Source organism: Lissotriton helveticus, chromosome 11 (genome assembly GCF_964261635.1).
Source record: "Lissotriton helveticus chromosome 11, aLisHel1.1, whole genome shotgun sequence".
Classification (NCBI taxonomy): domain Eukaryota; kingdom Metazoa; phylum Chordata; class Amphibia; order Caudata; family Salamandridae; genus Lissotriton; species Lissotriton helveticus.
In genome coordinates, this window is record NC_136072.1 from 613,005,388 (window position 1) to 613,077,476 (window position 72,089).

The following is a 72,089-nucleotide window of genomic DNA, read 5'->3' on the forward strand; positions in this document are numbered from 1 at the left end:
TTTAAACAGGAGAGATGTGGAGCTTTGTGCCGGATGAAATTTGTCTTAGACCATGAAACTTATATCATGTAGGTTAAGAGTCTCAGGATGTTGAACTTTGGTCCCAGTTTTGCCAACAGCCCGCTTTCATTTTGAAGAATGCAACTGGCTCTTCGTGGTGCTGATATTATGAGCTTCTAAACACCTAAGATTTTTTATGAGCTCTTCTTAGATCTTGCAAGTGGGTCTGTGTGTCCGGTCCTAAAGGGGTGGAAGAAGTGGTTCCCAGAAGAGTACCCTACTCACTTATTTTGGGATCTGCGTGTAATACTGCATTTGAGGGAAACGGTAGCAGATCAAAGTGAGTAAGGTACAGCAAAGTAATTCCTGCATTGAGAGGAACACAACATGAGGCAAAGAGAAGTGTCTCCAGGTAAATAAGACAACAACGTCCTCGAGTCAGACACTAATAAACAACAAAATCGGTTTTGGATATAGCCAATACAACAAATAGCTTCTATTTTTCATTAAATCCTCATACAAGAATTGCGCTTCCTCACAAAACCATCTGCATTGACTACACGGAGAAATGCAATGTAAGTATTTATTAACAAGAGTTCACCCAGACCTGTGTATGAACCAGCCCCGGATATTAAAGGCTCACCCTGTTACACGATATTGTTGATAACAATAAATGATAACTCCTCAGTGAAGTAAGTAACATTTGGGGGGACCAAACTCACCTACTGCCGCCACCGCCGAGAGTCTTGTAAAGCGGAACCAGGGTCTTGCCGCCACCGCCAAGAGTCACGAAGGCTCCATCTACCGCGCCGCCGCTCCGGGGACTACTAATCCCGGCAGGCCACGCGGCGGCGCACAGGAACTGACGCCAAAGGCGGGGAGAACGCGCCAGGAGGCGCAGATAAAGCCCAGAGACCCCCGCGTCGCGGGACGCCCGGGGCGAAGCCCGGGCAAAGGGCGGGCCCTCTACGGCCCTCATCGGCAGGGAGAGGCAGGGGTAGGGCCAGAAACGCTGTCAAACTGTATCCAAGTAAGTGAAAGATTCCCCCCAAACCCTGAAAAAGCCTGGGATACTACATTGACTATAACCCCTTGATTTTGCCTTGTTGCCACCTCGTAAAATGTCTAAAGCTAAAGCATCTTCAGCTCCACTTAATACAATTGACAATTATATGGTACAAAAGGTTGCTAAAATTAACCAGCATAGAAGATCATCTTTGGGTCTTAGCTACTCGCCAGACATGCTTATTGATAACACGCCACTATCTACTTCAGCTCTTGATATTAGTAATGAGGTCTTCCAGGCTCCAGAAACTAACCCATTAACGCAACTATTAGTTGCTATCAATGAACCCGTATCAGAATGTACAAGTGATAATGACATTATTACGGTAGAAGAAGAAACCCCTGCACCAGTCCCAGCTCCTAGAGTAACAAAGGGAGGGGGAAAGAATGTACCAAAAAGGGGGGGCTTCGATCAGGCAAGAAGTACACTGACCCTTCACCCCAGAGGAACATTGAAGATAAAACTGGGAATAAGGGGGAAGTAAAGGCATATCTGGACGAAGACCAATTCAAGAAGCTATTGAATGCTATAGATAACAAAATCAGATCTATCACGAAACCACTACTAAGTAAGATTGATCAGCTCACAGAGGAGGTCACTAGATTGGGGGTACTTTTGCAAGAAATAACAGAGGAAAGCCCAAACACCGCTTTATTGAATCCAGTTATAGCTGACCCACAAATTACCAACATCGTATCTGGGTCAGATTTTCAACCAAGTACTTCCCAGAATACTATGAGGAGGCCAGCCCAAGGAGGAGTAGGGCTAGGAGCAACAAACCAAGATATTATTATTAAGGACCTTGCAGGGCCTACTTCTAGAAGCATAAAAGATCTAGACAACGTGGAGAAAGGCCCTGTTGAACTAGTAGTGGAAGCTTCCCCACTAATTTTGGTTCTAGCAAATGTTCCCCAACATGAATCAGGGCACACAGAGAACACTTCGTCTTTGATAAATAAATCACTCCACTGGTTATCAAAGAATATGGCATTTAAACCAGGAGGCAGGGATCAGCTGGCACAGGAAGTAGTAAAAGCTAGAAGGGTTGCATGGATCGGGGGTGGCATTAAAAAGTTTAAGGGGGACTGCGTGGTGCTGCACTTCTCAGATCCTGAGGTTCTACCAAACATTCTAGCTAATACATATCCCCCTCAGCGTAGATCTACTGAAATAGTGCCACTAACGTTGGATTTCTTTTATATAAAAAAGGGAACTATTCTAAATCCAACATTATTAAAAACAAAATGGAACCCTGTAATAAGAAAAGCCAAAATCCCTGAAAACGCCAATAATTGGGGAATTGCAACAGAAAATAGGTTCTTGGCCCTTTCAGGTCTAAGTCAATGTGATTGACTGGAAAAAACAATGACCATAGGGAAATCAAAGAAGATCATAAAGGCTAAACACAGAAACATTAGCATCCCAACAACATTAGGATTGGACTGTTGCGAGGGACAGACTTCTGACCCTAGGGATCATGCCTCTAATGTAGTAAATAATAAATCATTAGCTGATCATAGTAGTACTAATGTTGTTGTACCTAGTTCTCTACCCCTTCCGTTTTCCCATAATCTGACTATTCCCCTAAAAAAGAGGAGTGTGGAAAGTGGAGGTAGCATTAAGTTTTTATCATGGAATATTGCGGGTATCCTACATAAAATAGAGACCCCAGACTGGTGTGAGTTCATTGACAGTTACGATATTGTGTTGCTACAGGAAACATGGTCAGTGTCACCAGTCTTTCGACAGGGCTTTTTGAACTTTTATGTGCCCGCGAAAAAGAATACTAAGGGACGCCCTTCAGGGGGTCTACTCATATGGATACGCCAATCCCTGCAATGTACAATCAAGCACACCCATATTATCAATAGTGACCTATTCTCTATTGTGCTCAATTGGGGCGATGGCCACAAGATGGCAATATATAATATTTATGCAAGGGGAACCCAAGGGGGCACATCTTCTGATATAATAGGTGCCTTAGATAATGATTTAGAGATGTTAGCTACCCAGTATATCATCTTGGTGGGAGGAGACCTAAATACAACATTTGAACCTCTAGGCTGTGAGGATAGTGATCTGACTCAAGAGGAAGATACTAAGTGGGGAATTCCCCAGTTAGATCTTCCGATGGTAATAAAGTGGACGGAAGTAGCTGTCCAGACTAAAAGTTTATGCCTATCCAGAGGACTGAGGGCTGCCAACGGCCGCACCCTTTCTGACCTACAGGGTAGGCATACCTTTGATAACCTAAGATCGAGTAGTAGAATAGACTATATCTTGGGAGATGTTAGAGGTTGGAATAAAGTTGTCGATATGCAGGTTATCCCCAGGTTGGAGAGCGATCACAACCCCTTGTCATTGCTATTCAACATAGAACAAAAAGCAACCTGTGAAAATCTAGCTAGGAACCTGACGACCCTAGATGTTGTTCCAACCAACAATCTCCGCCATATTAGATGGATAACTTTAGTAGATAATTTAGAGGCTAGGCAGGCACTCGAGGGGCTAGTCATTGATGAAGTAACCAGACTACAGGTTTTAACGAATGATATAAATTTTAAATCATGGATTGAAGAGTCTCAGCCAAAGTTTTTTGCTAATATACAGAAGCTATTCTTCAAAACAACCAAGAAGAGTAAGGGTATTGGACCACCCATAAAAAGGGGTTGGTATGATCAATCTTGCAGAATTGCAAGACAAAATCTTAGTATAGCATTAAGATCTAAAGTAGGAGTTTTAAATGCTAGGGACAAATATAGGAAAATTCAGATCCAGGCAAAAAAGCGGTGGGATGAGAATCTTTGGCTGGACCTGAAGAAAGCATGTGCTGAGAAACACCAGAAAGAGTTTTGGGCCATATTAAAGTGGGGATCAGGGGGCATAGCAGACTGTCCAAAAAATTATGTAGCAAAGGAGTCCTGAGTGGACTTTTTTAAACCCCAATATGCAGACAACTCAGGGTCGCATACTGATTTCCCCATAGAAAGGGTATTTTTTACTAATGAATTATTCTCAATGAAAGATGTACAGGAGGCAATGGATGGAGTGACCAGAGGTAGGGCGCCAGGTATTGATGGAATACCGGCGGATGTTTTCTTAGCGGACAGAGAAAGCTGGTGTAAATACTTTGTGTGGCTTGGAAATGCCATTGCACAGGGGGCAAAGATACCAGCAACATGGAAAGGTGCGGAAATAATACCAGTCTACAAAAAGGGGGATAAGGCTTTACCAAGTAACTATAGGCCCATCAGTCTTATTGATTGCGCCCAAAAACTGATGGGCAGGATGGTACAAAATAAGATACAAGCCTGGATAGTCGATAAGGACATCCTTTCCCCATATCAAGCTGGTTTTCGCCCCTTAACTTCCTCTGTCGATCAGGTATTCCACTTTTTAACCATATACTGGAAAAATGTAACCCTGCTAAAAGGTCCCCTTTTTTGCTGTTTTTGTTGACCTAAAGTCAGCTTTTGACCTGGTCCCTCGACAAAAACTTTGGACTGTCTTAAGGGAACTAGGAATAAGCCCCGAACTATTGACTTTGCTTGTAAGGCTGCATGAGAACAACTATGCCCGGATTAGGTGGGGTGCCCAGGGCGATGTCACGGAATCCTTCCCTGTGGAGAGAGGCGTGAGACAGGGTTGCGTCCTGGCCCCCACCTTATTCTCTCTCTACATCAATGGCATAGTTGACTTCTTGAAGCAATCTCCGACGGATGCTCCACTATTAGACGGGAAACGAGTCCCAGTACTAATGTTTGCAGACGACACCTTGCTGGTCTCGCGGACCCCTAGCGGCCTACAAAAGACATTAAACGCCTTTGGTGAGTTCTGTCGGATTCGGGGCTTGGAAATAAATACATCTAAGACTAAATTTATGAATTTGAATCCCTCCATGAAATTCAAGGAGAAAATGGTCTACAACGGGGCTTATTTGGAAGAAGTGGATGCTTTTATCTACCTAGGCATCTCTTTAAATGCTAATATGAACTGGAGATCACATATGGACTCTGTAGTGCTAAAATTCAATCAGCTGGCAGGGGCAATAGCCCAAAAACATAAATCTTCATTCACCAAACCAATTCAGCCCATATTGGAGATTTATGGCATGAAAGTTCTGGGTGCATGCCTCTACGGTTCAGAATTATGGGGTTTTTCCAACTTGAACACCTTAGCAGTTGCAGAGAACAAATTCTTACGGCGCATAATTGGTGCTCCTCAGAGTACTCCCTCGACCCCACTCCATTACGATCTTGGGAGGAAAAGGATCGAGGATATGGCCAGACTGCGTCCCCTTCTGTATTGGAGGCGCATAAAAACTACTCCTGAGTTGAGCCATTACGCAGCTGCCCTCTTGGATGTTGATAACTCTGATACCTTTCACAAAGTACTTTGGCTTAAAGAAGTGAGGACATTACTTCAAAAGTTGCACCTTGAACACTTATGGTCTGCAGTAGACCCAGACGATTTTCCGTCTAAGATTATATTGAAAAAATTGTACTGGGACATGATAAACAATGCTGCATTGACTTCTGATCAATCATCTGCCTTGACATCCCAGTTCCTGGAAGTTAAAACAATCCCGAAATTTGAACAGTTTTGGGATTTGATCTCCAAGCCCCTAGATAGGAAACTGTATTTTCAGTTTAGAATTGGCTCTTTACCCTTAAATGCTTTCACAGCCAATTGGTGTCCGGATAATGTAAATACTTGTTTTTATTGTAAAATTCATGTAGAAGATATCCCACATTTTCTATTTGTATGCCCCTTATATGCTGCCCCAAGGAATAGATGGCTGAAGCCTGCTTGCAGAAATTTGGGCACTAGGAAATGTTTGGATGCCTTAAGGATTTTAAGATCAAACTGTGCCCCTAATCTTGCAATTGCAGTGGCTAAATACATGGGGTGGGCATGGATAATACGCACGCGCACTTTAAAACTCCTATGAACTAATGAACTACTAGACCCTGTGATTTAAACTTTGTGCTGTGTCTCTATTTTAAAAATGATTATTTTTTGTTTTATTCGCCAACAAAGTATAAACTGCTTAGAATTTAATACTTTTTTATTTCTAGACTAGTATTTATATTTGTATAGCTTAGGGATATGCTTTTATGACAATGTTGTCGAATAAAGTATTTAAAACTTGACTTGTAAGTAACATTGAAAAATGTAACAGGAATGGCACTAACTTCTTTGCAGCAGGAACAAATTGGATTATATGATCGAGTAAGTAAGGGTGGGCTGCAGAGACGAGTCTCCATGTCAGGAAATATTGGTAGGAATGCAAAATTCCATCTTCCACAAAAGTGTGATCCTGCACCAATCAATTTGCCTCCTCGAGATACAGATCGCTTTACTGCAAAAAATCGGGAGAACCTGGAGACCATTCAGTTTGCTGAGTGGGCACTATAAAAACAAAAATACATTCAATACTTGTGAAAATGCTTAACAAACCTTAATATCTTATGGTCGGAAACCAAAACAGCCCTCTTTTTGCAAAGGACTGATCAGGCAACTTTTCGGCAATGATTTGATTCACGTTGTCATCCAAATATTCTTATTCTGTTATTAGATTGTATGGTCAGTGACTGTTTACAAAACCTGTGCGAAGGTTGAGATTTGACCTTGAATTGACTGTGTATATCTTCAAGCTATCACCAATGAAATATGACCATTGGATATTACCCCAAGCACTGTCCTTCAGTGCTTTCATTTTAAAATCAGATTTGCACATCACACCTTCCTCAGCATTGCTGAAAAATGTGATTAGTGTCTACTGGACTATCTCGGTTAGAAGAGAAACATTTTAATAATTTATCATGTTTTGTTCATCTTTCAGGTGTGCCAGTTTATGCTGATCTGCTGTTTCCGGAATCTCAGATGATTATGCGGTGTTTTCCATTTCAGTCCACGTAGACTAAGATTAATTTGCATCCGATGGCTGACAAACTAGACCTTGGACATCACGGTTTTATCCGCCCCCCACGCGGACTAACGCGCATAATATCTGCCTGAAGCCATCATGCAATTTAATGAAATATCTGTATGCAAAAGTAAAGAATGCCTTCCAGGCGCTGATCAATTCCGTCACATTGTACCCATCACCTTATTGGCAAATACATTTGGTAACTGACTTATAAATTGTGTGTATCTAAGGAATATAATGTTGCATAACGATTGCCAATTGAAGGGAGGTTTGCTTTTTTCGCTGATGCACTTGGGAGCAAGATGCACTGATGGCGAAAGACAGCTGCGTGACGGGACTGATCGATTTCAGAAAGCTTTGTGGATCAATATTCCCCAAGGCTTCGTGATTGAAATACAATAGAAGCGCGGATGCGCCTCTGACATTGCCTGTCTTGGAAGCCTCTCTGAGACGTTATCCTTTAGGGTGAGGTCAGTCTCAAGCAGGAACCCTAAAGATTTTAATTGAGAAGAGTCAGACCTAAGCATGCCCTGAAGACCTCGGCTCATACTAAATACCCTCTCCAGCTTGTAATGCTTGAAATGTAGCAGTTGTACGTCGGACAGAGTGCTTAGGGGATATGCACTTAATAAGGGACTCGTAAATCAAGCTGTAAGACACACATTTTTAGATAATCGATTAAAGGAGATCTGTCCCCCAACGCTGATCCATGCATACCTGTGGTGTTTGTTTCATGTCAGCTAGTCCTAGACCTACACATCATGCCTCTTTCACCACCACCAGGCATTCCCTTCTCCTTTATTTCACTCTTGCAGGTTCTTTTTCATCCCTGCCTTCTCCCTTTGACACTGTGTTTCTGTCTTTATCATTTCTCCTTTCCCCGTGTTGTGTTTTTCTCTCTTTTGCTTTGGATCGAAGTCTGGTGAGGAAGATCAGTGCTGGTCCCCAAAGCAGGGTCCCCCTGTGCCCCACCTGCAAACAACAGCTCAATTTAAGAACTGTCTGCCTCTGGTGCTTTGTGACGTTTGTGACATGATTGCCAGAGTAAAAGCTGCCTAACCTGGTGCTACACAATACATAGGAAACTGACTGACACTTCAGGGAAAGAATTGCTTGGAGAACTTTGTATGTATGTAATAGTTTAAATAATATATAAACTAAGGGGCAAATATATCATCATTTGACGCAGTGCAATGCAGCAAGACAACTTGATGCGCTGTGTCAAATGGAGAGGGCAGGAATATGCCATATCTATTAAGATATGGCGCATTCCTACGCTGATGCACTAAGTGCTGCCTAGCACTAATGCAGGCACCCTTGTGCTATGGTGCAAGGGTGTCTGCTTTACAGGAAGGGACACCTTCCTGCACAAAAGCAATTCTTAGAGGCGTTTTCCTCTTTCTAAGTGTTTTATAGGATGCAGCTCGCTTAAATAGAGGAAGCAACATGGAGAAATAAAGATATTTTCCTTGTTGCTCCTCTTTTGGAAAGGCTTACACTTTTGACGCATTCCCGGAATTGCCAGTCTTGGTAAATCAGGAATGCTCCAAAATACATGGGTGGATGTGTGGGAAAACCCATGGGTGGATGTGTGGGAAAACCCATGCTCCACCCATGTAATGTTGTTCCGGCGCACAGTAATTCAAGGCAGCGTGGTAAAGTAGCACTAGTTTTGATATTAAAATATTCAAGACACCAATCAGCACAAAACCATGGTAGAGACTGAGGGCCTGATGTCATAGGGTGAGCACAGTGAGTGCAAACATAAGATACAGTGGGTCAGAGACCAAAACATTTTTAACTATCATTATTTCATGTCCTTGGGAAGTTAAGAACTCTTATCGCTGTATTAGGAAAACAGGATTATGGAGGTGGTACAAGACAATTAGTGTTGTTATGTTGTTTTGTGTATGCAGCTGAGTTATGTTTGATTGTTTGCTTTAGATATGTTAACAAATGTTTATATATTTCCAGTCAAAACAATCTCATGCCTTCAAGGCACGTGCTGTTTTTGACTAGAAACATAGCAGCAATTAAAGTATAACAGGACACAACACAACAAAACTGAACACAAAATGACATCACATTGCCATAATGCAGCACAAAAACAAAGCAGAAAAAACAGAACACAACTTACCCCCAGCAAAACAGAATATCAAACAACAAACATGCAAATACCTTCTTGTCACACATTACCACCTCCAGGCACCTGCTTTTATTACACCTTGGTAAAAAGAGTTTGCACCAAACACTACCATAATTTACCACCAAGGACAGGAGACAGCACCTGTCAAAAATGTTTTATAATCTGGCCTTGGGGCATAGTTACAAGCCCCTAATGCCACCTCTGCCTCAATTTTTCTGATGCTCCGGTGCGTTACGGCATTTCCCATATTTACAAGGTGGCGCTAAACCACTTAAAGTGGCTTAACACCACCTTGTAAATATGTCCCTTTCCGCCGCAGTCAGCAGCGGTAAAGAGGCGTGCAATGGGCGTTGCTGTGGGTATTCCCCGGCAACACCCATTGCTTTTTGAAGCTGCCCCAGAATCACAAGGCTGGAACAGCACCAAAACCTAAGGCCAGGTAATACCTGGTTTTAGGATGGCAATACGAGGAGAAATTAATAATTTCTACTTGATTTTTGGCTCTTTCGAAAGAGGAAATCGCCATTATTGATTGCTTATGTGCAGGAAGGTGTCCATTCCCACACATAAACAATTGCCCCTGCAGCGCATGCACCCTTGCTCAATGGCAGCAGGGTACCTGGTCTGGTGCTAGGCAACTTATTTAGCACCAGTACTAGGGGAAATGCAGGGGTGCACTGTATTTTTTGTAAATACGGAGCAGCCCTGCATTTTGAAAATGTCAGAACGCGGGGTTGCCAAACTTGGCATAACACAGCGCCACGGCATTTTCTTGTAAATATATCCTCTTTTGTAATTTAGCAGCCCCAGTGCTCACTTTATGTGATATGGCTCCAGGCAACTCAAACTTGTGGCAAATACCACATTTTTCATTTGTCTACCTCAAATCCTAGTTACTCCAAATAAAAATATAAATTAATAAAAATAGCATACCCCATGTAGTAGCATGTTGCGAACTGTAGTTCTGTATAAGGGTTTTTCTCAAGCGTCAATAAAAGGGTGTGTCAGGATAGACAAGGCTGAAATAGTACTAAGGAAATATGTAAAATTATTAACGAGAATGATGTACTACACTCTTTGGGACGAACTTGACACATGACATACAGCAGTTTTTATGGTCCAAACTGTTTTCAAACAGTAATGATGAAAGATGCAGCAAACATGGTTAGGAAATGATTATCCGCTATATGTATCAACAAACCATTTTGCATTTCCTAAATAGCGAATTTTAAGGAATCGCTATTTAGGAAATGCAAAACGGTATGTATGTACAAAATCGCTTTCCAATAGCGATTCCTTAGCATTCCTTAATTTGAGATTAGCAAATTGTCAATCGCAAATTACCCCTTCATTTCCATGGGCCAGGAGGCCCATAGGAATGAAAGTGCAATTTGCAATTAGCACTTTGCTGATCGCAAATTAGGGATGTTTCCAAGGGTGCAGGGGTGTCTCAAGAACACCCTGCTGCACCCCTGAAAAAGACATTTGGGGGCATATGGCGCACATACATGCCCTAAGGGCATGTATGGGCGTCATATGGCACCTTTGGTTTTTATCAAAAATGATTTTTGATAAGAATTCGCAAATTACCACCAACTAGAAGTTGGTGGTAATTTGCTACTCCTTAATGGCATTTTTTGCATTTTATTTGTTTGATACATTGCATTTAAGGAATCGCAAAATTTGCAATTCCTTAAGTGCAATCGCAAAATAAGGATTAGCAAATTTTGCTAATCCTTATTTTGCATCAAACTTGTTTGATACATTCCATTTGTCTATTTAGCATTCGCAAAGGCCGAAATTCGCAGAATTTCGGCCTTTGCGAATGCTAAATAGCTTGATACATATAGCGGTATGTCTAGTGACTGTGCAGACCCACTGCAGTGAGTTGACAATAGTATGGGATGCATAAGAAGTAGATTTTGGTAGCTTTGGTGCCTTAGGATTCAATATAGGGGCGTGGGTTATTAGGCTTTTATTTACATTTAATTATAAAAGTCCTACTTTGATCTTGTTGGATAATGAGTTTTTTTCTTGCTCGTGCAGGGGAAGTGACTCTTTAGTGCCAAGATGGTACATGTTAACCACTTGGATGCTAATGACAAGGGTAACTCGTCATGGAGTTGCCATTCATTTCAATGGAGAAGAAGTACACAAATATGGAACTGCCTTAGCATCCAAGTGGTTTTAAATGCACACTTTACACGTAAAGTTTTCATGAAGCCACATGTCAGTTGGGCTAGATAGGACTCATGATGCTGGACTCAGAATAGTAGCTTGGCTGGAATTAAAATGGTGACGTGGCTGAGCGGTTCACTTGAAGAAACATCCGGGGCTTATTTACAAGCCCCTTGCGCCGCTGTGCCGCCACTTTTAATATGTGAAACAGTGACGCAGTGATGGCACAAGGGACTTGTACATAAGTCCCAAAATCGGATTGATTGAAGTGCTGATCACATGTCTCCATCAGCGGACTGTTTTCTGAATGTTCTTTCTGCTTGGAGGGGAAGGGAAGGGGCTTGGTGTGAACGTTAAGGGAAGGCTAGGTTGTTCTCTGTAGGGGTGGAACATTTCCATTCTCCTCCATTGTGATATCTTTTACAAGGGAGGAGAAAGGCTGACTTGGTTCCCGACTTTCCCTCTGTTCTAAGGCAACCAGGCAAAATGAAGTGCAGCTCACCTCGTCCAACCACAGCTTCACAGAGATCTAAAAACTGTATATAGATTGTCTGTTTAGTTTGTCCAGTAACAAACATATGGAACGAGAAGTTAAATCATCTTCTAAATTGCTCCCGTCTCTCAAGCCTTTTTCATCTGCTTGACAAAGCGTGGTGACCAACAGTGGAAATAATGCTAGGAGCAGATGGGGATATCCGACCGAACAGAATGAAAGGGCTCTTATTCGTTTCAATGGCTGTTTATAGAATATGTCTGGCATCGGTCTGACTAACCCCAATCCCATCGACCTTTCAACAATGGCGGGAACGACTGCTAGCAACATACAGCCTAGAGATAGCTATCTATAGTAGGAGGGGACTGAAAAAGAAAAGGAAGGGATTAGAAATGTGGGTTCCCCTTGCACAATGGATAGAACGTCCCTGATCATAATGTGTACAGCCGCGGCCCGTGGAGGGAGTTACGGTGGGGCAGGAAGGCGGGGAGGGGGAGGGGCAGGGTGGAGGGTGCTAAAAACCGGCATATGGATAATTGCAGGTAAGTAAACAATTTAATTAATAAAATGAATTTCGTAGAGCGCCTTGCATCGCAAAATATCGCAATAAAGAATTGTTTAAAAAAAAATAGTTTGATCAGTAACAAACATATGGAGCGAGAAGTTAAATCATCTTCTAAATTTCTCCCGTCTCCCAAGCCTTTTTCATCTGCTTGACAAAGCCATGGTAACTCCCATGTAAGAATATTTAGGGCTTTTCAAGTGACTTTCAGCGGTGCGCGGTGATGCAAGCACATGGGATTCATTCCCGCCCCCTTTGAAAAATACCTGGAATCCCATTGGCAAATTCAGAAGTAGCATTTCACAAAAAAACTTTAGTTAAGTAAAGAACATTACTACCATACTAAATTAATAAACATGTAAAGAAAAAAAAGATTTCATAGGAAATAAGGATAAACTTTGGTTTTATCTACATATTGTAGATAATTACTAATGAAGGGATTTCAAACTTGTGTTGTCCAGTTTGGTTACATAGTGAACAAATTGTCTATTCTTAGGTGTACATAGTAACAGACCTTGTGCTTGGCCGGCTCTTGATGTTGAAGTTACAGGTAAGTAATTTCCTAGAATTGTTGTAGAGTGGATTTTCTGCTCAGGACTAAGGGCCTCCTGTGAACAATCCATGAGGAATGGCTCCCACACCATGATAAATTCACTTTCAATTTGATGATGAGATCTAAAGGAAAACCAAGAATGGCCTTACTGCCCAGGTTTCAATGATCCAGACTCATCTGAGATCTTTGGAAAAAAAACTCTTCTTCTAGAACAAGGTGGTCTTCCTCAGCCAGGTCCTGGCAAAGATCTTCCAGTGTTGGAGTGGTCCATACTGGAAGGAAGCAGGAAAATGACATGGAGCAAAGCTTCCAAGAGGCGAAATAGATGAGCTAGGCTACTCAGGGGAATAGAGGGAGGAGAAAGGCATGTCTGTAGATCCTGTTTAAATAGAGACATTGTCTCTGAGTATAATCTGAGAGTGATGAATTTAATATGCAAGGTGAACACCAGAAAATCTGTAGTCTGAGAAGGAGCACAAAATGACTTCTCAAAGTTTACCAGCAAACCCAAGTTATTAACAAGGGAAACTGTCAAACCCAGATCTTGGATTGGGATGATGGGCCTAACGCATCAGAAGGATGTCATCTTGAAATGGTTGTATGCCAGAATATTGTTAGCAAAAATATTATCTGACAGAAATATTGTGTTCTAAGTATTGTTCACAAAAGTATTCTCAAATTGGGTGTATATTTTATATTATTAACTCTAAAGGGGATATATTTTTGCAAAAAATATTCAGGACACAATATTTATATAAAAAATATTTTGAGTATGATATCCTGGTAACATACCTCTAGAAAGATATAGAGGCAAATGCCTCTAGTGCAGCGATGAGCCCCCAATGCACAAAAAGCTACTTCCGCTTAGGGACTTTCTTCTGTTCTCTGCCTCTATTTAACTGTCTTGATAGAAAATGACCAGCAGAGGTCAATAAAATACCAGAATTGCTTTCTGCTGAGGGACTTCGTTTTAAAAATGTTCTGGTAACTGCCTTTATTTTACTTTCTTGATAGAGAATGACCAGAAGAGGTCAGTAAAATACCAGAATCACTTTAGCATTCTCTAGATTCCAGTCCATGGAAATTGTCTTCAACAAGCACACGTAGACAATAATATTGTTTTCAAATCTTGTATTTTCAGTGATATGACTACCGAAGGCCCTGATTTTATATTAAAAACAGAGCTTGGACTATACCATTTCCCGCTGAAAGGCAATATTTCTTTCCATGTGTTCTCATACCTGGCCTGTCACAAAGTTTGGTGCTTACTTTCCTTCCATGTTAAAGAACAATAGATGTTTCAGCACCCAGGCTAATATGCTGCATAGCTAAATACATATAAGGTCCCAAAGTCGAGACCAATAGAATTGCAAATGCTTGTTTCCATTTTGAAGTGTTGCTAAATCACACAGTGCTTGAGAGGCTGAAAGCCTTTTCCTTTTTGCTGATGAGGAAGAGGGAGTTAATTTACCCTGCTTTGAAGGGAGCAGGGATGATAGCAATCTTTTGATCATATCTACATCTTCCTGGTCCACAATGGCAGATTCTTCATGAAAAAAAACTATGGACTGTGGTCACTTTAGTTGATAAACTTGATAAAGCTCAAAAATCTGTTCAGTAGGCATTTATGGTCTGCAAAACAGAAAGTTTGTTTTGAGGGAACACAACTTTGAGATTTAAAGAGCAATGCAGTGACCTACTCATAGGAAAGGAGAAAAAGAAGGAGAGATTACCTTGGGAAGAAAGAGGGTTGTTTGAAACATCATTAGGTAGTGCTTCTGAAAGTGCCTAAAAAACTATTTCTGTGAGGAGTATTTTTTTGAATTTGACAGCTAGAGAATGGATACCCTCCCATGGGATGAATGATGAATTTCCACCTTGACAAGTGGACAAATTCCTCAGTTGCCAGCCAGCCTTCGCAAAAAAGGTAAGGTTTAAGAAACACATGCTTGATATTCATTTGTGCCTTCCCAGTGTAGTGAAGACTGCAACATATTTACTAAGACGTTTGTAACATATTTCACCCACAAATGTAGGCCCATGGTGCCATTTAGATGAAATTCGGAAGAAAACACTGCTATCTGCAATCTAAGTTGGGCCTGCACCTCTTGGCTGAGATGAAAAAATTGACATTTCTTACAAAGATCAAAGTTCTCTGAGCTCGGATCTCTCCAGGAGGTAGGGTAAGCAGCCTTGGGTGTAGCAGTAGCTGTTTCAAGGGTACTTTGAAGGTTAAAGAGAAGACTGGAGATATATAGGATGTTGTCTTGGGAATGTTTTAGCACATGGTCAGCACCCTTATGAGGATCCCGCGTGCTGCAAAAGTAATGGCAAACTAGAGCTGATGTCTCGAGAAAGGCATATTTTACCAATAATAGTTAGATGAGGGCACACTAGTGTGATGAACAGAGTTGTTCGAATGTGAGGAGAACTTACATTGAATGATCTCAGCAATATGAGGAGCGGTGATCACTCTTGAGAATGGGGTGAGAGAGTTCCATGAGGCTCAAGCATGGGTTCACCTTGACGGTGAAGGATACAACACTCAGGGGCAGCTAAAGAAGATGGGGATGCCTAGGCATGGAGTGGAGGAGTGAAGGAACCAATGAATGTAAAGAAGGACCTGAACAACTGTACCATCACCATTGTCATCACTAGAATGTGAAGTCTATGGGATCATCCTTATTTTAAAAAAAACACAAAACAATCCCCTTAGGAGACTCCTGCATCCCCAAAAATACCTCACCAGGAGTTGGAACTAACTTCACTCAAGGCTGATTCTCCTTTAGTCCTGAAGAAGTGCTCCCAGAAGAGATGCTTGGATCTGAAAGAGGACTTACATGATTGCTAGAGATTTCAGAGGTATTAGGGATCTTTGGTGGGTCTGGAGGAAAGGGAAGGGCAATAGGAAAGGGCATCTGAAAGACAGGAACTCCAGGCAGTAGACCGTGTTTTAGTCACAGCAATTATTGAGGATTACAGAAGTGCACTGGGAGTAATTAATGGCCCAGCAAAGGTTAAATTGGATTCAGAGCCTAAGGAGGGATGGAGCGAGTCGTTAGTGTTCTCTTTGGAACTCGACATTATGGGATGAAAGAAAAACAATAAAGAATAAAAAGGTATAAGAAAACTAAGAAGGAAGGGCTAATTGCCTCAGGTGAGGTAAAGAAGAAATCAGAGCGACTGATTGGCATGATACCAGAGGCGAAATAGAAGAGTTGCCAGATTACTTTCCTTCTTTAAGAACACTTAATATTCATTTTCTTTTTTGGCACAGGAATGTACAAGAACCTCAACAGTGCATTGTCAAAGATAGTTAAGTATGCAGGTTAGGGAACCAATCAGCTAGCAACGACAAAAGATGCTTCAGCTTGCCTTTTTTGTCTTCAATAGGGCAACGTGCCCTGAGACTCAGTAGGTGGGAGGGCTGTCACCAAACTCCAGAAAGGTCTCTTTGGGCATGTCCTGTGAACTAAGATGAGTTCTAAAGAAAGTTGGATTCTGAAGGGCTTCTAAGCAACCTCAAGAGGTTTACCAGACATGGCCATGGGGTCACGAGTCAAAACTTCATGACACAATGCAGGAATGCACGCAGCATGAGGGCTGAGCTTTGGCATGGTGTTGAGGCCGATAAGCGAAATCCACTAGTTGGGAGTACACCACCACCTGAGGACACAGAGTAGCATTTATGGGGACATCGCTATATGAGAGTGGGCACACTAATGAAGAGCTCCAGCTGGGAGATCACCCTCATTGGGTATCATGGAAGGGAGAATAAAGGAGAAAAACAATGTGATATTTAGATGTGGTAGAATAAGAAAAGAATGACTGTACATTGAGGCTCATTTATTACAGTGTAACAAGGGAAATATTATGCACTGTTTAGATTTAGTAGAAAAGAAAGGGAACAGCCAACTAAATGTAAAAGAATCACTAAAAACGCCAAAAGTAAAACATTTTTTATGGCAGAATCATTACTGAAAGGAGAATAAAGAGGGACATTAGTCATCTGTTTGCAAGTAGGCCTTACCTGGTTTATTTTTGGCTCTTATATTAATGTAAATGTCACAATGCTTCCCCTCTCATACTTGTTGCCCCGATTTCAATCCATTCTTTTGCTCTGGAAAGTGTATTTTTCCCTTTGGCTTGAAACTGCCTATCCTATCTTTGTTCCTTTTTGATGCACTCTGCTGCTGCTCCATCTCTCACTCTTCTCATAGCCTACATATCCAAGGCAACTCAATGATTGACTCCTCAGAATGAAACCATTAGTCCAATGTCAGGGTTTCATTCCCTCACTTGAGTATCCTCACACCTCCTTCTCCTTATAGGTCTGGATTAATTAACACTTTTCCTTTTGCCCTTCTCACTATGTTCAGGTTGGATATCTGTAGAGCTGCTAATTGTGCATTAAAACAAGTTTAGGATTGAGTCCTCGATGTTTCTGTTATCACACCCATAATGCTGCCCTAATGATAACTCAGCCATGTCGAGACATCCTCTTCCTTCTCTCCTTTTCTGTGCCTCCACCAGATCATTTTTTTTATTCCAGGATCTAGTTTTTATGAGTATCTGATGCCCCCTCTGGTGATCTTTGACTTTCCCAATTCTCAAATGTGGTTCCGCTTCTCTGGATTTCTTTCCTACCTCTCAAGAGAAAACGTGTAAAAATCTGTTCATGGTTGGGTTTCTCCTTCCCTTTCTCTTTGTAACTTTACACTGAGCTTGGAAGCTCTACATTCTTATCAGTGTTTAGATGAGATGTATCATTTGACCCTGTTTGTCCATGTTTTGAATCGCTACCCTTTTCACCTCTATATGGACCATTGCCCCTTTTTTCGAGTTGTATTGGTAAAAAAGTCAATTGAAACGTGTCAAAGTGCTTTTGGATAAAGCCAAAGTGAACAGCAGGTGTCAGGAGACAGGGGCGGCTCTAGGCTCATGGCGACCCTGGGCAGGGAGCGTAGGTAGGGGGCCCCCGGAGGAACGCAGGCGCGGAGGCCAGTGAAGAGACGGGGGTCAGAGTGTTTGGAAGAGGAACAGAGCCGGAGGCCGCCAAATCCCTGCCAGGGGCCGCCACGCAAATATGGATCCATCCTTAGAGGATTAATATATTAAGGATATATATTGGCATGGCGGCCCCTGGGGTTTGGCGGCCCTGTGCAGGTGCACAGCTTGCACATGCCTAAGGCCGCCCTTGCAGGTGACATGGGCCACTTAGCAGTTCTATTTTGCTACTCTTTTAAAGGATGCTCAAGACTTTGCTCTGGGGTGCTTGTCGATCTTCAGCTCTCTAGGCTGATCAACTTCTTGTTAGAGTGAGCTTACCCTAGTGCCCATTTGCCATCAACCTCAATGCTAGCTGTTCAGGTTTGCATCTCTCAGAGGCTCTTACATTCAATACAATTGCTGTTTGCTAGGACCTTTGCTTTGAATGGCCCAGCCCACAGCGGACCCTCCATTCTTCTCAGCATGGACTTCTTGTCAGCAGTACAGAAATAGATGGTTTAGGTGCATCTGAAAGCCTTTTTCAATCCCTTAGAGTTCACTGGTTATGAGCAAAAAACTGGTAATACAAAACGTCCTAGCTATCGTAAAGGAATGTTTTCTATTCTATTAAGGACACAGAGGGGAGGATTATGCTGTTCCTACTTTGCTTCTTATTAACAGCAGCCACAAGGAACATTATATATCAGCAAACTACCTTTCTCATGAACACAAGGGAAAGTAAAAATAAAAGAACAATCATAGATCATTCAATCACAATACAGGTCAACTAAGTAAAGTCCATATGGTCTGGGATGCCCGCCACCCCTTCCACCATCAATCCCAATGATAGGATCCAGACACAGCTTTTGAGCTTTTGGAAGGCAGGGGAGCCTCACGACTTCCCCGGCCGTATTTATTAAAATATGAAACAAAATTTAAAAACTTTAAATTAAAACGTTTCATTTTTATGTACAAAATTCCACTTTCATTACATTTGATGAAGACATGTATCGAGGCTAACCTTAACAAATCTCTAATACAAAGATTTCCTAGCCGAGTCTAACATCATGGCATCATGCATTGTATACGAATTTTGTACATCCTATCGTTAAGGGCCAACGGCAAGGTCTTAACCGGTGTCAGATCCCTATCACCAAATCCGCCCTCTCGTAGTGGCGTCTTACCAAATTTCCCTTGCATGGGGGCCCCTTTTCACTCGGCGCCATCTTAAAGGTCGCCCGAGATCCCATGAGGGGTAACCATAAGAAGGACAGCGTAGACTCCCCCCCTTTCCCCGCACTATCTGGCCCCCGGGAAATTCCTGGGAGGGGCATTTAACCCTCTCCCCCTGGGAGGGGCATTTAACCCTCTCCCCCTGGGAGGGGCATTTAACCCTCTCCCCCTGGGAGGGGCATTTAACCCTCTCCCCCTGGGATATGCCCATGGCCGTCTCCCCCTGGGATAGGCCCATGGCCGTCTCCCCCTAGGCAATCCCATCCGTAATGGGTGTTGCCCCCACATGGGAGGGGCCCATGGCCACCTCCCCCCAGGCGCTCCCAGCCGTACTGGGTGTCGCCCCCACTAGGGACCTTAAAAAATTGCTCACCGATGATGACCTTACCGCCCGACCAAAAAAACACTTAATAAATACGACAGTTTTTTAAGAACATATTAACTAAGAATTGTCACAGAATCAATACAGTTTATACAGTTTTGACACAGACAAAAGATATCTTTATTCACATGTCTATAAAGGAGAAAAGGGGCTATCAACAGGTCGTCCCTTGCGTAAACAAGTTCAGACTACAAATCCGGACACGACGTTACATGTCCCATTTCCGCGTGATTACTGCTTATTCATCCTCCCGAACTTCTGCCTCAGGGGCTGGTGGGTGGGCCAAAAAACGCTGCTTGTTCCCTTGAGGGCTCACGAGCGACGAGTGGTGCAGCCTTCAGAGCACGGGAACAAGAGGACAACTTCCACGATTCGGTGCCTTTTAGCTTCTTCCAGGTGGGCGTGGCGGTACTCTCTCCCGCCCTAAGCGCACGAGCTTCCGGCGGGAATTCTTAGGACAACCTCTTACTGCGGCGGGGGCGGACTCCGGCTACATCACTAGGGACATACCAGCCGAGGCACGCCCCACGCCTGCACGGGTTTAGCGGGTGGGCGGGGCACCCAGCCATACGTGCGGAGTGACCGAGTGGTCCCCCCTTTCCATATGGTCTGGGATGCCCGCCACCCCTTCCACCATCAATCCCAATGATAGGATACAGACACAGCTTTTGAGCTTTTGGAAGGCAGGGGAGCCTCACGACTTCCCCGGCCGTATTTATTAAAATATGAAACAAAATTTAAAAACTTTAAATTAAAACGTTTCATTTTTATGTACAAAATTCCACTTTCATTACATTTGATGAAGACATGTATCGAGGCTAACCTTAACAAATCTCTAATACAAAGATTTCCTAGCCGAGTCTAACATCATGGCATCATGCATTGTATACAAATTTTGTACATCCTATCGTTAAGGGCCAACGGCAAGGTCTTAACCGGTGTCAGATCCCTATCACCAAATCCGCCCTCTCGTAGTGGCGTCTTACCAAATTTCCCTTGCATGGGGGCCCCTTTCCACTCGGCGCCATCTTAAAGGTCGCCCGAGATCCCGTGCGGGGGAACCATAAGAAGGACAGCGTAGACTCCCCGCACTATCTGGCCCCCGGGAAATTCCTGGGAGGGGCATTTAACCCTCTCCCCCTGGGAGGGGCATTTAACCCTCTCCCCCTGGGAGGGGCACTTAACCCTCTCCCCCTGGGAGGGGCATTTAACCCTCTCCCCCTGGGATAGGCCCATGGCCGTCTCCCCCTGGGATAGGCCCATGGCCGTCTCCCCCTGGGCAATCCCATCCATAATGGGTGTTGCCCCCACATGGGAGGGGCCCATGGCCGCCTCCCCCCGGGCGCTCCCAGCCGTACTGGGTGTCGCACCCACTAGGGACCTTAAAAAATTGCTCACCGATCATGACCTTACCGCCACAGGCCAGATAGTTGACCGACAATCTGGCCCCCCCCACACAGTCCTATAGGTCATGTCTCCTCAAACCCACTAGCCATGCTAGGAGATCTCCCACCCATATGTCGTTCCCTGTCTTGGACAGATGCACCCCATCATGGGAGTAACAGTGATCCCCCCAAATGCACCCGTGCGGTATACTGTGAAGGTGGGCGGACCGAAACAACTTCTCAATCTTATTGTTGACCCTCTTAACCGAATGGTTCAACGCTGTTGTGGACCGCCCCCCCCCCCCCCTCCACACCTTCCTTGGCACCATGTGCGACCAGGCTAACGTGCATTCTGGGAGGATCTTAGCTAACCAACTGACTGTTGTTAAAATCTGCTCAATTAAGGCCCGTCTGCCTAATTTCACCAAGTCATTGCCCCTAACGTGCACTATGACTACTGAAGGCGGTGACCCCTGCCGCCCTCACAATTCTGTCATAAAACTTTGAAATTGTGCAATGCCCAAACCACCCCGTCCAAAAAAGGAAACCTGAAAACCGTATTCCTTAGATGTGTGCATCGCATCACCTGCCCCGAATACGTCCGCGGCCCGTCTCACGTATGAGTGGCCCACGACCCAGACCACACGCCGTCCCTTCCTTTCACCGGACGTGGTGGACACCTGATACTGGGCCGACCCCAGTTCCCGCCCTGCGTCACAGGCTCGTGAAACTGTAAACCAAACAGAAGAGAAACAGCGTGAGTGCACATCCTTAGTAAATCACAACATATGCAACCGCACATACCATTTAAAACAGTCCGAAGACCACCTCCCCAACTGTTTAACCTTGTCTGCTTGGAGACCCCTGGCCGTTGCTTCAGTAGCGGCCCCAATTCTGAAAGAATGTGTCCCAAACTCACTTGGGTTTAAGCCCGCCTCTGCAATTGTCATTGCCAATACTCTTTGGAACTGACATTTTTTTAACGGGGTGCCATCCATATGTCGCAGCAAGGTCCCCCCCCATGTCGCCCCTCTTTGTCGTAGGTACGCCTCTACATGAGCTACCGGACAGCAAGGACTACCTGGAGCGCGCTGCAACACCACGCTATCCCCTTGGGCCTCTTGGTCGGTCTTAGACCTGGCTATCGTGATGAGCAGGGAGTCTCCCCTTACTTGTACATGCTCCCATCGCAGGCCCCCCTCGGTATCCTTCTTGTTGGTCGCCACCAGTTCACTTATTCGCATGGCACCATAAAAGGCCAGGGTAAATGCTGCTCGGAACAGGCAAGCTTCACTAAGTGAGGAGCATGTCGCCTCGAGTGCTGTCAGCAAGGTTGTTAATCTATCGAACCCTATCGGTCGCCTTGTGTCCTTCCTGCGCCCTTCTAAGCGCTTCCACCCGCGCAGCGCCTTCCTGACCGTAAAGGAATCTGTGGGATCCCCCTTCCCATGGAGCTGTGCCATGAAGGCAATGGCGGCCTTATACCGACTGGCGGTTGCCGCTGACCGGCCTTCCTTATGAAGAGCCACTAAAAATTGGGCAAAGGCCCCCTCCTGCACCCACTCATGCTCCCATCTGGGACCCAAAAAGGTGCAGTATGCACGGAACGCCCCTTCATAAGCCTTCCTTGTCCTGAGCCCTAGACTGGCTGCCGCAAGGTCTTGTAATCCGGTGCACCGATTTGCCATAATGCCTCGGGAAATGGCGCTGCCGCTAGCTCCGCTGCTGGTAAGCACTCCCTGAATGCCTGCATTTTAAAACGAGAGAGCACATCTGCTGCGTTATTCAGCACCCCAGGCACATGTTTAGCCCTGAATTGTACATTCAATTTCAAGCACTGCAACACAATTTCCTTCAGTAATCGTAATATCCATTTGCAGCGTGCTGCCTGTTGATTAATACATTCAACCACAGTCATGTTATCTGACCAGAATACTACCGAGCTAATCCTGAGTTCCTCTGGCCATGCCCTTAATGCTACCCATATCGGGAACAACTCCAGGAACCCAATGTTGCTCGTCAAACCACTTGTCGCCCACCATGCCGGCCATCTTTGGGCCGACCAGCGATTTCCCAAAATGGCGCCAAAACCTACGCTGCCGGCCGAATCTGTCCACAGACCCAGTTCAGGTGATGATGCTGGGGCCTTGGTCCAGACTACCCGGCCATTGAAATCCGCCAGGAATGCCAGCCAAATGAGCATATCCTGGCAAACCTCGGCCGCCAGTCTCGTGCGATGGTGGCCCTCCTTGAGGCCCACCATGGCCTGAGCGATGGACCGTGAGAATGGGCGAGCCATGGGCATCACCCGTAGCACGAAATTCAGCTGTCCGACTGTTCGTTGCAGCTGGTGCAGTGTCACCTTACTACTTCCAAGACATTGTTGTAAGGAGGCCCTGAATTTGGCGACCTTATCCATGGGTAACCGGAAGCAACCTTCCACCGAGTCCAGTTCGATACCCAGAAACTCAAGGGAGGTAGTCGGCCCCACCGTCTTACCAGGCGCCAACGGCACTTCGAAACCCTGCATGAGCACGCAAAATTCCTGCAATGCCCTTGCACAGTCCTGAGAGCCGGCCGGGCCGAGGAACAAGAAATCGTCTAAATAATGCATTACATGTTGATGCCCTGAGGCCCTAGTGAAAGCCCATTCCAAAAAGGAGCTAAACATTTCGAAATAAGCACAGGAAATCGAACAACCCATCGGCATGCACATGTCCATATAATATTTTCCCTGGAAGGAGAACCCCAACAAGTGCTGGTCCCTGGGATGAACCGGCAACAGCCTAAATGCAGATTCGATGTCTGATTTCGCCTGCAGTGCCCCCGGACCCAGGTCGTTCAACATGGCCACTGCGTCATCGAACGATGCATACCTCACACTGCACACGCCCGGATCAATGGCTTCGTTTAGGGAAGCCCCTCTTGGTGCAGACAGATTATGTATGAGTCTGAATTCACCCGGCTCCCTCTTGGGAACAACCCCTAACGGGGAGCACACAAAATCGGTTGTCGGTACTTCCGGAAATGGACCCGCCACCCGCCCTAAACGAACCTCTTTTGCAATCTTCGCCGTGACTACATTCAGGTTTTGGGCAACAGATGCTTGGTTCTTACTAAATGGGGAGCCGTGAAAGTCACCCGCCGGGATCCTGAAGCCCATTGTGAAGCCTTCCCGTAGGATCCCGGCGGACGCACGATCAGGGTATATACTTAGCCAGGGGGTCATTGCCAAAATCGCTACCGGTGACTGGGAAGTCCCTCGTGTCCCCTCGTCACTCCTGATGACCACCCCCTTTTCCTCCGGCTCCATTACCCTTGACTCGGCAGCTAGTCTCGGGGTGGGAGGAGTTGCCACAAACTGCGCAGGCATGCTTGAACCGGCATGTTCCCTGGGGCCTAACACATGTCCCTCTGTTGAAACCCCAACATACTTTCCGTTTGCCTCCATTTCCGCCCGGTCTTGCCTGAAAGTCCCCCCCGTGGGTTGGCCGAAAGGGCTGCGGCTGCCTCTGTGGAGCCGCCTTGAAGCCGTTCATGCTCGACCCCGTGGCTGTCGCCGGGCCTGGTACGAACTACCCGTGCCAAGATACAGAGTCCAAACAATCCCAAGTCAAACATGCATTAAATTCTTTTGCTTTTCTAAAAGACACATCATACCCTTTCCATGCGTCCCCCCCATATTTCTCGTGATAGCCCACGATCCTGCTCTGGTAGCAGTTCAGGTCTCCCATCAATTCTGGTGTGCGCTCATGTATTATCGCCCCGAACACATTGAATGCCCTGATCCAATTAGTCAAGTTCTCCTCCACCCTGAGTTCTGCCATTTTGGCCCTCCATTCGCTTGGGTGAAGGAAATCCTTCTGACTCTTGGCATACTCAAATTCTCTATTGTCAGTCAACAATGAAAATATATTAAAATATTTGTCAGCCCACACCATTTCCTTGGTTTCCATCGGAACATGTTGTGCCAGGCTTTCCCGCCTTGATGGCATAACACCCTCCCCCATGATCGGGAGTGATCTCTTACCATCCTCCGTCGGTACTCCAGTCTTATCTGCCGTCTTGTCCCGACTCGCTCCTGCAACGGTGCTTGCTACCTGTAAGGGAGTAGAAGGCACATTCACGGGCCCAGGGCGCTTTGCCCGTCTGAGCTCCTCGATTAGTCGTCTAGCTTCCGCAGCCGGATCTTCCCCCGCCGCGGCCTCCCCTGCACCCTCTTTCAACCAAGGTAATATCGCCTCTAGGTGTATCGCTAGCTCGGGAGGTATCTGGTCTTTCCCAGTTGGTGTAACTAACACTGGTATTGGCAAACCCTCTAACGGGGTGGCCGCTGGGTCGGCCGCCGGGGACCCCGGGACGAGGGGGACAACTACCGGGACGGGGGCCTCGCTAGGGATTGCTTTCTTCTCCCTTAGCTTACGCTTATTCGCCCCCGGGGTGTCGCTCGGTGAATCAGACCCCTCTACCCTCTTACGTTTTCCGCCCTGCGCTTCTACCTTCTTTTGAAGCGCCGTTAAATTGCGGTCCATTCGGTCCATCTTCCCGAATTTCCTGTCCATCGCCGCGACACGGGTCACCAATGTCCGAAGCATTCGTTCCATCTCGGAGCTCTTTCCATTCTTCTTGCCAGGCATGATTGCGGAGCAGGTCTCGCTACCCTCTTCCTAGAGCCTTTGAGCACGCCTGGACCACTGAAACAGAAAGAACACAATTACCACGTTCAAAAAACGCTGCTCGTTCCCTTGAGGGCTCACGAGCGACGAGTGGTGCAGCCTTCAGAGCACGGGAACAAGAGGACGACTTTCACGATTCGGTGCCTTTTAGCTTCTTCCAGGTGGGCGTGGCGGTACTCTCTCCCGCCCTAAGCGCACAAGCTTCCGGGCGGGAATTCTTAGGACAACCTCTTACTGCGGCGGGGGCGGGCTCTGGCTACATCACTAGGGACATACCAGCCGGGGCACGCCCCACGCCTGCACGGGTTTCGCGGGTGGGCGGGGCACCCAGCCATACGTGCGGAGTGACCGAGTGGTCCCCCTTTCCATTATCATTGTTTATTACCTATCTTTCTTCATACGACGATCCATATCAATTGAGTCTTCTACTCTTGTTTAAAGGACTTATTATCTGCGTAGACAAATAGTGCATAAATAGATGTTTCACCCAATTTTGACATCATCAGTTAAACAGGTTAAGAACATGTCACCTCATGTTCACATTACCATGTAATCAATTGTGGACATACCAGGCAACTTTGACAACAACAAAAAATGAAACTTTATTTACTATGAATGAAATATCACATCCCAAATTCAACCCAAAGCCAAGGGTGGGATGTGCTGGTCTCTGATCAGTGGGTGGGAATAATACTCACCTCCGTGTCTTAATAGAATAGAAATGTTTCCTTTATGATAGCTAATGAAGGTTTGTATTCTAATTCAGATAGGAGGCGAGCCTTGTGCTAGTTTAAAAGTTACTTACTACCAATGACACCATATCCAATACTGGCTTAAAATAGAAGGTCTTAAAAATGGAATCGGGAGACTAGTCAGTGGCATTTATAATATCCTTCAGTCAGGCTCCAATCCCAAATGCTTTAAAGGCCATGGCACCTTTTGAAGAATGTGCACCAAAAAGACGGGTGTCAATATCTGTCTGGTTCCTGCATCAACCATCTGACCCAACGGGCAATGGTTGGAGGAGTAACCGCCTTGAAAGGCTTTTTGAGGTAAATAAAGAGTTGTCGCTTTCCTGGGAGTCTTAAATCATCTGACATTGCATCGTGGGCCTTAATGCATCTTGCAACTCAAAGTTTCCGACTATCAGGAAAAAACGGATGAGAAATTACCATGGAATGTGTCTTTGTGTGTTTTTAAACATGAAACATAACCCCTTTTGGGGTAAAAACTCTCTGTAATTTTCAGAGCCCAAAACTCTGTGATAGGCAACCAAACAAAGTACAGCAGCAAACTTACCAGAAACCTCTTTCTTTTATAGGTATTTATTACTCTGCCATGAGAGGAAAAGGGTAAGCTCTCGATTAACATCCCATAAGGACAAATACCTGGGTTCTGGGGGAACAGATAGTCGAAATCAACTCAACAACTTCCACACCAATGGATGTTCTACCACAGGAAAACCTTCAATAGGGTTCATGACCAGCAGAGATTGCCACCCGAAAGGAGTTTACTGACCTGTAAACCAATCCTTTACCTGCCATGTCAGAAAGAAAGTTCTGCCCAATCTAAAGACCACAGGATCCAGGTCCCATTGCATACACCAACTGGTCCATCTGGACCAGGCAGATTTGTATTGGTTTACTGCCTTTGCAAAGAGGTTTTGAGTGTGTTACGAAAGGCCCAGGAGATGCCATCACCTCCAGTAATCGGGCACACCATGAAACAGAGAGACTGATCCACTACCAGGGTGTGGTGATTACTGAGGGATCTTTCGGGAGATCTGGATATTGGGTTAGAGAGATTGAAGAATCCCAAGAAAGTTCCATGAGACATGGTACCAAGCTTGAGAATTCCATATGGGAGCCACCAAAACTAGGTTCGCCTTCTGCCTCCATACTTGAGCAGACAACTGAGTTATCATTTAAAATGGGGAAAATGCAAACCCCTGCTCCTGGCTCCAATCCATCAGAAACACATCTATTGCCACTGCCAGAGGATTCGGTCTCCAACTGAAGAACAGATCCAGTTGGTGGTCCAGATGAGATGCAAAGAGATCCACCATGAATGGGCCCTGTCTGCGAACCAGAGACCCGAAGAGTTTGGGGTCGGGTTTCCCCATGCTCAAGTCTTGGAGATATCTGGAGCTCCAGTCCGCTACTGTATGTGAAGTATCCGGAAGGTATTCTGCTGCCACTGAGACCTTGTGCGCAAGGCAGTTTTCCCAGCTTTGGCTCTCAACTTCCCCAAACTATTGATGTAATAGACCGCGGACACATTGTCCATCTTTAGGAGGACGAAACATTGGATTCTGTCTTTTGTTCAACACCTGACTGCAAAAGAGCCCGCCAGAAGTTCCAGGCAATTGATGTGAAGGGTTCTTTCATTAGAAGACCAACTTCTGCCTGTGGATAACTCTGCACAGTGGTATTCCCAGCCCTTCATACTGGCATACAACTCGATGATAAGGTCCAGACTGGAGCTGAATGTGGCTCTGCTGTTCCATGAGTCAATGCAGGAGAGCCACCCCTGCATCTCTTCCCTTGCTTCCAGGGTGAATGCCAGTAGTTGCACCTGGAAAGATTGCCTGGATGGAGAAAGATTGGCACAAAGAGGTTTTGGGTTTTGCCAGAGTTTTTCGTAACTTCTGCCTGATCTTTACCAATTTCCTTGAAGAAAGGCTGAGGGAAGACTCTACTGAGTTGATGACAAACACTTGGAAGGATGGGGGCTGAGTCGGAATGAGCTGTGTCTCCTCTGTTTTTATGATGAAGCCCAGGGATTCGAGGAGAGGCACTGCCATCGGCAGGTGTTCGGTAAGATGTCGAAGCAGTGTTCCATCAACAGAATTTCATCCAAGTATTTGATCAGAGTGATTCCCTGGGCTCGCAACTGCTCCACCACTGGTGAAGCACCATAGACCGAAAGGAAGGGTTGTGAACTCAACCACCTAACCCCTCCACTAGAATTGGAGGAATCTGAGGTGGGCAGGAAAAACTGGAAACAAGAAGCATGCAACCTTGAGATCGAGACGTACCATCAAGCCGCCATGACGCAACACATCCCTGAGGAGGAGAATCCCCCTTCATCTTGTAACGGCAATAGACTAACTACCCATTTAATTATTTGAGATTGATAACCTATCTCTGACCCCATCTTGTTTCTCCAGAAAAAGGATGCTTATAAATCCACGAGGATGAAGGTGAGTGGGAGTGATGGTTTGTTTCTTTAGCATTTGTGAAAAACCAAAGAAGGAACAGAATAATCCTCGGCTCCTGTCTGGACGTAGAATTTCTTGCAGATCATCTAAACCCCTACCGCGCTACCGCGTTTTCCCGCTGTGCGCTGGAATTTCAAAAATGGCCTGTTTATGACAAAGCCAGCTCGTCCTCCGCGTAGCGCAGGTAACGCCCATGACGAGCTGGCTTTGTCATTAGCGCTGAAGGGGTTAAAGCATTTTTATGAATTGGTCCTCACATGTGCCTTTCTCAGAATATCTAAGGCACCATCCCTTTTCAGCCTGGTCCCCCATAGAACCTCTAACTGACTAAAGCTTGCATGGCTAATTGGTAGCCTAAGCTCTCAATGGGCTTTGAACTTTGTATCACGGCACAATTTTGTCTTGTATTAAAATGTGGACTGTCTTAGCTAGAATTTGAGGCAATTATTATATCCCTTCAAGCATGGTATTGAGATATTATTTCCGAAACTTTAGGGCCCCCCCTCCGCAGTCAGTCAGTCAGGAGCTCTCAGGCCAGGTTACTGTGCTGATGGTGCCCCACGGAGCTCAGGGCCTATGTTACATAACTGATTATCTCTCTAAGTATGAAAGTTTCATTTCTTCTCACTTGTTCTCTAGCTAACTTTCTCATTTACTTTGCATTTTTTTATTTATGTTTTTGTTTCCATTGGCTAGTGTGTCTGAAATGTATATGAAAAAACACATAAAAAACTTAAATGCACATACAATGTAAAACCTTCTGCAATAATAACATAGTTACCTAAAGGAAATGCTACCTTAAGATATGGTATCTGGCATAAAAACAATAACATTGTTATGACATTTAATTCATACTTAAAAACATTGGTTGAAGCTAACAGATTAGTACCAATAACAACCACATACACTCCAATACAAAATGAGACTTAGTACATCTTCTTATCAGAACACATGTACAAACATCAATATTGCAAATAAACATAACACAAAGCCTTGTGTAGACAATCCCAAATGCACTCCAATTCTCCAGCTTAACAATCTATTCCTCATGTGAAGATTTGGGCCACATTGTAAATAGGTAGTATTCTCTTTCATTCACAAGGAATCTAATATTAATTTACTGATTCTTTTAATTATAGCTAAATTATGTCCGTCTTTTTACATTTGACCTTAAAGAACTTCTTTAATCTCAATTGTCTAGCATTTCACCTATCTGTCCAAGTAGTTCACATATACCACATGACTTTTACAGCTTCAGAGTGAGGGCCATTGAAATGGTATCCTCATACAAACTTTGAGATGCCACTTTTTTAAAGGATAATTTATGACAGGCAGAGACGTTCAAATTTATAAAAAAGTTATGCTCAATCTTTCTGAAAAATATTGCCAGAGACACAGCCAACTCTAAACTTAAAACCCAAAGCACTGAATACCTACATAGGGCAAAGGCTTTCTTTATAATCAAGTCCTTCCGTCATAAATAATCAAATTTATCACCCAAGAAAGTGGCCGGTCAAGATGGTCACCTAGACGTGCTTCCTCAGAACCCCAGCCAGTGCTCAGAATATCTGCATTAATTCTCTGTTGCTACTGAGCGAACTGTTAAGAACATGGCTGTATTAACTCCCTAGGCATACTTCTACCTGACGGGTGCTTTTTCGAGGCTTCTGACTCCACCTGCTGTGTGAACCGGCTGCAGAGAGGGGAAGGTGCATGTCCGGCTTGGTCCTGTTATCTTCCCTGAGTGTGCGGCAGAGAGGGAGTGGTGCTGGGCGGCCGCCGTGCCTTAGATTTGGTGTACCAACTGTGACCCCAGTTTGTGGCCCTTCAGGTTCCTGCGTCCCAGGGTGCATCCTAGACGTCCCCCGAGTTGAAGATCCAACAGCCCTGGACTGCACTGAATGTGGAGAAGTGAACCCAAGTAGGAGGACGGTGGCAGCAGCTTGCTCTGACTGACTCATGGTTGCTAACAGGCTGGCGAGCCCTGGGGTCTCCGTTGTATGCATTTGTTTCCTCAGTAACACCTCGCTTTAGCTGCTCTAGTGACCCTGTGGGACACTTACAAGCTGCAGTGGGTGTCCGACACAGTCGCTGTGGAGGAGGCGTGAGGCACCGCCTCACTGGCCTGTATTTTTGGTAGAGCTGGGTCCTGCATTGTGGATTCTGGCCAGGAGTCCCAGCAGTCGACCATTGAGGATGTTGTGAGGGCCCGGGAGCCTGGGCATGATCTCAGGGCCAGCCGCTTCAATGGACTACTAGAGCAGCATTTAGGAGGCTCTATCCAGTGAACCGAGGGCATTTTATGAGTCATTGTCACCTCCTGGGTGCTTGGTGACTCGTCTCACCCCTTTCTCTGGCTGCGTTCCTGCAGTGGCCCGGGACGGTTGTTGAGGGGACTGCTCCTGGGTTTGTGGGGCTGGGACAGGCCTCTAGTATGCCTGGAGTATGGGCTTGCAGTGACAATTATTGGGGACACTCCTAAAAGACACAAATGGTGAAAGACAAGCCAGCCAAGCAGGTCCAGTATAATCAAATTGACCACTACGCTCAGCCATTATCCCCAGATGGCACTGCGGGTGATCAGTTGAAGCCGGCTCCCCTATGGAGCAGGTGTTTCCTACGCTGGCAGACATTATGGATGAGATTAGGGGCTCTCGGGAGCAATGTCTGTAAAGACCAATTCGGTGGCCCTGGAGATGGGCTTACTCCATGCAGATGTCTCACAGGCTGAGGACCAGATTACAATGCTCCAGCTACAGGTGGTTTCCCTCAAGAACACTGGGATCGACCCACAAACACTCTCAACTCGCATGGAGTACAGGGTTGAGCTGCTCTAGGAGAAATAAACTTCACTTTGTGGGCTTTCCTGAAAGGGCAGAGGAGCCATCAGTAGAGCTCTTCCTAGAGAATTGGATCATGCAGGCCCGGAAGCCTAAATGTCTCTCCAAATTCTTTACCATCAAATGGGCCCACCGGGCGCTGGCACCAATTCCCAAACCATAGTCACCGCCACGATCCATTATTCCCAGACTGTTTAAATTACCGGGATAGAGACAGATCTTACAGCTTGCCCGTATTGTGAAGGTAGGAACATTATGACATTCCCAGACAACACCGTAAGGTGGCAGACCTAAGCCACGACTACATGCCAGCACAAAGCAGTTGCGGGAGCGCAACCTATTATATAGTGTCATATTACCTGCAAAACTCAGGGTGCAGTGTGAAGGGAGGCATACTTTTTTGCAATTCCTGCAGAGGCCAATGATTGGCTGGATACCTTGGGCGGGCATCGAGGCGGGGTCTCCAGGCTGTGTGACTGTGGGGAGTACCACTGGCTGTAAAATAACCAAATCTCAGTGCTACTCGGCGGATTCAACGCCTCAATTCAATATGCGTTGCACTGATAAATTCATGGTATGCCTGGATGAAACTTTGTGCTGTATACTTCGGAATCCTTTCAGATGCAAAGAGGGGCTAGAGACTATTGTAGCGATGGCACAGATCAAGAGTTTGAGTGACTTCTGAACAGACTGATTCTGTGCAACCACTTCAAGGTGGTACCCAAGATGATGGCAGCCGGACTAAACCCTGTCCTTGCTAATTTAACGTGGGGGTGTGAATAGTGTGGGGGCAAGCAATTAATGCCTGCTGATTGGGTTATGCAATAGTATCTGTTTTTGTCAGCTGCCAGTAGATACTAACTATTCCTGGTGGTGGGGCTTGAGGGGCTGTGCTCCTCTTGGGGGGAGTTGAGAACCATTGGACTTGCCTACCTGAAGGGATGCTAGGCCCTCAGAAAGATGTGTATGGTTCTGTTGAGGCTATGGCCATTATGGGGGGATGCGGCAGTGGGGCTGTGGTGCTGGTCCATATGGGTGTGACCACTGTTGTTTGGACTCACTGCCTGTGGGTGGGAGGCGTTTTGACTTGTTTTTGTTTAAAGTGGGTGAGTAGATGATTTTGGGAATCTGATTATATGATTGTCTAACAAAGCTTGGATTGCATTGAGTGCATTGAGTGGTGGGAACAGCGTGACTATGAGGCACAATGAGATGAGGGTGCCAGGACTACTACCTGGAAGTCAATCACTTGGAATATTCGAGTACTGGGGCAGCCTAGTAAGTAGTACAGAGTATATTCTGACCTGAAACGCTATGGGGTCTCTTTAGCTTTTCTACAAGAGACGCACAGTCACACACTTAAGAAGCATGTGTTAAACAACTATGGCAAAGATCTGGTTTGCACCTGGATTCCCTTTGTAGTTAAAGAAGTTAAAATAGACCCTGAGGGTAGATATATCATAGTCTCCGGGGCAGTGAATGCACAAACATCTGTTCTGTGAATGTGTATGCCCTTAATATTGAGGATGCTGGATTTTTTTGATCTGTCATGAGCGCGGACGAACGGCATGTTCGGCCAGAGTGATCCTTACCGGGGACCTGCACTGCATGCTAGATGGGAGCCACCATGATGGGACACCAAGCCTGAATTGATTAGCACCCTCCGGGAGGCTATGCTGGAACTGGGGCTGCAGGATATCTGGAGAGCGAGTTTCCTCCAAAAAGGGTGTATTCGTGCTACGTGCATGCCACAGGAACTCACAGCCGCATAGATTATTGTTTACTGTTGGGTGCCCTGTTGCAAAGTGTGGCAGATGTCTCTTATTTGGCACGTTATCTGTCAGGCCATTCTCCCCTGCTCATTTATTTCCGGGTGATTGGGGAGGCCCCTAGGGTGCCACTGTGGAGAATGTGTGTAGAGGCCCTGTTGGATCCAGTGTTTGTTGCTGCAGTAACTGATGTCCTCTATCACTACTTTGACAAGAACTGGGGTAATGCAACATAGAGAGCTGTTGAATGGGATGTCATAGAAGTTGTGTTGAGGGGTGAATGTTTGAAAGGTTTTTATGGGGTGCTGCAGCACCTGTCCAGGACCTTGGACACCTTAGAATGACAACTTGCTATCCTGGAAAAAGGTCTGATTGAGAGGCCCCTCTGTTTGGCTGAATGGAAAGAGTGTAAATGCGACCTGCATGAAACCTGAGACACGCTGGATAAATTCACTTGCTCTACCTATAGACAATGCCTTAATATGGAGGGGGACAAAGCGAGTAGAATGCGGGCCACACTACTTTGGAATGAAACACAATACCCTCCCATAGTGGGAATTCGGGATGCTCAGGGTAGGTTGGTAAATACACAGCTAGACATTTCAAAGGTCTTTGCATCTCATTTAAGCATGATTTATATGGCACCACCCGACGATGCAACGTCAGAGAGGGCCAGTAACTTTGCTGATTTACAAATGACCTCTCTAAACAGGGAGGAGACGGATGACCTGGATGCCACAAGGAGGAAATAGTGGCTACAATTTTGGCATTGTGGACTGCCAGGGTCCGGGGGGAGAGTGACGGACTACCAGACAAATTTTTTCAGCACAGAGCAAGGAACACGGAGATCTACAATGAGGCATACAAGAAGGGAGAGAGGCACTTATAGCCATGATCCCTAAGTCTGATAGAGATGTCATGATGGTGTCTTCACACCACCCTTTATCAATGCTTAATGTTGACGTGAACATTCTTAGCAAAGTATTGGCAATTAGGTTGATGGTGGCCCTCCCTAAACTGGTCCAGGAAGACCAATGTGGGTTTATACCCCATAGGAACACCCAGTACAATCTGCGGAGATAGTCCTTGGTTATGTATGCTCCAAGCGTGGTGGAGGACCAGTGTGTGTTGACATTACTGGACATAGAACAAGCGTTTGACTCCCTGTCATGGGATTTCCTGCGGAACGCCTATAACAAATGGGCATTAGAGAGACGTACATCAGTTAGGTGTGGTTACTATACAGTAACCCTGTTGCTAGGGTGAGTGTGGGGGTTACGGTGTGGTGGTACTTTACCCTTCACAGGGGGACCAGACAGGGCTGCCCCCTGTCGCGCCTGCTCTTTGCTTTAGCGATGGAACCACTAGCATGCTACTATGCCAAATGCTGCGGGAATGGGGGCCGCGGCTAAGGGAGACTACTCATGTGGCCTCTCTATACACAGATGACATGTTACTTTATTTACGCCAACCAATATATTTGGACCCAATAATGTTGGCGGTCCTCGATGAATTTGTCAAAATCTCCGGTTTACATTTTAATAGATCCAAATTAAAATTGTTCCTATTGATTTAGCTGGTAAGTATCCAGGAACAGGACCTGCCAAGATTAGATCGTATGTGGGAAACAAAGGTTGTCAGATACCTAGGGATGCGACTTGCCCATGGGGAGGCCGAATTTGAGGCAGCAACTATAGGTAGAGTGCTGGAGGGATGAAACCTGTGGTTCAATTCTGGAACACTCTTCATGTCTCCTTGATGGGAAAAATTGCATTGGTAAACAAGATAATACTGCCTCAATGCCTGTATGTGTTTCAGGGACCTCCTATGAGATCCGTAAACAAACCTTTGTGGAGCTGGATAAATTGGTCGTGGAGCTTTTGTGGGCCTCAGGGAGGAAGAGGTTAGTCCCCCTAAGGAACACCTGGAGTAAAGAAGGTCTAGCATTGCCCAACCTATAACTAGATTACCTGGCGCATAGCTGCAGCATACCGTCTATTGACTTGATGAGCATGAGAAAAGGGAGAATAGGCTACTGAAGTGTACCTGTGGTGATGTCCTCTTACCTGAACTCCTAATGACTGTGGCGAGAGTACCAGACACACACTTATGTGGTCCGGCAGGTGTGTGGAGCGTGGGAGAGGACGATTAGCACTGGCCTGAAATTGGCCCCCTATGCACTGGATTTGCCCCTCTGGACACAGTCCATTTAAACTCATTGCTCAAACTATGTCAGTGGCGAGATGGCAGATGTGAGCTCCTAGGAGACCTCGACCTGGACGACAGAGTCATCACCTTGCCCGTGCTACAGAAAAATTCCAGCTAGGAACAGGGCAGTTTCTGTAGTTTGCAAAGATTGCAGAGATGGCCTGCAAGATATGGTGACCTTTCCACAGGTCCCCAGGGCGTCACAAATCTTGGGAACATTGCTGAAGGTGACTGGTGGGCAGAGATCAATCTCACACATCTATAGGGCACTGAGGGAGGATTTACCGGTGCAGGGCAAGTGGCAGGATCCACTGGAAGTGACCCTCTTGCCTTACAACTACGAGAAGATCAAGGAGAGGGTACAATTTGCCTTTATTAATGTCTGGTTTAAGCTACTTCAGTTCAATGTGGTGCTCCAAATTAACCTCATCCTGTGCACACTTCATGCTATCTACCCGCATGACACCTCTCTTGTCCCTGCTGCTCTGAGCATGGGGTAGATTTCCTACATATGCTTTTGGGGTGCCTGAAGCTTGTGTCTTAGTGGAAGGTGATCCTTAAATACTTGAATGTGGCCATGGGTGGGATTTTCCTAGGGAGGTGAGTCGATGCTTGTTAGGGCTCATCCCATTTAAGAAAAAGAGGAAGCTCTTCGCCCATCTGGCCTGGACATGCCCACGCATACAGGCATATTGGGTGGAGGTTCACCACACATTAAGCAAGATTATTCAGTTCCAGATCAACCCACTCCTCGAGATTGCACTTTTGGGGTATGTTGTTCAGCTCCCTCTTAAGGTTAGACGATTGGCTGCTATAGGCTTACTATTGGCCAAAAGAGAAGTAGCAATACACTGGGGAGGTAGGAGGGCACCCACGAGGCAGAGTTGGCTCCAAAGCTTGGCATCCTGTTCAAATAGGAGCAAGCAGTATGCAGACACTACCCCCCAACCTCCAGACCAAGAGACATATGGGGCCCCTACAAGCGTACGTTGCGGCACAGCAGCAGGACCACCGCTCGCAGTGGGATCAGGGCCAGGTACCGACTGGAATGGGACAAGCAACTGTTTATTGATAGGGTATGCCTAGAACCTTACCAAACTTACCACACAATGCGAGCTGCCGGGCCCGCTCCATTCCTGGGTGGAGGGTTGTGGGGTGCAGATGGGCTGGTGCAAGGGGATTTAGCAATAACAACGAAGCTGGGCCTTTATGGTGTCAACAATGCTGGATGTGCTATCGCATGACTACTACTATGCTTAAATGACATTTAATGAAGATGTTTTGTACGTATGTAACCAAGATGTCCTGATATATCAGCTCAGTGCCTTGCTATATGTTGTCTTTCATGAAACTGCTAAATAAAGTTAAAAAAAGTGGGAAAAAAGAAAAGAAAAAGAGGAAGTTCAGTAGGAGGTTCCTTCGCCTGGGCTTGGTCTTATACAAGCATATAATCACTATCCGTTGGTTGTCCCCTGTTGCACTTGACATGAAAGACTGGAGTTTAGACATGGATGAATGCTGAAGAGATTCACGTGTGTAAAACATACTGGGAAAATAAACTTGTGGCCGACTTGCGGGCATGGGCGGCAATGCTCACTGAGCTTCTAGAGTCCTAAGACACCCAACCACCATAGCTCTACATGTCGTTCTGAGTTGCTAATGCTGCTTGACAACACTGATGAGAGGTGGATCCGGTGAGTGATGGGGGCCTGAGGGTGATATTACGGTTCATGACTGTCACCCGCCACCCGCTCATGTTGATTGGAGTTGAATATACCTAGCAAATTCAACCTTTGATGTGCTAGAACCAGGGAGGTATTTGTTGAAATGTATTATGTTTTGTGCACATGAAAGATGTAAAATGACAATAAAAAAATACATTAATCATCCAAGAAAACAATCTTGGCCCAAGTAATAATATGGAGATGGTTTTACTCACTATGTCGCAAATTACCAACTAAGGGCTAGATGTAGGTAAACGTGAAATACCGATTCCTTAATACCAATTTTACCGATTCGGTATTAAGGAATCTGTATCTCTGATGTACGTAAAGATTCATTAAAATGTTTCGGAAGGTTTCAGTAAAAAAAAAAAAATACCAAAACGCCAATACCGAATCCAATACCGAATCGGTATATACCAATTCAGTAATTTAAAAATTCAGAATTTGTTGAATCAGCCAATCCTGTCCATCCCAATTACCTCCCAAACAGGAAGTGGCCACACCCAGGCAGCTGCACTGAACCTGGAGCTGACTGTGAGGCAGGTAGCTGAGCAGAGGAGCCAGGAGCAACACAGCCTCTCTTTGTAAAAAAAGAAAAACTTGCAAAATGGCAAACCAGAAGAGAGAGAAGGATGGAGGTGAAAGAAAAAGAAAACAGAAGTTTAGCGAAAAGGAGCTGGAGGTCCTCATTGAAGAAGTCACCAAGGACCATGAGAAGCTGTTTGGGAAGCAGTCACTCCATGTCCCAGAATCACAGAAGAGACAGATCTGGCTTGCGATTCAGAGCAAGATTAATGCCATTGGGGTCACCCAGCGCTCCATTGAGGACATAAAGAAAAGGTGGTATGACCTGAGGAAGACTGCAAAGGCGAGGAAGGCGGAGAGGCAGAGGCAGGCTAGCAAAACTGGTGGAGGGAGCAGCAGAGCACCTGCACCAACAGCCCTGGAGCTCATGGTTGAGTCCACCCTCCAGCCGGAGAGTGTGAGTGGGATCGGTGACACAGACAGCTCTGCCAGAGCTGCCAGCAAACAAGGTAAGCTTCATGCACAGCATGCTGTGCACCCCCCTCCCCAACCCCAATCCCCAGAGAGGCATAGGTACTCCCACTCCAGTCCATGTTTCACTCATAACCTGCAATGCATTATGAGATATGTAGTCATAAGTAACACATGTTCAGAACAGTCAGTCTAGCAAACCCAAAGGCATGTGACAGCAATTAGCAGGCAGAGGACAGTCAGTGTGATTGGCAGGCATAATGTTTAATGCAATGCAAATGCTGTCAGATAAGTCAGTATATCTACATTCTGTCTTTACAGGCGAGACATCTCGCAGTGCAGCAGAGGGGAGCAGAGGGAAGGCACCCAGGCCAGAGGGGAGACAACAGGAGGAGGAGCAATCGCCTGCAGGGCACACAATCCCCCCCCCACCACCACCAACAACGTCTCCATCCCCACCATCATCACAGCTCCAGATAACGCCGCCATCACCAACAACACCATCATCACTGCCACAATCAACACCACCACCACAGTCAGGCAGGAGGCATGCTGTGGCCACCCTCCAGCAGATGGAGGTGTCGCAGGAGGAAAGCACAGGGGGCCAACAGTGGCTGAGGACATCAACAGGGAAAGATCAGAGTCCCCATCAGAGCGCGCCTACACATCCTCCAGACGCCGCAGGGCAAGGGCAGCCAGTCCTCCAATCCCGGGCCAAGGTGACAGTGTGTTCGCTGGGCTGGAAGGCAACATGCTGAAGTTCCAGCGCCTGCAATGGAGAGCGATGCGGTCAGTGCATCGGAAGATGTCACACATGAATGCGAACATGCATCGCATCAAAAAGGGCATAATTGCAATTAACAACACCATGTCTGAGGGCATGAGTGACGTGGCGTCGGCTATGAGGCAGCTCTGCAGCAAGTTTGAGGAGGACCGCATGTCTAGGCATAGGGAGAGGCAGAGACTGAATGCATACACCAAGGCGCCTGTCCACTGCTACCACCTTCATGTGCAGACGCTCTTTTGCCATGCAGGAGGAGATGGCACACTGTAGTCGGGATGTGCCTAGGAGGATGGTCACAATGACCTCAGCACTTGAACTGCTGCAAACCGAGAAGGTGGCCACTGCAGCAGAGGGGGGGGGACAGTGAGGAGGCTACTAGCCGTAGTAACATTGCACCCACTCCTGATGAAGCAAAGCTTCGCATATTTTGCGGCTTGCCGAAGTCAAGAACCTCGTTTATGTGTAATAAGGTAACAAAATGTATGTTTTACTAACATTTATTCTGTTTAGGCAAAGTTCCCGAAGCTTGCCTATGTGTATTTCTAATGAATTTAATCCGTGTCCTCTAATATGGCCGCCGCTTGTATTTTAGTTACTGCGCATGCGTCAGCCACACTCACGTGTCCTGACGCGTCTGCAGAAGTGGAGGGAAAGTTATGCGCATGCGTAATTCATAGCTGTGCTTATCATGTGGTACTGCTCGTGCCACTGCTCTTGTGTCCGTATCAATGTAGCTAACATTTAGATGCAATAAGTTTATTTCTTGATGATGAGTTAAAGGTACAAACCCTGTGATGTGTTTTCATAATGACATTATTATGTATTAATTTGTTTTCGCTTACTTTTCATGTACCGCGGGGAATGGGGGTCCAAACTGATTGGGAGCCATATTGACGGTCTCTTCTGCGCATGACCAGGAAGCATTGAAAAGTGGCCACTTTGGACAGTGGAACTCAGCCAGCTGGCAGCCACAGTCAAGATGCGCCTGGGAAAGCCACCTCTGCGCTACGAGAACGGCGAATGTTGCTCCTTATGTGTTACAATGTTAATTTCCTGCACAGTTCTCATGAGAACCCCAAACCTGCTAGGCGGTACCCAAATATGTTAATGAAGGCTTCAAATCGTGTATTGTGATTGGTGTGTTACCCAAATCCTACCTTAGGACCAATCGAAATTGAGGGATTCTGACACTTTGCAACATTGGGGGGTGGTACACTGTCCCCAAACTGTATATCTACCCTGGGTTCACCTAGTGAACCGTCCGACTTGTCTGGTTTAGCTGACCTGTCACTGACCCAACGCACTCAATAGGTGACTGAAGATACAGAGCGCTGCGAAGCACTCTGTCCGAATTTGACCATAGACTGAGGTTCTACTGAACCTTAAAGTGCTGGCAAAGCACTTAGCTGGGAGTTCGCTGACCCAATCGGGGTCTTGATCGATAGCTGCAGATCGGGTGGAGCGCAGGCGTTGCTTCCGAGCTGTGGGTTCCGGTCCTGTCCTGAAGAGGGTCCTGTCCTGAGGGTTTGCTGTCCTGTCCTGAGGGTCCTGTCCTGATTCCTATTCCGAGGGTATCCTGTCCTATCCTGGGTGTCCATTCTGCACCTGCTGTCCTTTGAGGGGTATCCTTCCTTGAGGGTTTCCTGTCCTTAACTGACCCGTGGCCAGGGTTTGGTTTCCACACCTTTCTAGGTAAATATTGCTCTGAACCTCTTGAAATTCTTGCACCTTCTGAATTTCTAACTTTTGCTTTAATAAAGTTCAACATTGCATATGTGATATTTTCCATGCCTTTCTGCAACTATTGAAAGTCATTTATATTTTCCCTAAGTTTATTCCTATGTCTTCTCATTTGTTAGAAATTATATTTTGCATAGCAGTGTGTCATTTCCTGATATGGTCTAGAACTTCGTTGCCTAGATTGTTCAAAGGCCCCTTCACCTTAAGTGAAGCGTGTTATTCATTATAAGCTCTCCTATAGTCACTCACACTTAGGCTATCCCTGTTTAGATAATACTGACTTGCATAGTATCTTTTCTCGTTACATTTTATTAGTACTTTGATGATTACTCTGTCATTATTTTTCTATGCATATATAATTTACGTTATCTTGGTTATTGATTGCCTTGTTTTATTGTACCTCATGCAAGAAAATAATGAACTTTAGATAAACATTTTAAAACTTCCAGTTGTCCGTGGTCATTTAAACAGTATTTGAATGTTATTGGTTGGGTTTGTATTTGCTGCCTTTCTTTTACAGCTAGCTCCCTGATTCATTGTGGTCATTAGGCACCCGCATCGGTGGATGGTAAGTCGGGTGCACCGAAAATTGGTAGCAGGGAACACACACACACCAACTTGGTAGAGCTCGTGAAGTCACCTGATCGATGTATATGGTGATTTGAAAAGTATATGGGCCCTGAAGCCGGAAACGGCGAAAACTATTGGTCGGGTGGCCTCGCGCGCTCTATCAGTTTTCTGGTAGCTAGAGGATGGTTAGGGACTAGTTGAGAGTAAGGCAGGGATTAGTTGGACTAGTTAAGTCGGAAGCTGCTATTATATTAATGCTGCTATAAGAGCGGCTGTTCTGAGGGAACTGATCACTCTCTTGTGAATACGCTGCTGAAACTCATGAATTTTTGTATTGTTATTATTCTTGTTCTTATATTGTTATATGTACTAATCCATGCATTTGTAAACCGTATTGTTTCTTGTTGTCCGAACTCCCCGGGGAATTGAAAGGGCAAGTGGTGAATAGAATCCATTGTCCTGAGGTCACAGGTTCGAGGAAAGTTAGGTGCAGGTTAGGATAACCGGGAAGCACTAACTAGGGTTTTCTGAATACATGTGTGAATAAATGACAGTAACGGGGTTCATTGGCAAAATTCCCATAGTGGCGTAACCTAGTAAGGGTCACATCGGAAGAGTAGCAGGTTCCTCGGAGCTAGCGTGAAAGCAGAGGGGTCCGCTGAGAAACCTTAAACTCGGAATATATCCCGGAAAGAAGTGGATGAGTTTAGGGGAATAACAGGTTCACCGATGCTAGAGTGAAGGGTAGGCGGAAGAGATCTGCCCGCAGCGAGTGAAAAGTAAATGGAAGTAGTTTACTTGCAGTAAAACAATTCTTTCTCTGTCTAGACACTTGAGCACTGTGGCGAATGTATATTTGTTGTAAAATAACCAAGCACTGAGCACTTTAAAAGAAAGAAAGTTTCCGTTACCTTGTGAAGGGAGGGAGTCAGTCGCGAAGCGCCTCTGACGTCACTCTGTGCCGCGCTGGGATTGGTAGAAGCAGCGGGCGGGTAGCGGAGCTGGAATTGTAAAGGAGGGGTGAGCGCCGGAGCGTGGGAACTGTCTCACGAAGGGGCCGCGCACCCATTGGCGGAGCTTATTTAGTGTCGCGCACCCATTGGTTGCACGAATTTCTGAAGCGCGTTCTGATTGGAGGTAGTTTGTAAACAAAGTTAGCGCAGAAGTCGTATGTGGCACTCGCAGACTACAGGAACTCGACCTGATCCAAGGCACCTAGGGTTTGAAAGGGATCAGTGGAAGACTAATAGATACGATATTATGTACGGAACCAAGAGAAAAATGTCCCTTGTAAGTAAGGTGAAAAATTATTTTAAAACGGACAAACCGATTAAATCTAGGGAAGGTGTTCTTGTCCCAGCACCCAATACTCCCGCCTCATTCATGATGTTTGACAGAGGGTACAATACCTGTGTGTGGTTGGAGAATTGGGTGAAGTACACAAAAGATGACGGAGTATTGGCTTTTCCGTTAGATGGTACTTTCAATGGTAGGATCTTATTTAATTTAAGAACCCGAATGAATGAACTGCATCCCAGACCGAGACTAACGCAGTATGAGGCATTAGAGGAATGGGAGATTGAGGCTTTTGAGAGAGAAAGACCCCGAATGGACAAGGGTTTGACCAAGTGGTACCCCAGGCAGAAACAGGAGTCCAGGGATAAAAGGATGAAACAGTGGAGACAGAGCATGATTGTTGAGGGTCTGTTTCCCATGATGCCGGCATGTCATAACATTGGAGCGGGTGAGAAAAGTACTGAAAAATGTAAGCATTGGGGGGCCCTGGGGGATTCAGATGATGAACTAATAGATGACATCTGTACCAGAAGTCCGCCACCTTACAATGAGGGAACCCGACCTTCCAGTGTAGGAGATGTTCCCCGACGCCACTTCCTAAAGGAAGAAGACAGGTCCCTGGGACTGGGAGGGGGTGGTCAAGTATTGCCCTATCCTGAAAAACCCGAACCGACGGAAACAAGGGATATATATCCCAAAGTGCCCGCAAGCCAGGAAGAAAAATATTCACGTACGAAAATCTTTTTTCCCAGACCCTTGTATGAAAGCGAAGAGAAACCATCGAATTCAGGACTGCCTTTTGTTCAACCTCCATATGGGGAAGAGCGCAGGTCCTTTAATACTGGAACTTTATTCCCGAAACCAAATTATGGGGGAGGACCAAGTGAAACGCATCCTACTGCCCCGAGTTTTACTCCTCCATTGACCCCACAGATATTACATGACACGACTTTAAGAAGGGTACTAGTGGAAAAGGAGCAAGAGGCTCTAGCTAGACAAAGGACAGAAATAATTCAGAAAATCTCCCAGTTAAATACCAGTCCTGAGGCATTGACTATTCCAGTAACTATTGGACCGGTGGTCCCGTTATACGGAAATGGTCAGGGAAATCCGATTACTCCAGTTATGACCCCAGTCATGGCAACCCCGAGACAGGAACCGATCATCATAGATGATCAGTCCAGTGAGTGCGAGTCTGAAGTTGCGTTCTTGGAATTACCAAACAAACAGACTGGAAAGGGAATACAGCAGAGGCATAACCCTTTTAATACAAAGGAAATTAAATTAGAGACAGCAACAGGTACTAGGAATGTCTCTCTGGTAACTCCGGATGAAATTGAGAGTTGGAGTCGTGAATTAGAGAAGCAGACTCCGCAAACAAAACCTTTAGACCTCTACAAGCTGAGGGTTGAAATAGAAGAATTAATGGCAGGAAATGTGGGGTTGGATCGATTGAATACCTACTCTGAAGAAGAATTGTCGTTCATATGTAAAAGCTTTACAAGGAACACCAGAGTGCTCCACGAAAAACTGACCGAAACAGCAGTTAGTATGGGGGTAGATATCTCAAAATCCAAGCCCTTACAGAAACCGTACAGAGCAGACTTCTCAGACAAAGATATAGAACACCTGAATGTGGCAGGGAAGAAGTTGCAGATTAAAGAATTAATGGGGGTACTGCAGAAATGGGGAGATGTGGAAAGATGGAGAAGCAGGTGGGCGAAAAAGAGGGAAGAGGTTCGCTCCCGACAAGTGACTCCCGAGTTTGCTTTAAGAGAGGTAGAAAAACCTGAGCAGTTATGCCCCATGCGCGAAGTTCCAGGAGGGAAATATGTGCATGTCCCCTGGTCTAGGCAGGATATTGTGTCCTTCACGAACGATTTCCCAAAATTACTAGAGAAACCAGTTGACTGGTACAGGCAGGTGGAAAGGTTCGTGAAGGTACAGAAATGTCTGTGGAAAGACCTGGATGGTTTTTTCGACATTGTGGTTCCAGTAGATTTATGGACCCAGTGTAAAATAGCCATAGATTGGCCCAGTGAGGAGTATCCCAGAAACAAGGAAACTGGGGAGCCATCAAAGGATGTCATGCGAAAATATGAGCAAGTAATTCAGCATTTGAAAGAAAAGGTGCCCGCAAAGGAAACTGATTGGACAAAAATAGATAGGACAACACAGGAAAGGGACGAGACAGTGCACTCCTTCTATGAGAGGTTATTGCAGGTATTTAAAACATACAGTGGTATTGATAACATCGACCTGAAGGATATGACGCACTTTATTTACAGGTTTGTAAATGGTTTAAGACCTGAAATTTGTCAGTGGATAAAAGATAATAAAATCTGTTGGCATACAAAAAAAATGGATGAGGTCCTGAGGTACGCCAAGTACTGCGAGGATGAGATGGCAGAAAAGAAAAAGGCCCTCAAGGAAAAGGTGATGTGGGCTCAGGTGAAGCTCGCAGAACAGCAGGAAAAACAATTGAGTAACATGGTTAAAAATGCTGAGAACAAAGGTTCTGGGGGAGGGGGGGGAGGAAAGCCCCGGCCCAAATTTAGCAGGGAAGAGGCTATGAAAAAATTTCCCTGCCATCAGTGCGGCGAAATTGGACACTGGCGAAACGAGTGTCCTCAATTAGTCGATGCTAATGAAAAAACTCCTGATTTAACTCCACAGACGCAGAAAGAAAGACCAAGAAAGACTCAACCCCAGGTAAAAACAGTTCAGGTGCCTCGAGCACCCAAGCAGGTATACAGGGGAAGACAGGCAGAAGATGAAGAGATAGAGGTTTGGGAAAGCGGGGAGAACAGAAATACAGCAACTTCGCAGTATCTGCTGAATGATACCTTCCTTTGTAATGATCAGGACTGACGGGGCCTGAGAGGGGAGGACGAGGAGTGCGTACTTGGCGCTTCCTTGCCGGTAGACCAGTCTGGACCATATATTGAAGGAAAGGTTGACGGAAATGATGTCACCTTTCTGTTGGACACTGGCGCTACCCGTTCTACTGTAAGAACAGTGGACGTTCCAAACCTACCCCTCTCGGGAGAAAATATCCAAGTAGTAGGTGTATCTAATCAATTGATTAGTACTCCTGTTACCGAACCAATGGAGATTTCAATTGGAAATTTTAAACAGATGCATAGATTTGTCGTCTGTGACACCAGTCCAGTGAATCTACTGGGTCGTGATTTGCTGTGCAAAATGAACTGTACCATCTTTTGCACACCAAAAGGTGTTGAAATACAGACCCCAGATGAAGATGGCATTTATAAATTATTGTTACTTAGACCTGACTCAGAAATTAAAAGATTGACCCTGCAGGACTTGCCCCAAGAACTACAGGAAGCCGTAAAGCCAGAGGTGTGGGATTTCACTGGAAAAGATGTGGGGTTGATGAAAGATGTGGACCCCATACAGATAGCCATCAAGGACAATGCAGTATATCCTAACACTAGGCCCTACCGAATGAATGCTGAAGTGAAAGCAGGTGTCACTCTGGAAATACAAAAATTATTAGAAGGAAACATCATACAGGAAGTGATGAGCAGCCCATGCAACTCACCGATTATGGGCATCAAAAAGCCTAGTGGCAAGTATAGGGTAGTGCAGGACCTGAGAAAGGTTAACAAAATTGTAGTTCCTTGCTGCCCTATTGTCCCGAACCCTGCAGTGATATTGTACCAGATTCCTTGGGATGCTGAATGGTTCACTGTGATTGATTTATGTCATGCATTCTTTTCGATACCCCTGCACCCCGACAGCAAATTTCTTTTCTCATTTGCCTTCGAGGGTCACGTGTATTGTTGGAACCGGGTCCCTCAAGGGTATACAGAGAGCCCCTCTATCTTTAATCAGATCTTGAAAAAATGTCTAGAAACTTTGATCTTACCTGGGAACTCTGTGTTAGTGCAGTACATAGACGACCTTCTACTGGCGTCTAAAAGTCACAGGGACTGTGTAGTTGACACCATTGCCCTCCTAAATCATCTGTGTGAGAAAGGGCATAAAGTGGCCCCTGACAAACTACAGTTCTGTGCGAAATCAGTAAAATATCTAGGACACCAGATAGAAAAGGGTGTCAGAAAAGTCACATCAGAAAGAGTGAGAATAATTCAAAAGATGCAGTTGCCCCGTACTCAAAAAGATGTCAGAATGTTCCTGGGGGTATTAGGGTACTGCAGACAGTGGATTCTGGGATTTGCAGCCTTAGCCAGGCCCTTGATAAAAATGACCACGAGAGGAATGCCAGATGTTGTAGAGTGGGACGATGAAAGTCTAATGGCTTTCACAAGACTGAAAAACTGTCTGTGTACAGCCCCTGCGTTGGGAATGCCAGATTATTCCAAAGAGTTTGCCCTTTTCTGTGACACTCGCGATAATTGCGCATTATTATTATTATTATTATTATTGGGACATTTATTGAGCGCTGCGCTTACGCACACCGGCGTGTCCACGCGCTGAGAGTGGGAGTAGACAGATGACAGGGAGCAAAGACATCACGGGCCCTTATTTGCTATAAAGATAGGTTTTTAATTTTGCCCGGAATCTGGCCTCATCTAGTTCCAGACGCAGGTCCGTTGGCAGTTTGTTCCAGTAAGTTGCCGCCAAATATCTGAAAGACCTGCCTCCCATGCGGGCCTTCTTGATTCTTGGGGTCCTCAGTAAGCCACCCCCTGTTGATCTAAGTGCCCGTGTTGGTATGTAGGCTTCGATCAAATTCGTCAGGGGGACGGGTGCCCTGCCATTCAAAATACGGTGACAGGTACATAGGGCTTTATACTCCACTCTTCTCCTTACAGGGAGCCAGTGTAGCTGCTGGAGGGCCGCCTTAGAGTGCGCCCTTTTTGGCAGTCTGAGTATCAGCCGTGCAGCCGCATTCTGCAGCACTTGCAGCCGGGCCATGCTTTTTTCTGGCGCTCCCAGGTACAGCAGGTTCCCATAGTCCGCCCGAGCTGTTACCAGGGCATGAACCAGGGTTTGACGTGCTTCCAGCGGGAGTAAGTCCAGGACCTTTCTCAGCTTCTTCAGAATCCCGAAGCAGACTCCCACCACCCGATTAATCTGGGGGCCAAAGGTGAGCCCTACGTCAAACCATACCCCCAAATTGCGCGCCTCTAGGCACGGGGTAGGGGTGGGGCCAAGGCAGGAGGGCCACCATGCCGGCGACCAGGCAGACTGGGCTCTCCCTACCACCAGCACCTCTGTCTTGCTGCCGTTCAGCTTCAAGCAATTGTTGGCCATCCATTCGGCAAGATCTTTCATACACGAACGGAAGCCATCGGCAGCAAGACAGGGCGCCTGCGACAGGGAGATTACCAGCTGCGTGTCGTCGGCATAAGAGACTAGTTGGAGGCCATGACTCTCCACGATCGATGCAACAGGCGCGACGTACAAATTAAAAAGGGTAGGGCTCAAGGACGAGCCCTGCGGCACGCCTTGGCCCAAAGGCACCCCCCTAGAATAGCAGTCTCCCTGCCTGACTTGAAAACTTCTCTCATTGAGGAAGTCTTGGATCCATCTCAGCGCGGTGCCAGAGATGCCACCTCTGTTCAGACACTGTAGCAAGATGTTGTGTGCTACAGTGTCGAACGCCGCGCTGAGGTCCAACAAGATCAGAGCCATAGTTTGGCCTGCATCCACGCCCTCTCTCAGATGTTCCGTTGCCATGAGGAGGGCGGACTCAGTGGAATGACGTGGCCTGAAACCAAACTGCGTCGCATGGAGCAGTCCCCTTTCCTCTACGTGCTTCATAATTTGGATATTAACCACCTTTTCCGCCACTTTTGACAGAAAAGGCAGGAGGGAGATGGGCCTCAGATTTTCTAATACCTCGAAGCCTAAATGTGGTTTCTTCCTGAGCGGGAGCACCACCGCCTGTTTCCATCCGACCGGCAGCTTCCCTGACCCGAAAGATACACCGAGGATATGCCTTATCCTCAGTTGTCAGTCTTGACTCAAGAACATGGCACGACCAGAAGGCCTGTGGCTTATTTCTCTGCCACATTGGACCCAGTAGCTGCTGGGTTACCAGGCTGTCTGAAAGCAGTAGCTGCTACCTGTGCAAGTTTGGAACAGAGTGAGTCCATTGTCATGGGACATCCTGTGACCGTGTATGTTTCACATGGAGTGGTAATTCTATTGACCAGAACTAAAACACAGTATCTCACCCCTAGTCGGCTGACTAAATACGAGAGGATTCTTGTGGGTGCAGCAAATGTAAGCATTGTTAGGTGCGGTATTCTGAACCCTGCCACCTTACTCCCCGACCCCTTGGAAATAGAAGGTGGGGATGATGATGAACATGATTGTATTGACCTGACAGAGTTCAGTACTAAGCCACGCCCAGACATAAAAGAAGTACCATTGCCTGAGCATGATAAAGAACTATTTGTGGATGGTTCCTGTCTAAGACATGAACTAGGAGGCTTGAGTGCTGCTTATGCAGTAGTGTCTTTCACCAAAATTGAAGAAGCAGGTTACCTATATAACATCAAGTCTGCACAAGTAGCCGAATTGATAGCCATGATAAAGGCTTGCAAAATTGGGAAGGACTTACGCATAACAGTGTATACTGACAGTCAGTACTGTTATGGCGTTGTGCATGACTTTGGCCAATTATGGCTACAAAGGGAATTCATGACTTCCTCAGGTACTCCCATTCGGAATGCAAAGGTTGTTCATGACCTTTTAGAGGCCATCCAGTTGCCCAAAGAACTGGCAGTGGTAAAATGTGCTGCTCATCAAAGGAGCATGGACAGAGTATCACTGGGAAACGATTATGCTGATCGAGTGGCTCAATGGTGTGCCAAAGATCGGTATATTGTAAATCCAAAACGAGGGGGGCCAGGAACCAGCTGCCAGCTTCAGGTGTTTGAAGAAGTGCCTACGTGGGATGAAGTGAGAGAGTGGCAGGAATCGGCTCCTTGGCAAGAAAGAGAGAAATGGAAGGAAGATGGGTGTAGACCGAGACGTGTGGATGGTGTGATTTTGGGCCCAACTGGTATGCCTGTGTTACCCCGACACTTGCTTGGCACAATGGCAAGATTAATACATGAAGGATCACACATTGGTAGGGATGCCATGATTCTGGTATTTCAACAGACTTGGTACAGTAAAAAGTTCAGGAAGGTAGCAGAGTCCCTCTGCCAGAGGTGCCTGTCATGTCAACAGATGAACCCAGGCAAGAGGACAATGGTTGAACTGAGCAGGATTGGGAGATCAGGGGGTCCCTTTATAAGGATACAGACTGATTTCATCACCATGCCCCGTTGTGAAGGGAAACGATATGTCCTTGTCATTGTTTGCGTATTTTCAAAATGGGTAGAAGCTTACCCTACTCCTCAAAGTGACGCACTGACAGTAGCGAAGTGTTTACTAAAAGAACTGATACCTAGATTCGGAATACCATGCATTATTGAATCAGATAAGGGTGGACATTTCCAGAATGAAATACTGGCTGAACTGTGTAAGGCCTTTGGAATAAGGCAGAAACTCCATTGTGCATACCACCCAGAGGCTTCTGGAATAGTGGAACAAGTAAATGGAACTATCAAAAACAGACTAGCAAAGCTGACAGATGCTACTGGCATGACCTGGGTGAAGGCCCTGCCCCTGGTCCTGATGGGACTGAGAAGTGTTCCTGACCGCAAGACAGGCCTAAGTCCCCATGAAATCATTATGGGAAGAGTGATGAGACAAGCATGGGTGCCAGGAAGCAAACTGTTGAGTATTACTGATGATTTGGTGCTTGAATACTGCAGAAGATTGGGTGACCAAGTGCGTTCTATCTCTCGCCAGATTGGAGACGACGGCATCCTCAATCCAACGACTCCTCTCCACAGCTTGGTTCCAGGAGACTGGGTCAAAATAAAGAAGCACACTCGATCAAGCTGTCTGGCACCAAGGTGGGGAAAGAAACGCCAAGTAATCCTGGTAACAACCACTGCAGTGAAAGTCGCAGGTGTTCCCCAGTGGATCCACGCTGGACACACCCAGAAGGTATTGCCAGACAAAGGATTTGAAGAAGAAGGGCAACCAGCAGAGGACCCTGAAGGAACCAGACCAGAAGCAACTGACAACGAGCAGCCCAGCACCAGTCAGGTTGCAGGAACAGCAGACGTTGGCCCAGGAGTAGTTGACTACGAACTGCCAAGAATCCAGCCTGCTGAAGAGGTCCAGGAAACTGAGCCAGGAGTAGCTGAAGACGAGCTGCCAAGCATATGGCCAGAAGAATGGATACCGATGATTGATCTGACCGAAGATCCTATCAGAACAAGAGAACGACTTAGTGAAGGTAGAGAGTGGACTAGTCAGGAAAAGCAAGGCACAGGCGAAGAACCTCAGCCGCTTGAGATTCACATCAAAACTGAGGAAGGAGAAGGTCAGACAGGGACAGAGCAGGTATTCGATACACCACCGCTAACACCTGATGCAGATAAGGGAGAGACTAGAAATAGAGTGATAGTTCAAGCAGAAGAAAATCAAGAGATCGAAGTGCTTGAACAGGATCAGAGAGGGTTAAAAGAACGGGTTCAGGAGACCGAAACAGAAACAGAGACAATCGAAAGCCAAAAACAAAATATTCCTGAACAAGGCCAGATTAGCAACCAGGCAGAAGAATTTGATGCTAGCCCTGGAACTAGCCAGATAAGGGAAGCAGGAGAAGAAAGTGGAGAAGAATTACCACAAGATAAAGAGAACAAGAGAATAAGAAAAGAAAGTGAAGTCCAAGTACCAACTAAGAGACTAAAGAAAAGAAACAACCTTGAGCCTAGGTTTGTAAAAAGATTGAGACTAAGGATAAAGACAGTGGAAGAAAAACGTGCAGAAGCAAGAAGAAGTGCTCGGATAGCAGAGCAAGAAGAAGACTCTTCCAAAAGAAGGAGTGAGCGAATAAAAAGACAAAACAAAAAGTACAAATCTCCTGAATGGACACTGGTTTTGGAGGAACTTGAAGATCTTGATATAACTGACGTGAGCGACGGAGAACCCGTCCCAGAGTACTCAGCTGAAGAGGAAGACGAACCACCGTGAATTTGCACAAAGTAAGCTAATTGTGTAAAGCCAAAAAGAGGGGTTCGAGAGACTGCTTCTGAGCCAAAATGTCTGATTCAACAGTGAATGGTAGACCTAGTTGCAGCCGTTTTAAGACGTGTTGCAAAGTGTGTATATGTAGTGTAGTAGTACTGATAGTTATCTGGATAGGATTAACAATTTTCATTCCCTTTGCTGTAAGTAAAGATACTAACATTGTCCCTACTGAAGTTGTAAATACTGACAATGAGGAGCTAACAACACAGAGTGTAGCACGACATGAAAGAGCTTTGAGACAAACAAAACAGAACTTAGAAGCATCAGATGAGGGAGGACTACATTATCATGGAATGAAGAACAGGACACACTTAAACGTTTTCGCAAACTTGTTAATACACTATGTAGAGACTATGGAAATTGAAGATTGCTATGTCTGCATGAAGCTACCTACTTCCGTGGCTGAAGGCGTGACATACCATCATCTGCCATTGACATATGGAATCTCCTGTAGTATTTTAGCTAGTTTATTTTATAAAAGAGGACCGTTACAGTATTATTACTCTAACAATGACGTGATCTTTTCTGAACTTCCTATACGTGGGAACTTGAATCCTGTACATACCAAAACTGACACCATAAGATATATGGGAGACTACTTTCTGACTATAGGTAACATTGACATAGCAGACGCACACAGAGATAACTTGACTTGTTCTTTGCGTGAGCAGGAAAAGATGTTCCTGAACATGGCAGAGAAAAGGAGAATTAAAATTCAAAAGAAGGCTAATGACGAAAGTCAGAAAAAGCCAAAGTGGGCAGAGAACATGGAAGGCACCTCATCTGGTGGAGCGGGTCCTGCTCTGTTGCTGGATTTTGAAAAGAAAGGCAAGCTATGTCTTCACCGCGAGAAGACTAGCTATTATAATAATGTTTTCATTGGTTCCAGTGAATGCGAACATAATTACAAGGTAATTGGAGGTTGGGGTTTCAAAATGGGTCAGAGCCTGTGTTTCCTGGAATTTATTATATTTGTGGGGACAAGGCTTATTTCAAATTGCCGGATCACTGGTATGGAAGCTGCTACTTTGGCATTGTCTTCCCGAAAATATACCATGTGAATGGAAAAGCTGGAAGCAATGAAGATACTAATGGCTTAGTGCGTAGTAAAAGAGAAAGTATAGGTGAAATTATGGGTAGTATTTTCAGTGCACTGATACCTGGAGTGGGAGTGGTTCTGAACACTCACAGAATTTGCAAATTGTCTACTATAGTAGATGTGCTGTCTACTGAAACAGCCCATGGATTTCTGCTGGTCAATACCGAAATGGTTGCGATCAGATCAATGGTTTTACAAAATCGACTTGCTCTTGACACCTTATTAGCGAAAGAGGGCGGAGTCTGCCGGATGTTGAAGGCGCAACATTGTTGCACTTATATTCCGGATAAAAGTGTACAGATCAAAAGATATGTGAAAAACATTACTAATTTGGCAAAGGAACTCAAACCACTCGAGGTTGATAGTGCCTGGAAGAGACTGGTAGATGGTCTCTCAAATGTAGGTCATTGGCTTGCTAGCATAGGTAAAAGCTTATTGTTCAAAATTCTGATGCCAATTGGTATTATAGGTCTTATTATACTTTCCATTTTCTTATGCTGTAAATGCCGCAAGCGTACCAAAAAGCACGAGATAAATGCAAGAGGAGTGAAACGAAGTGTGGATGAGATTGAATTAGAGGAGGTGAATGATCAGATATACAAAAAGGTGAAGACTTCTCACCCTGCTAAAACTGAGAGAGAAAAGTTAGAACGGCTGCTGGAAGAAATAGAACTTTATAAAGTATGAAAGAAAGTTGGCATCTGGTTCCATTATAATTTGTGATGATAGTAAATATCATCAAAGAGGGGATTGATGAAGCAAAGCTTCGCATATTTTGCGGCTTGCCGAAGTCAAGAACCTCGTTTATGTGTAATAAGGTAACAAAATGTATGTTTTACTAACATTTATTCTGTTTAGGCAAAGTTCCCGAAGCTTGCCTATGTGTATTTCTAATGAATTTAATCCGTGTCCTCTAATATGGCCGCCGCTTGTATTTTAGTTACTGCGCATGCGTCAGCCACACTCACGTGTCCTGACGCGTCTGCAGAAGTGGAGGGAAAGTTATGCGCATGCGTAATTCATAGCTGTGCTTATCATGTGGTACTGCTCGTGCCACTGCTCTTGTGTCCGTATCAATGTAGCTAACATTTAGATGCAATAAGTTTATTTCTTGATGATGAGTTAAAGGTACAAACCCTGTGATGTGTTTTCATAATGACATTATTATGTATTAATTTGTTTTCGCTTACTTTTCATGTACCGCGGGGAATGGGGGTCCAAACTGATTGGGAGCCATATTGACGGTCTCTTCTGCGCATGACCAGGAAGCATTGAAAAGTGGCCACTTTGGACAGTGGAACTCAGCCAGCTGGCAGCCACAGTCAAGATGCGCCTGGGAAAGCCACCTCTGCGCTACGAGAACGGCGAATGTTGCTCCTTATGTGTTACAATGTTAATTTCCTGCACAGTTCTCATGAGAACCCCAAACCTGCTAGGCGGTACCCAAATATGTTAATGAAGGCTTCAAATCGTGTATTGTGATTGGTGTGTTACCCAAATCCTACCTTAGGACCAATCGAAATTGAGGGATTCTGACACTTTGCAACATTGGGGGGTGGTACACTGTCCCCAAACTGTATATCTACCCTGGGTTCACCTAGTGAACCGTCCGACTTGTCTGGTTTAGCTGACCTGTCACTGACCCAACGCACTCAATAGGTGACTGAAGATACAGAGCGCTGCGAAGCACTCTGTCCGAATTTGACCATAGACTGAGGTTCTACTGAACCTTAAAGTGCTGGCAAAGCACTTAGCTGGGAGTTCGCTGACCCAATCGGGGTCTTGATCGATAGCTGCAGAGCGGGTGGAGCGCAGGCGTTGCTTCCGAGCTGTGGGTTCCGGTCCTGTCCTGAAGAGGGTCCTGTCCTGAGGGTTTGCTGTCCTGTCCTGAGGGTCCTGTCCTGATTCCTATTCCGAGGGTATCCTGTCCTATCCTGGGTGTCCATTCTGCACCTGCTGTCCTTTGAGGGGTATCCTTCCTTGAGGGTTTCCTGTCCTTAACTGACCCGTGGCCAGGGTTTGGTTTCCACACCTTTCTAGGTAAATATTGCTCTGAACCTCTTGAAATTCTTGCACCTTCTGAATTTCTAACTTTTGCTTTACTAAAGTTCAACATTGCATATGTGATATTTTCCATGCCTTTCTGCAACTATTGAAAGTCATTTATATTTTCCCTAAGTTTATTCCTATGTCTTCTCATTTGTTAGAAATTATATTTTGCATAGCAGTGTGTCATTTCCTGATATGGTCTAGAACTTCGTTGCCTAGATTGTTCAAAGGCCCCTTCACCTTAAGTGAAGCGTGTTATTCATTATAAGCTCTCCTATAGTCACTCACACTTAGGCTATCCCTGTTTAGATAATACTGACTTGCATAGTATCTTTTCTCGTTACATTTTATTAGTACTTTGATGATTACTCTGTCATTATTTTTCTATGCATATATAATTTACGTTATCTTGGTTATTGATTGCCTTGTTTTATTGTACCTCATGCAAGAAAATAATGAACTTTAGATAAACATTTTAAAACTTCCAGTTGTCCGTGGTCATTTAAACAGTATTTGAATGTTATTGGTTGGGTTTGTATTTGCTGCCTTTCTTTTACAGCTAGCTCCCTGATTCATTGTGGTCATTAGGCACCCGCATCGGTGGATGGTAAGTCGGGTGCACCGAAAATTGGTAGCAGGGAACACACACACACCAACTTGGTAGAGCTCGTGAAGTCACCTGATCGATGTATATGGTGATTTGAAAAGTATATGGGCCCTGAAGCCGGAAACGGCGAAAACTATTGGTCGGGTGGCCTCGCGCGCTCTATCACTCCCACCGAGACCAGGAGGCGCAGCGAACGCCACAGCCGTGCCTAGGAACATACTGGCAGTGCAGACGGTGGGGCCAAGGAATGTGGCAGTGCAGCGCGTGGGCTCAAAAAATAGAGCCAGCCATGGTTGTACATTTATGGGTGATATAACCCATGGATGTATGGAGACTGTTTCATATCTTGGTGGTGTGCACTGGTCATTAAACACCATCATTCAAATACAGTAACTGGCTATGTCTCCTTACTTACACAGGAATAGTTGCGTGCTATCTCAGCCCGTCTTTGTCTCCCATCCGGTGCTGCTGCCACACCAGCTGCGCAGGGCTCTGGCAGTGGATTGTCCTCACCCTCGTCCTCAGAGTCAGTTAGTTCTACTGCTGGTCCTTTCTTTGTGGCAATGTTATGCAGCATTGCCCATGTTGCTATTATTTTGCAGCACATGATGGGACGGTACTGACATGCACCTCCACTTTTGTGGAGGCAACGGAACCTGCTTTTTAGCAGTCCAAAGGTGCGCTTCACAACGTTGCGCGTGCTTTTATGTGCCACATTGTATCTCCTCTCCCTTGGGGTGGATGGGTTGAGGTATGAAGTTAGTATGAATGACCGGAGGGCATATGCGATGTCACCTAAATGGGAAAGAAAGTGCCATTAATTTGGGTCACCAATACGTTAATCCAATGTATACATCAGGGTGTGTCACATTGATTTACCTAGTAGGTATCCTTCTCCGAATTCACCAGCAGCCAGACGTGTATAGATCCCACTGTTCCTGAATATGTAGGAGTCGTGGGTACTCCCTGGGAATTTGGCCACAATGTCAGTAATAATGAAGTTTGCATCACATATCACCTGCATGTTGATGGAGTGAGTGGATTTGCGGTTGCGGTATATGTATTCTGTAGCTGCAGGTGGGCAGATTGGTATGTGAGTCCCATCGATGCAGCCTATCACATGTGGGAAGTGTGCCTTTTTGGTAGAAATCCAGCTTGGTCTGCTGCAGCTCCGCCTGTGTGCTGGGGAAGCGTATGTAGTGATGCATTCTCTGCATCATGGGGTCCAGAAAGGAGTTGAAGAAATGGGAGAGGCAGCTCTGTGACACACCACCTGCTGCGGCTATCACACTCTGGTAACTTCCTGATGCCAGGAGGTGCAGGCAACAGAGTACCTGTACATGGGTGGGTATTGCGTGCGCCCTTGGTGTCTGATGCTCCAGGTATGGTTGCAGGTCCCGTATCTGGTCATGGATGGTGTGTGGGTGTAGCCTGTACCTGTCATGGATTTCTGGCTCAGTCATTTGGAACAGTGTGACACGCAGTCTGCACACACACTTTTCCCGTCGCCAAACCCTCAGTCCTGCTGCTCGCAAAGGTAGTCGCCTTGCTATGACGTAGAGGGCCGCCATTGTGTTCACACTGTTGCATTTTGGGGCTGTTTTTATGCACTGCACCTGATTACCACCTGCTCTGGGTAAGTGGTAATGACTGATTCTTTAATACCGAATTTGGACAAATTCGGTATTACAGAATTTTGCTACATCGCATTACCAAATTTTTACCGATTTGTTATTTACCGATTCGGTATTTTTAGGTTTCGGTGTTGACCGATCGGTAAATAAGGAATCGGTAACTGTTTCCCTTTAATTTACAGATTCTTTATACCTACATCACACAGGGTTAAATACCTGTCGGTAACGCTGAAATTTACCGAATTTCAGCTTTATCGACCGGTATTTAGCTACCTACATCTAGCCCTCAGTCATTAAATCCCCGTAAAGCAAGTATTATATTAATGAAAGCCAGCAAGGACAGCAAGGAGCTGATCAAGATAGGAGGATAGCATTCCTAGATAAATATATCAATCAGAACATCTATGTTTCCATTTCATAGGAAATACCGAAATTTCAACAGACTTTCCTAAATACTAAAATTCTGATTTTACGAAGATTATTCACTGATTTATGTAATATACAGGCAACCATTTTTTCTTGCCATCCTATAATATCAAATCTATTGAAACCAAATCTTCAGCAAACAGTAAGCAACTTAAATGACTATTGCTTATCTCTGTTGAACAAGAATTAGCTTTATTGATCAATTCTAGCAAAGCAGCAGTACAGAAACTCACTAAAATTGGTGCTAACATGTAATCTTATTAATTGTTAGGGTTTTCTTGGGGACTTGCCCTCAGAGCGACAGGATGGTTTCACTTGGTTCCAGGTTTCACTATTTAACAGATGAACTTGGACTAGCAGACCTGGTGGTATTAATGCTTTAAGCTTGCCCCAAATGAGCAAGTGACCAATAGAGTCATACACTGCTTTCAAATCAATGAAGTAGTGAAAATTACATTACCCTCTTTACAGTTATACTTACATCTTCTAAAAAAAGCACATTGATCCATCTTGGAACAATTCTGTTGGAAACTAATTTGTTCTAGTGGGATTAAGGTTTCTTTTGATACCCACTTCTGTAACGTAATAAGGATATATTTTTAATGCAATGTCCATAAGAGAAATAACCATGTAACAGACTGATTTGTCTATAGACCTTTTTTAAAATAAAGTGGCTTAATCATTGCACCTTCCACAGACTAACTGACAAAATGAACAATTATCTCCCTGTCTTGTTATTTCAAGCAATGTATCCCAACATTTCTTCTTAAATATCAACTTTATTCCTTTACTTATGGATTTAAAATTCTTCTCGTTCAATACCAGGTCATTACTTTTCTAGATTTCCGTTGACTCATTCAGCTTTCGTATTTAGCAAAGTGATGCTCACCATCAAACCAAGTTACGGTTCGACAAGAATAGTCAAATGTTTGTATATGGGTTTTAACAGGCGCACAGCGCCCATGGGGTTCAAAGGCCTTCTGCCCCCCCCGACATGTGTGTCAGTCCAGGCTGAGAGGGCTTCCCCGGCACACACACAGATAGTTTTTGAGCTGCTGTGGGCTGGCTGGTCTAGTGTCCATCTTATCGCAGTCACACCTGAGTACTTCACAGGTCTTTAAAAGACCATTTACTCGTTAACAAGACTTAGTTGGTTTTTCACCCCTTCTGAGAGCCCCTGCATCTCCACTCTGCCTATTGCTGGAAAAATTAGCCCCCCCCCCCCGAAATTTTTAGCAGCCCCACCGAAATTAGGCTCTAGTTGCGCCTCTGGGTTTGAACACTAAACCTTGCTACTGTTAACGCTTCACTCTTCACACATAGAATTGATAAATCTTGATACAATTGTTACGGATTGTGCTTTGATTCTGTGCACTTAATATTCTAGCCTGCTAATGTTTGATCTTATCAATTGCTGACTTCAAATTTTTAATGCAAAATCTTCGCGGGTATTCAGATTCAGGGCATATTTTGCTGTATCCACCCAAAAATTAGGAAGCCAAGCTTGTAACAACAAATGAACATTGTTCTCACTTTGAAGTAGACTCAAGTAAAAACAATGAAAAATTATATTCAGTATGGTGAAAGCACATCCAAATGTAAATTTACTTGGGGCAGCTATATCACCACAATTACCTTATAAAGTAATGAAACTGTGCTCTGCTACACCATCTCTCACTGAAGAATCCATCAAATTCACACAACATGAAATATACAAACCTAGGAGTGTAGAATGCGCCTCTAAAATATCCTTCAAAATTATGTTAATCTCGTTCAGGTGTAATTTAAGATTAAAATCACCCCGTATAATAAGAAGTGCATGGGACCAATTTGCCATAAATTGTAAGTACTCATAATTCAGCAAAGTTAACTCATGCATTAACACATTTTGACTTGGTTGCTATATATATAAATTAATTAGAACCAAAGTAAAACAGTACTGGAAACACAACAATATCATATCCAACAATTAAAGCTTAGAATACAATTCTGTTGCAACCATAACTAAATGATCTGCTGGGACACTTATGAGCTTGCCTATGGAATCAAGTTAACCCCAAAAATCTAATGACTTAATTAACCCAGCCTCTTGAAACATTATAATCAATTTATTGGATATAAAACTCGTTCCTCCAACATTTCTACAACCTAATTATCTGAGAGGTCATGTAATTTAGGCATTGATTCATCAGTTACAAATAAATTTTTTCACTAACGAATAATAACTCAAAGTTGTCGATTCCGATCCGGTAAAATGCGCTCCGAATGGTCGTACGGAGAGTTTTTTCCCTGTACGAATCGTATCCGTAGACGTCCAGTACGTACGATGAAGTACGATCCGTACTAGGTGCCGAACTCCGTACGAGTCGTACAGGACTCCGTACGACTCAAATCTCCGTACGAATCTCACTCGGAACCCGCTGTACGCGACATCGCAGCAAGTTTTTACGACCCAGCAAGTACGATTCGTGTCGGGTACGCGCCGTACGACCCTTTTCCTACGGGAGCCGAAAACAGTCGTAAACGCAGAGTTCGCGCCGAAACAGGTACGGAACGCCCCCACCCGGGTACGGCACGTACCCCCCATGATCGCAGGGGTACGCGCCGTACCCCTGTGGTCATGCGGGGTACGTGCCGTACACCCAGCGTACATGGGGTACGCACCGTACCCCATGTACAGTGGGTGTACGGCACGTACCCCATGTACGCTGGGTGTACGGCACGTACCCCGCATGACCACAGGGGTACGGCGCGTACCCCTGCGATCATGGGGGGTACGCGCCGTACGGTGTGTAGGCGATCGTGCGCTTTTCCATACAAATCGACGTGTACCGTATGAATCGCGCCCGGGTCGGCCGATCGGGATCGGAATCGTCCGGTCGTACGGCGTCCGTACGAGTCGTACGGAAACGGCTCTGGATACGATTCGTACGGACGGGGGATTTTACCGGATTGGAATCGACCCCTAAATGTATTATTTGTTGTTATTCGCTTAATGCGTATGACACAATGTGGTAATAAAATTCTACCTTAGTCATTTTGTTACCTTTGATTTCTAACCCCTTCTACGCTCATGACGAGCTCAGCTCGTCATGAGTTACTCCTCTCGTACGCTCATGACGAGCTGAGCTTGTCATGTAACGCGGACTTCCGCAAAAGTCAGCGCACAGCGGGAAAACCGCTAGCGCGCAAGGTATTAAATAACATTATAAGCAATTAGAGAATCACATAGACAACACATGCCAAAAGGAGTCCATTCCGAAATATCCATCCACCCTCTCCCCCATCCACACATAATAGAAGATATACAGCATGTTGTATTATCAGTAACTATCAAGATATACCAGGAGGAGAGAAAGAGAGAAGGAAGACAACAACCACAAAAGTCTCTCACAAATACATGTTTCAACACTCATCCACGGTCAAAGAAGCAATTAGCTAGGATCCATCATAGTTTTGTTACTCTGGAAGTAGAAAACCAATCTGCATCATCTATGGAACTCCATGCCAACATATAACAAGTTTATCCTCTCACCCTCCTTCCTAACCTACTTCTGTGTCAGACCAGCATTTCAACTAAAAGAGTGAGATATATAAATGCGCCCAGGTCATCTCAGTGTCCCATCAGTCCGCCTCTTCCGTTATCTACTGTATAATCACCCCCCCCTTGGTTCAGAGAGATCCCCCCTCTCACTAGCATCTCCAAATATAGACATTGTCTGCAGTTCATTGCAACTCAGACAGCATATATGACCAGGCCCCAAGGTTGTCTGCGAGCTTTTCATCTCTCTGGACATGTTTCATCCGTACCTCCTCAGAAGTTGTCCATTCACACAAATCCCGCCACCATGCCTCAAAGGACAGGGGTGTAGGCCAAAGCCATGTGATAGCAATACTTCTTTTCACCAGTAGAAGACCAAAAAAGGACACATTTCCTAGTTAATTTCTTGTTTTCCGAGGAGGGAAGTAAACCGAGCAGTACTGTTGGACCTCCATAGGAATCTTCCAGCCTGAAGCTCCCCCTGAGCGAGTAAGTATGTCTTCCCAGTAGGATGTAAGGGACGGACAAACCCACAGCATATGGATAAAATCAGCCCCCAAGGACCCACACCATGGGCACGTTTCTGGGAGGGCAGGGTATATTGCATGCATTGTCCATGGGGTAATGTAAGTCTGGTGTTTAAAATAGCATTGAAGGAGTTTAAAACATGCATTAGAACTAACTGTATGAACACCCTCACGGACCTTCATCCATTCCCTCTCTGTTAGGGGTTCAAACATCAGCTTGTCTCATTTCGCCTTTATGGGCAGAGTCTCCCCCAGTAAGTCATCACGTAAAGCCCAGTAGAGACGAGATATCAGCTGATGCCCCCGGGCCATATACACCATCACTATTAATATATTAGTGTTGGAGGGTTCTTCCGGAAAGGACAGCCAGACCTCCCTCGCAACACATAACTCCTTTCTGTATTGGAGATATTGTCCAACTCCCATATTGAAGGAAGTCACTGCCTCCTCTTGAGTTATAAAACGCCAGTTAACATAGTGATCTCCTAATAAATGACACCCACCTTCTTTCCAGCGAAGTACAGACATGGATTCAGCGATGCATGAGAAAGGTCGCGCTGCCCAGAGAGGCAAATCCGGTGCATTAGGGGCATGTCGCACCACCCGTCTGATCACGCTCTGCAGGTAGTAGCCACATGTTGTACAACAAAGGGGAGCAATGCGGGAATTCCAGAGCCGAGCATCAAGAGGTCTGGCAAAAGGCGTCCTCTGCATGTACCTGCTAAGAGTTGTTTCTCCCAGTTGTCATCATTGTCTACCCAATGGACTGTATGCTGCAATTGAGCAGCCATATAATAGAATTCTAAGCAGGGAATCTCAAGCAGTCCCCGGCTCCATGTCCTTTGTAGCGTATTGAGTGCCACTCTTCTGCTTCTGGATCCCCACAGAAGGTCCACTAGCAGGCCATCTAATGCATGAAAATAATGTCTGGGAACCACGTAAAAGGAATGCTGTAGGGCATAGAGATATCGCAGTGATATTATAATTTTCACTATTGTCTTCCTGCCCATAAGGACAGAAGTCATTCTTTCCAGAACCTCATGGAGCCTCGCACTCCCTCTACCACGCTTCCAACATTAAGGTCTAGGTATGTTGGGGCCGTATTGGCCAATTGAACCTCCAGGTATCAAGCCCCCGAGGTCACCCTAGGAAACCCCACCTTTGGTAATGCCTCTTTAGGTATTCCGATCAGTCTCCCCAAGGGGATCACTTTGGATTTTTCCAGGTTAATGGGGAGGCCAGAGATATTTCCAAACATTTGCATAACCTTGAGGGGGATAGGTATTTTGCGACTTTGAATAGTGTTTACAAATTCATACCATTTTATATCAGAGGATAAAATTGATTTTAAATTTAGGATGTGACAAATATGTGTTACAATACTCTGACAGTCAATGGGTTTATATTTAGCAGCACATTTACCTATTTTTGCAGTACTGATAACAAGCATTGGTAAATGCGTTAGGTTTCCTAATAATTTGTTTTTTGCTGTAACTTTTAGCTTGGTGAATAGTTGTGCAATATAAGTTAATGAAAGTCTGTTCAAGTATTATGACTTGTTTTTTTAATAAACACAATATATCACTTTTGTTTCCATTTACATTCAATTCTATTGGCATGTAGGTGCTAGGCTCCAGATAGACCCAGCTAATGTGAGACTTGAAAACAAATCCAGCAGGATCCCATTACTTTCCAGCATTGATGGTTACCCAAAATTATCAAGGCCCACATTAAGAATTTCCTTATAAGCCTACGGTATTACTGCTGATATTGCAGTTATGTCTGAACATGCGATGCTCTGAATCTGCAAAAATGACAATTATTAACACTACAACCCAAGATCCAGACCATTCTGGACTCTTTGGCTCCAACAGCCCAGACTCAAGTCAAGGGCTTCTTTGGCTTGACTGTGTACTAAGAATTATGACACAATTGGGACCCCTCTCACAGAACCGATCTACATAAGAATTGCCAAAATGTTGAACTGGAGAGTGAGCAGTCATAAGGCCCTTGACACTCTGAAGGAAGCAATGTGCTCTGCACCTGTTCTGAAAGTTCCAGATTATGCCAAGCCATTCTGTGCAAACTGATGCCTCTGAACATGGAATAGGAGCAGTCCTATCTCAAATAAATGATGATGGTCAAGACCAGCATGTGGCTTTCATCAGTAGAAGGCTACCCCACAGGGAACAGCATTGGAGTGCCAAAAGCTGAGACCATTGTTTTACCTGACCACAGGCCTCTAAGTTGGTTAATGCAAATGAAAGGTGAAACTCCCAAACTGCTAAGGTAGTCCATATCCCTACAAGGAATCGACTTTGAAGTGGAACACAGACCTGGGACTGCCTATGCCAATGCAGATGGCCTTTCCAGGTTCTTCCACTTAGAAGATGAAGACTCTGTAGGGGAAAGTTAGTCTCATCCTCTTTCATTTTGTGGGGAGGGAGGTCATATATAAAAGTGCCTCTTTTGACAGGGTGGGCCCTCACATTTTGCCTGATGCATGCAAGTGAGTTTGAACAGTAAGTGCACTGGGTTCCTGCTAACCATGTTCCATTTGCCAGATCTCCTTCCCATAAACTGTACCATGATTAGCACAACTTCAGATCCCCCTGTAAGTTCCTAGTAAGTGTTACCCCTGGTGCCTAGGGCATGGGTACTAGCCTCTAGTACTGAGTGCTGCTTGTGCCACCCCAGGGACCTCTCACCAAGGCTATGCACCCTGCTATTGCAAGCTGCATGTCTCGGTGCAGAGAAATCCGAAAAGTTTACATGACACACAGCCCTGTGTGCCATGCTCCCATACACTGCAAAAGGTATAGCTAAGTCACCCCTACTGCAGACCTTTTGCCCTAAGGGAGGGTGCACTATATCTCAAGTGAGGGCATGTCATCATGAGCAGGTATTCCCCTATAGTGCCCAGTCTATTCTGTGACGTGACCAGGGAAGCCATAAGAGTACATGGGCTGGATACTTGTCAACACGAGTTTCCAAGCTCCATGATAGATTCACTGATTTCTCAGGTATTTGGTAACAAACACCTTGTCTTAATACATCCTCACTGACACCAGTGATGGGTTATTAATACATTCACACAGGAGACCCTTTTAGAGGGTCCCCTGAAAACCTACCAAACACTAGTGTTATCTCTCCCTTGTTTTCGCCAGTCTGCCACCACCAGATATGTTTCTGACCCCATGGGTTGAGAGCCAGCGCTCTCACAGGGCAGAGACAAAGCCTGCTCTAGGAGGATGTGCTTCACACCTCCTCTAGGACAGGACTACGTTCCCGGGCAGGAAGCTTCAAAGGCAATACCGCCTTTGATATCCAACCCAGGAACCTCCAGATAGTGGGGAAAGCCAAGCCCCCTTTTCTGCTCCACTTTTTGATTGAGAGAAGGCAGGAAAACTAGTAAGATGAGAAGGAGGGTCCCCCCATTCCGTGCACCACCTTTAGGGCGGGTCAGGCAAGGTGAACCCTTCTACTGAAATTTCACCACCTTGCTATGGGGAAAAAACAACCTATCAGGGCTAGGCTAAATGCCCCTTCCCACAGGAAATGGTCACTAGAGCGTGGAGACCCCCTAAAAGTAGGTAGCCCATTGGCAACTACCTGTCACCCATTGTAATATCCCTAAATTAAGTATTTAAGTGGCTCTCTGAGACCTGAACATCAGATTCAATGGACAAGAGAAGACCATGACAAAGAAGATCCCCTGCAAAAGAGCTATAGCCCTGCTGCAGAGGAAAAAAATGTCAAACTGTGCCAGCTGTTCAAAGAACTAGACAATCACTGCTGCTATGTTGTCCTGAAACCTGAAAGGACTCCAAGAACCCGGGAGCACCTCCAGCTTTCAAGAAATTGCAAGAAGCTCCATTGGTTTGAAGGTATCACTCCCCTGATCACAATAGGAACCAATACTATGAAGTCTGGTTTGTTAACTTGCTGCTCTACCTTGACCTCGAATCAGCACCAAAGCAAGAAAAGGTACAACAGCTCCAGAGGTTCAGATATATCTCTCCAACAAGCTTGGAAGCACCAGGAACTACCAGAGCCATGGCGTACCAATACCCGGGGTACCTGACCCCAAACGGCAATCACCAAGAAGAGTCCACTCCGGACTCCCAAAGCACGGGAAGCAAGCTCCCATCGAGAGACATCGAGACACCTGAGACCCACTTCCTGATTGGCCCAGCTGACCCGAGATTGCCTCCCCAAGTTCCCTGCTCCAGACCGTGAAGATCTCAAAATTACATGTTCACTCTGCATCTAACAAGCTGAGCTCCCATGGTTCCCAAACTCTTGCATTCCTCTCCCATTGAGGAGAACCACCCGACGTACCTGTATGTCCTCCTGTGCAGTGTACTTTCAAGTGGCCTCCTTTGTCATTGCGCACCAGTTTTCAAGACCATCAGCACTCTGCTCCCGTCCGACCAGGGATGCTCCCGAACTTCTGCCTGCTGAGACTTTGGACCTGGTCTCGAGATCGACCTATAGCGGGAAGGTGACCTTCATGAAAGCATTGCCCTGTTTTAGATTCATTTTTCAACTTCTTTCCCGTTAGTTTCAATGGTGTGTAATTGCGTGCAAAAGTGATATTTTTCCGAACTTTGAAAAATCCTAACTCAGAAAGTACTTACATTAAAACTGTGATTGTTGTCTTAAAATGTACCTAAAAATCAACTTTCTTTTTATAAATTTGTCTTGGATGTATTCTTGAGTATGTTGCCTCTGTGAGTACAACAAATGCTTAGCACTACCCTCTCATAAGCCTAACTGCACAAACACACTACCACAAAAATAGTTTTATCTACTTATACCTCTGTATATCAATTGGGGAGTCACTGAGCACTCTACATAGTGTACTTCATTTTAGTGCACTATACACAGAGCCACCTTCCTACAGATGCTTGCCAGGTGTAGCAAAACATCCTTCTCCAGAAGTACTATATGCACTTCTGGGAATGGACCACTGCAGATCTTTAATTTCTTCTTATATGGCTCCAGTGTAAATGCTACTGGTGAATTCCTGATATTCTGAAGAATATACACTCAAACTGATGTTATGTGGAATAAATAAATCAGAGCATAATTCAGATACACCTTGCCCTTTGTTTACTGTAGAGGCCAAAGGCAAAAATGCCATGAGTCAGAAAGAGCCTTTATCATGCACGCATTTGTGCACAGATTCATGCCAATTCTATGATGGTTGACCATGATGTCAGTGATCATCTGAAGGATGTATCATATTACATGCTGCTTTGGTTGCTCTGCATTGATCTGTGTAATTGATGTCTGCTTATGAAGCCCTGACTCCACTTGAACACTACTATATTACGGGAAACATCCTTTACAACGCATCTTTTACTAGGCAGTGCCTTTACGACGCAACTTTTACAATGCAAACCATTACAACGCATTGTGCTGGGGGGCGCTCTAGGATAGGGAATAGGTTTAATTTACTATCCAACACCTTCCCTACTATCCACGGGGACTGGAGTTGGAATAGTAAATTAAACTATTCAGTATCCAGTGCCCCAAAGCACTATGCGTGTAAAGGCATGCGTTGTAAAAACCACGTTGTAAAGGCATGCGTGGTAAAAGCATGCGTTGTAATGTCATACATCCCTATATTACTCTTCTGCTACCATCACCTGAGGAAGGACAAACATCCTAGATCCTCAATTAATTTTTACCCCCTAATACCTGGTCCAAGAGGAGGGATGGTCTTAACCCCAACAATCCATTGGTGGTCAGCCAATTCACCAAGGTAAGAGGTCCCTGCCAGCCTTCTGATAACTAAAGAGGACAAATGTAGTATTTTGAAGTAGAATGTAGCACAGCAACCTAAGTTGCTGAGCTTCATTATGGAAAGTGAAAGAAAGAAGAATAGAGCCATATTTATTCAAAATGGTCTGTTCCTGTCAGAAGACCTATTTATTAGAAAGCATATAATTGATCAGAGAAACCCAAACCTTTAGTAAGAAAATACTGGGACCTCTGGCTTCAAGATTGTGATTAAGATTTAGAGAAAGTATTTGACTCTTGATAATCTTGAGAAGTCAGAATTCAGGATTGTATGGTAAAACGACTTTAGAAAAATTGTAGTCAGTGTTGATTCTAAAGGGGTCTCTAAAGCATATAAGATAATCATCACTCTGATATTATGTGATTATTATGGCAGTTCTATGTTCTATGTGAGTAATATTATTTAACACAAAAATAGACAAAGGTTCGGACCTTTAAGTGGTGTCTATCTTTAAGAAAGACTGTTGTCTTGGATAGAACATGTTATACACAAAGAATTCCAGCAGCTAGAATCCATTCTTGGTAATTGTTGATGGAGAATGTGTGAAAGATAGAAAGACTGAACAAAGAGAACAAGAGGAAGGTTGAACTTATAATACTGTTGACGCAAATTTCATTTGCTCACGTGATACTTTTATTCAAAAAGTGCAAAGCATACATTGAAGTAAAACAAATGCTAAATGCTAACTTTGTAGTAGGTAATAATACTTAAATGCTATAGGCCTGCAAGTAAAGCTAAAGAACAATGATGGATTCAACCCAGGTCTGTGACAGGCGGTGAGTGCCTGAAAAGTTTCAGCACTCCATCTAACATCTCCTTGCGTTTGCTTTGGTCGCCGTAAGTTGGCGGGGTATGCCCAGTCGTGGGTCCCTTGCTCACTTTACCACTGGATTCAATCTAGCCTGGCTGATGAGGGTTGTTATCCTGAGACCAGTCCCAGGATGCTTGTTTCCGGTCCAGGGAAGACCTGGCTTGACAATTCGGGCTGGCCTGTTCCTATGAGGCACAGGGTCAAGACTGATTTGCATATGGCTGGCTTTGACCTGGGGTGCCGAAGTGAGTGAAAGAACGATGATACATTTAACCCATATTTCTGTCTGGGCCTGATAAAGGTTATGACCTTTAAGTGATGGCTATCTTAAAGAAAGAGTATTGCATTGGATAGAACATTTTATACGAAAAGACTTCTAGCAGCTAGAATCCAGTCTTGGTAATTGTTAATGGAGAATGTGTGAAGGATAGAAAGACGGAACAAAGAGAACAAGAGAAAGGTTGAACTTATAATACTGTTGACGCAAATCTTATTCGCTATCAAGATGCTTTTATTAAAAAGGTGCAAAGCTTAAATTAAAGTAAAACATATGCTAAATGCTAAATTTCTACTAGGTAATCATATTTAAATGTTATAGGTATGCAAGTAAATAAAAGTGCTGATTTAAGTTAGCCTAACTGCAAGGCCATACTAACTGAAAATAATGCATCAACACTAAAAAGACACGATTTTCTCATTGAATAGTTGTTTGCACACAATATTTTTCTCTTTGTTTTAGATGTTAAAAATTTTCAGAAGCCTCTTGGCAGTTACTGAATAAACACTTATTTTGTATTAGACAGCTGTTATTAAGTTCTCACTGGGAGGAGAGGAGGCAACAGGAAGAATGAATCAAGAAAAGAACAATCTACACACAGAAAATCAAAGATATAACTATTCAAGGTCTCATGTCCGAAAGTCTATTGTATGAGTATGTGAAAATTTTGAGTTTCTCTATTCCCCCTGAGATTTTTGAAATTCTATTAGACAACTCGGGAGACAAACAAAAATGCTGGTGCAACATAGACTATTGTGTGTTTATATTAGTGCGCGTTCCTAGAGTACAGATAGATTCTTTTCCTGACTCTGGCTGGAGGCTCATCTCTGAGTTTCTTATACTTCTTTATATCAGAGTTTATTTAGCCTATTTCTTTGATGGCTGCTGATTTATGACTGTGAATATTTTCCAGTCTGATATGCAAAGGTTTTATGCTTGCGCATTAATAGCCTCATTAGAACTCTTTTTTAAATTATTGTTATTATTATATTTTTACCTGTTTTACAATTTTTTAATTGGTGTTTAACTGTGCAGTTAACAAAACAGAGAAAGCAAAACAACATAGTGTAGCGACCCCCCACCCTGAGCCTAAAAATACAGCAAATGCCAATACAAAGAGACAAATAATTATGAATAACACTGGGTATCACAATCTAGAAAATCAGCCTAAAGTGCACTAAGATAAGGAGTACACTTTAAACAATTTAAATATAAATGAATCTCTAGAAAGTAAAGTGACTTGTGCGGTAATACATCATAATCCATTACAAAACGTTTTGTGCAAATATGCAAATAGTCAATGCACGTAATTGAGTGGGAATGATTCCCTAAAAGGTAAAGTGATCTGTGCAACAATACATTGTAATACATTGGTAAAAATGTTGTGCAAATATACAGATAATTATTGAGCATAGTTGGGCTAATCATTCTGGCGAGGTCTATAAAAGTAGCAATTGGTTAATATTTAAAGACCCCATCTTTGGCGCTTGTCTTCTTTAGGGCATAAGATAAACATAAACATATCTTATCTAGCCGCCACTCCCTCTCCGATGAAGTCGGAGCTGTGGGCAGAAAGACATCCTCTTATTTAAGCTACCTATGTCCCTAGTCCAAGGGAAATACCCCTCATAACCGAGCTTTATTAAGAATTTGTTTAATTAAGCCAGCACGACAGAGACTCCCAGATAACTAACCCTTTTTTTTGGTCCGGATACCCTTTTTAGAGTAAATTGCTTTTTTGGGGGGTAAATATTGAATAAAGCCGGCACAGCCACTGTGAAAATAAGGGAGGGTTGGGATCTATCCAAGCTAAGGTTATTCAAAGCCTGAGAATTGCCATAGCGACAAATATTAAGGCCCCACCACTCTTTCTGTCAACCAAATCTTGTATTCCTAGCAGAATAGCGGTAGGGGTTAAAAGGATGTTGCAGGATAAGACATGTCCGAGAAAGACTTGTATCTTGGTTAAAAGCGGCCCGAGCTCTGCCCAAGTAGCGAACATGTGAACTGAGTCAGCGCTATATTCAGCGCTGCGTAGACAGTGTGTACCTTTTCCAGTCCCCCACTTCGCAATTCTGCATGGAGTAAAGTATAGAAAAAAACAAGTTTTAAACTCTGCCTGTAAAACTGGCTGATAATAGACTGCTTTGGGCAAGTTTAAGTGCAAGACAGAAGGCATTCTTAGTAGTGTTCAATTTTTGCTGCCACTTGTATGAAATTTTAATCAAGTCATCAGGCATTGAGCTATTTAAAGATTCATAGAATACCCCAATTCGCGGGGGTGGATGTACATAATTTCTCGATTCATTCACATTTAGGAAAGCCAACTGACCCCCGTCTTGCGTGATAGAAAGGTCCTAATTGCGTGGTATTTAAAGGCGTCTCTATTGCCTAAGTTAAATTGAGTTCGAAGTGCCTCAAAGGCCAGGACCCCTTCAGCTGAGTAAAGGATCCCTAGTTTGTTTACACCTGAGTTAACCCAATTTTGAAAGTGTGATGACCCAAAAATATCTGGTAGGTTGGGGTTCCTATTAGTAGGAGTGTAGTAGTTCAATCTACCAATTCTTAGGTGTTTGCATACAGCAGACAAAACCTTATATGCTTCCATGAGGGTCTTGAATGTAACCTTCTTGTAATAGCAAAATTTGATTTGGCGCTACAAGCTTCCCCAAGCATTAGGGCCAAGTAGTAGTTCAAAAGGTGATGGGAGACCAGTATTTGGGGTTGATGGTAGATCTTGCAGCAGTGTTGGGCAAGACTGTAGAACAGTAGCCCAATAGTATAATTTTAGGTTGGGTAGTGGAGAGATAAAAATTTGAACGTCCTCCTAGGTTGAGCGAATGCCCATACAAACTGAGAGAATAGCAGATCAAATCTTAAATGTATTGTATTAGTGAACTCCAAAGGAATAGCTCTAAAAAAATACAAAATTTTGGGAAAGAAAATCATCTTAAGTACATTGCATCAGCCCACAATAGATAAATGTAAATTGTTAAAGCAACTCAAGGCCTTCTTTGTCTCTAGCGCAAGAGGGTCCATATTTGCGCAGACTATCAAATCAGTCTCAGCCAAGATGTCTACCCCTAAATATTTTGCTTTAGAAACAACTCTTTTATTGGTCCAGATAATCTTTGTATTTACTATAATTTGGGTTTTCCCTTTATTCAGAGCATATCCCGATACTGCGCCGAATAGCTGAGCCTCTTGCTCTATTGCAAATATAGCTTTCTTGGGATCAGGGGCCAGAAGGGCTAAATTGTCTGCATAAGCCAGTTTTGTTTCTAGGCCAAGTCTACTTATGGCCGGAATATCCTGGCTTTCCTCCAGCTTTTTAATAAAAGAGTCTATATACATAGCAAAAAGCAGTGGGGAGCAGGGGCAACCCTGTCGGGTCCCACGTTTAATTTTGATATGCTTCGTCAATAACCCATTAATAGACACCCTGCTTATGGGAGTAAGATATAGTGCCTTAAT